General features: G+C 46.8%; 2 protein-coding genes across 6 annotated transcripts; both read right to left on the bottom strand.

The window, feature by feature from the left end:
• Positions 1-17,017: 17,017 nt before the first annotated feature.
• Positions 17,018-35,149, bottom strand: CCDC97 (coiled-coil domain containing 97). Of its 2 annotated transcripts, none has more exons than XM_040406149.1 (5): positions 35,049-35,149; positions 20,586-21,083; positions 19,078-19,335; positions 18,105-18,231; positions 17,018-17,694 (listed from the first exon to the last, which is right to left on the bottom strand). In XM_040406149.1, exons 1-5 carry the CDS (start codon positions 35,131-35,133, stop codon positions 17,544-17,546), a joined length of 1,119 nt encoding a protein of 372 aa, XP_040262083.1. In that variant the 5' UTR covers positions 35,134-35,149; the 3' UTR covers positions 17,018-17,543. The 2 variants fall into 2 exon arrangements, with proteins under 2 accessions (XP_040262083.1, XP_040262084.1); XM_040406150.1 differs by lacking the exon at positions 35,049-35,149 and adding an exon at positions 29,521-29,527.
• Positions 35,150-42,606: 7,457 nt separating this feature from the next.
• Positions 42,607-69,893, bottom strand: HNRNPUL1 (heterogeneous nuclear ribonucleoprotein U like 1). Of its 4 annotated transcripts, none has more exons than XM_040406147.1 (16): positions 69,708-69,893; positions 68,948-69,091; positions 58,190-58,334; positions 57,941-58,032; positions 54,613-54,752; positions 54,425-54,524; positions 52,746-52,858; positions 51,156-51,422; positions 50,947-51,069; positions 48,893-49,021; positions 48,636-48,804; positions 47,451-47,750; positions 45,975-46,202; positions 45,631-45,896; positions 45,104-45,544; positions 42,607-43,106 (listed from the first exon to the last, which is right to left on the bottom strand). In XM_040406147.1, the coding sequence occupies exons 1-16, from the start codon at positions 69,781-69,783 to the stop codon at positions 42,951-42,953; spliced, it is 2,889 nt and encodes a 962-aa protein (XP_040262081.1). In that variant the 5' UTR covers positions 69,784-69,893; the 3' UTR covers positions 42,607-42,950. The 4 variants fall into 4 exon arrangements, with proteins under 4 accessions (XP_040262081.1, XP_040262080.1, XP_040262082.1 ...); XM_040406146.1 differs by having other exon boundaries at positions 45,631-46,049; positions 46,089-46,202; XM_040406148.1 differs by having other exon boundaries at positions 45,631-45,905; positions 46,101-46,202.
• Between the last annotated feature and the right edge of the window lie 1,490 nt (positions 69,894-71,383).

Genomic DNA, 71,383 nt, shown 5'->3' with positions numbered 1-71,383 from the left:
TCTAGGGGCAGCACTCTGATCTGACCCAAGGATCCTTCAAAAATAAGTTGATCCCACTGTTCCCTACTGTGAGTCCACCAGCAATCCGCTGTAGTATGTGCAAACATTTGGCAGCAAGTGTTCCATTTCATTCCAGCGCCACCACAGGAAAGATCAAGTATTACACAGCATCCAATACAAATGGATTGTGGAGTCTAGAAATTGGCTGCTCCCTTTCAGCCACATTAGTTTAAAAAGGCTGTCTCATCAGAATCACCCCCTTTCTGTTTGTAGCCACCATGGCAATCAACTAGTTGAGGTATCCCCGACCACCAACAAACAGTTGATTTTTTTGGTGGAGGCTGTGGTTCACCAGGCGTTTTGGTGACCACTGCCTAAGAAATATAGTCTTAATTACATGGTGACCGTTCAGATACATTGTGGAGCTTCATTCTGGCTCATAGAGTTGGTCATGAACGGTGACAACAATGACATCCATATTCTAATGGGATATATGGATAGGCGTTGTCTAAAAGCATGATCGGAGTAACAATTGAGAAGGTTTTCTAATATTGTCTTATGGTGGGTACAGATAATAGGTGACTCCATTTCTACACAACTGAGGAAGAACTCATGTGGGAAAGACTAAAGTATCCTGTACTATAATATGGTAGGGAGACGTGGGAGGATATATTAGCATGTGGTAGCCCACAGTAAATTCTCCAGCTGTTGTGGAGGCTTTAAGATCAACCATATGCCATATGCCAAGTATTAGCGAAGCCATTGGTGGTGTTACTGGAACTTTCAATCTTTAGAGCTTTGGTATTTGGCAGAGTCTCGGTGGGAAATAAGGCCGCAATGGTTGGTGGTTTTTCATTCAAATACCTGCTGATTTGGGTGGTCTCCCCACATGAAGTCTGCGTCATGAACCTTAAAAAAATTGTGATAATTAACTAATGAAAGTCTCATGTCTCCTCACAGACTTCAGCTGTGACTATCTCACATCTCACTGACTTGAGGGCTAGCGGCAAATTTTGTTCAGAAGGATAAGATAATGATATCGTTCTCCAGCTCATGGTGAGGTCAGATAAATTTAAAACAGCACTAATTCTTTGAGTGTTCTTCATCATGCAGAATACAGATGGTGTGTTTCAAGGTTCTTGAATTAGAGTTTTCTTATAAATAAAATGTCAAGTTGCAGAACAGAAATTTCTTAGAGGGAATAAGAATGAGGACTGGGGTAGAGGAGCATTTGGTGATATGATTTCAGCGGGTGGTCTGATAAGGAGATGTGAGGGAGAGCCAGAATGAAGCATTCCGATATCCTGACATGATCAGTAAAACTGACCACTGCCTAGATGTGTTGTCTTGATTCTTATAAGGGGAAAGGCTCTTCTACTTTGTCTAGAATTCTCAAGTAGTGTTTTTGAAGGGGTTGTCCCACACAAAATATTCTGTAGTTTTCAAAACAGCACATAGAGCTGAATTCTTTTGTAATTGCATGTAATTAAACATTTTGCATAGCCACTGAGTTATTCAATAAAATGTATCTGTATAGCGCCACCTGCTGTTTCTTTTTCTTATTTCTTTGTTCCTGCTCATTGAGAAGGCCGCACATGCTCAGTTTCATCCTTAAACTGCCTCCTCAGCTGTGATACGGAGAGCATGGACACTCTCCCTGAGATGCCGGCTTGATATAAATCTAGCAGAGCAACAAATTTTTTTATGCTATGGGATAACCCCATTAAAGCTAGTTTCACATTTGCGTTGACAGATCCGGCAGGCTCTTCCGGCAGGGAATAGCCCGCCAGATCCAGCATTGGCAAATGCTGACGGAATGCTGTTCGGTCCCGTTAACTATAATGGGGTTCGGTCAGATCCAGCGGAAACCCGGCAAACATGGTGAGAATCAGACAGGCAAGTACAGCTGTGTGCAGTGTTTCTTGTTCAGCTGATTACCGACATTTTGTGCTGGAACAGCCTGCTGGAAGGCTGTATCAGCAATGTGAAAAAAACTTAAGACTAGTCTTGTTTCTAGTTTGCCTATCCTCCTTGGTAAATAGCCTTCAACATATCTCCCGTGTGCTTGGTCCCAATGTCTCTCCATCATAAAGAGGTTCTTCTGCTAAACATATATTTGCAAGAATATGGTTGGACTAATAGATACGGAAAAGTCTGGTTTAATCTCAGCCAGGTTTCCTTGCTCGCACTCAACTCTAAGTCCATGGAAAATTCTACCTTGAGCCAAAGACTATCTGGTTGGTAAAGGGGTTATCCGATTGTTATTATTATTTTTAATCTCATTTCGCCGACAGTGGTAAGTCTTACAAGACTGTGCTGTACGCTGGGCACATGATCCTAGCCTGGTTTCAACTCACTATGTACGGGTCTTGCACCTGCGCAGTAATGCAGCCTCTGTGTACACCAGAGACTGCCTGACTGTGCAGGCACAACTGCGATCATTGTCGGTTGAAACTGGCCTAGGATCATGTGCCCAATGTACGGCATGCGATCCTGGAAGTGCCCGCAATGTAATTAGACTGGGGGGCACATCGCTTGTACGGTAAAGTAAAAAAAAAAATCAAGGACAAGATGAGATTTTAAAAAATCACCAGGTAACCCCTTTAATATCTGTTACCTAACAGCCCCATTGAGAAGACTAGTTGCTAGCCTAGGAAGTGTATCATTAGCAAAAGGACTGTCAAGACATGGCTCCAAACAGGCGATAAAATGGTGTCAAAAGTCAGGACACCCTTTCATTTCAGAAACTAAAGGGAAATGAAATATATGAATACTCCAGCAAGTAATGGGTGAGGGAACCTATCTTCTAGGCTACATCTGGAACATGGCAGTCATCTTGAAAGCCATCATATTGGATCAAGGGCAAATTTTGCGGCCATCGAAATAAAATGGTGTCCTGAGACCTTTGACTCGCCCTGTACATAGGTTGTTATTCCACTTCTATGTTCTGCCCGTGTTTACTTCAGGTTTTCCAGTTTCATCCCACACTCCAAAAACATACTAATAGGTTATATCTGTAAAGAATAAATCAAGGCAACTGGACGTACTGTAGATTTCTTGAAAACGTTTCACTCGTTCTTCCAACGAGCTTTCTCAATTCTGAGTGACTGTACAAGAATTCTCTGGGAATAAATATGTAACTGAATCAGCATCTAGTAATTATACCCAGCATGGGGTCAGAGGTCATTATACCCAGCATGGGGTCAAAGGTATTGATTCCATTATCCTAATTGGAGTCAGTAGGTGATAAAGACTTCCCAGAAAATATTTGTCAAGACAGCATTGTATGTGGCAGACAATAGATGTCTAACCACCCTGCCTCTATTCAAGCTTGGTTTCTCCATTTTTACGTAGATGGCCTCCTTCACACCTCGTTTGTACCACTGCCTAAGAAATGTACCAATCCAAGGAGGCCGATTGGTACAAACGAGGTGTGAAGGAGGCCATCTACGTAAAAAAAAGCCAAGCTTGAATAGAGGCGGGGGGGTTAGACATCTATTGTCTGCCACATACAATGCTGTCTTGACACCTTTTTCTGGGAAGTCTTTATCACCTACTGACTCCAATTAGAATAATGGAATCAACACCTTTGACCCCATGCTGGGTATAATGACCTCTGACCCCATGCTGGGTATAATTACTAGATGTTGATTCAGTTACATATTTATTCCCAGAGAATTCTTGTACAGTCACTCAAAATTGAGAAAGCTCGTTGGAAGAACGAGTGAAACGTTTTCAAGAAATCTACAGTACGTCCAGTTGCCTTGATTTATTCTTTACAGATATACCATGACCTGGATAAATGAGAACCTTCACAGACATACTAATAGGCTATGTGGAATTTGTGAAATTGGTCCTAATGGTTATGTAGGTGTCTGAGATAGGAAAATAAGATTGTGAACCCCGATGAGGACATGGACTGAAGTGTTTAAATTCTCTGAACAGCGCTGCAGATTATGTTAGTGGCATGTAAGCACCAGGAACTAAATAAATAGTGCAAGCAATACTGCTTACCAATTTTTTGGGGTAAGCAACAAGTACAAGGTTCAAATTGGCAGAGAAAGGAAGGTCAAAGTCAATGTAAAGCTTGAAGAGCAGAACCACTGAAGACAATGGACTGTCCTTATAATGCACACACATACAGTTGCAAGAAAAAGTATGTGAACCCTTTGGAATGATATGGATTTCTGCACAAATTGGTCATAAAATGTGATCTGATCTTCATCTAAGTCACAACAATAGACAATCACAGTCTGCTTAAACTAATAACACACAAAGAATTAAATGTTACCATGTTTTTATTGAACACACCATGTAAACATTCACAGTGCAGGTGGAAAAAGTATGTGAACCCTTGGATTTAATAACTGGTTGGCCCTCTTTTGGCAGCAATAACTTCAACCAAACGTTTCCTGTAGTTGCAGATCAGACGTGCACAACGGTCAGGAGTAATTCTTGACCATTCCTCTTTACAGAATTGTTTCAGTTCAGCAATATTCTTGGGATGTCTGGTGTGAATTGCTTTCTTGAGGTCATGCCACAGCATCTCAATCAGGTTGAGGTCAGGACTCTGACTGGGCCACTCCAGAAGGCGTATTTTCTTCTGTTTAAGCCATTCTGTTGTTGATTTACTTCTATGCTTTGGGTCGTTGTCCTGTTGCAACACCCATCTTCTGTTGAGCTTCAGCTGGTGGACAGATGGCCTTAAATTCTCCTGCAAAATGTCTTGATAAACTTGGGAATTCATTTTTCCTTCGATGATAGCAATCCGTCCAGGCCCTGATGCAGCAAGGCAGCCCCAAACCATGATGCCCCCACCACCACCATACATGTTGGTGTGCTGTGCCTCTTTTTCTCCCTACATAGTGTTGTGTGTTTCTTCCAAACAACTCAACTTTGGTTTCATCTGTCCACAGAATATTTTGCCAGGTGCTCCTGTGCAAACTGTAAACGTGCAGCAATGTTTTTTTTGGACAGCAGTGGCTTCCTCTGTGGTATCCTCTCATGAAATCCATTCTTGTTTAGTGTTTTACGTATCGTAGATTTTCTAACAGGGATGTTAGCATATGCCAGAGACTTTTGTAAGTCTTTAGCTGACACTCTAGGATTCTTCTTCACCTCATTGAGCAGTCTGCGCTGTGCTCTTGCAGTCATCTTTACAGGACGGCCACTCCTAGGGAGAGTAGCAGCAGTGCTAAACTTTCTCCATTTATAGACAATTTGTCTTACCGTGGACTGATGAACAGCAAGGCTTTTGGAGATACTTTTATAACCCTTTCCAGCTTTATGAAAGTCAACAATTCTTAATCGTAGGTCTTCTGAGAGCTCTTTTGTGCGAGGCATCATTCACATCAGGCAATGCTTCTTGTGAAAAGCAAACCCAGAACTGGTGTGTGTTTTTTATAGGGCAGGCAGCTGTAACCAACACCTCCAATCTCATCTCATTGATTGGACTCCAGTTGGCTGACACCTCACTCCAATTAGCTCTTGGAGATGTCATTTGTCTAGGGGTTCACATACTTTTTTCACCTGCACTGTGAATGTTTACATGGTGTGTTCAATAAAAACATAGTAACATTTAATTCTTTGTGTGTTATTAGTTTAAGCAGACTGTGATTGTCTATTGTTGCGACTTAGATGAAGATCAGATGACATTTTATGACCAATTTGTGCAGAAATCCATATCATTCCAAGGGGTTCACATACTTTTTCTTGCAACTGTATGCTGGGTCCTCCAGAACCCCTTTCATTTCCAGCCATATGATGCAATTCAGACGTCTTCTAAGAAGCCATGTTTTATCCTTTTGTCTTTTCCCCTAAAATGCTGGGATGCCCCTGGCATCTGGATGAAGAAAGGAATGTGTCAGACTGGACGGAGAGACACGTGGGAGGCAGGCCAGGTCTCTCCCTGGTGGGTCCTACACTGTGTATATACAGTCAGCCTGTGAGCGCACAAATCAGACACTACGGATGAGGAGGGGGAGAGGGCGAAGTCATCATCACAGGAAGTTTCCCACAAACACAATTACAGTCTGGCTTTTGTGGTAAAACAAAACTCTTAGGAGAAAGTGACAACTGGCGAACATTACAAGAACTATACATTTACTACGCTCACTCTCGAGCCACCATGCTGTGGTCTTGGTTATCATTTTCTTCTGTGGTGACAGGAAATTGTGCCATTACATCTCCAAATAGGGTTTCCACCAAGATTTCCATGATTGCTGCCCTTATTTCCCTGCAGAGCCCCTTTACGTTACCATTTGGGAGTCTGGAAAAGCTAAGTAAAAACACCTATGGAAGACATATCTAAGGGATACTTGCCAACTCTTCTGGAACATCTGGGAGACTCCCAAAAAAAAGGGAGACCTCTCAGACTTCCAGAAGAGTTAATAAATCTCACAGGTGCAGCAGAAACTTCATGACACCTCGCTGTCACGGCTGTGTCACGGTCTCGTTGTTGTTTGCCATGACACGTTTGCCGTGACTGCTGGTTGCCTGGGGCAACGTGTTGTTTATGCAGTATGCTTGTGCTTTGCTCCTTTCTCCTGGTTCCTTCTCTGTCTGGTGCATGTGGGGTTACATAGTAACATAGTACATAAGGCCGAAAAAAGACATTTGTCCATCCAGTTCGGCCTGTTATCCTGCAAGTTGATCCAGAGGAAGGCATAGAAACATAGAATGTGTCGGCAGATAAGAACCATTTGGCCCATCTAGTCTGCCCAATATACTGAATACTATTAATAGTCCCTGGCCCTATCTTATATGAAGGATAGCCTTATGCCTATCCCATGCATGCTTAAACTCCTTCACTGTATTTGCAGCTGCCACTTCTGCAGGAAGGCTATTCCATGCATCCACTACTCTCTCAGTAAAGTAATACTTCCTGATATTACTTTTAAACCTTTGCCCCTCTAATTTAAAACGATGTCCTCTTGTAGCAGTTTTTCTTCTTTTAAATATTCTCTCCTCTTTTACCTTGTTGATTCCCTTTATGTATTTAGCAGTTTCTATCATCTCCCCTCTGTCTCTTCTTTCTTCCAAGCTATACATGTTAAGGTCCTTTAATCTTTCCTGGTAAGTTTTATCCTGCAATCCATGTACCAGTTTAGTAGCTCTTCTCTGAACTCTCTCCAAAGTATCAATATCCTTCTGGAGATATGGTCTCCAGTACTGCGCACAATACTCCAAATGAGGTCTCACTAGTGCTCTGTAGAGCGGCATGAGCGCCTCCCTCTTTTTACTAGTAATGCCTCTCCCTATACACCCAAGCATTCTGCTAGCATTTCCTGCTGCTCTATGACATTGTCTGCCTACCTTTAAGTCTTCTGAAATAATGACCCCTAAATCCTTTTCCTCAGGTTAACTACCTGACTGAGTGTGGTCACTAGGTGCTTATATTACCTGTGGCTGGTAGCCTGGAGTGAGTTGTACTCTAGCTTCTGTTGGTGCTGGAGCTATGCTCTTGTCCTGGGTATTCCATCTGCCCAGTCCTTGAGGGCCACCTTGTGGGACATCAATGTCTCCTCTATGTTTTCTAACCTACCTTCCTCATTCTACAGTATGTGTGGTGTGGGTTATGTTCAGTGTTGGTGTTGTATGTCTAGTTGTTGTTCCATGTCTGGTCTGTCTATGGTGTGTATAGTCCTGCATGGATGCTAGACATCCCCCTGTTTGTCTGTGCCTTTTGTGAGAGGGCTGCAGGGTTCCCCGGAGGGGGAACGAGTCAGTGAGCAGCTCTGCCTGGGACCGCCAGGCATCCTGTCCGCTTTAGGGTTCAGGCAGTTGCTGGTGAGTTGGTTCCAGTGTTTGTTGTTTTGTACTGAGTCCGGTACGGTGTTCCGGTACCAGTACATAAGCATGGGTTCCAGTTTGTTGTGGTGTGGACTGCTCGTGTGCCTTCCAGCAGCCTCGGCAGGCAAGTGACTAAATATTCCGGTGTTCTTGGGTCTGTGGTTATTCTTGCCACCGGACTCTTACCTGCCTATCCAGTTAGCTTCTCACTGTCATCTCTCTATTTGAGCGTGGTGTTATGTTCTAGGGGTCAGGTGGACCCGCTCTCGGACATGACAGTAAGTTTTGTTTTCCCGTTGTCGGTGGTTACTTGGCCTTAGGGTGACGCTTGTTCGTTCACCTGGGAAGGAACAGGTCGTCCCTAGCTCCGATACTATCCCTAGGGATTTTCAGGGTTTCAAGGGTCCGAGGTTCCTGTGTATGAGCCGCCCACCATCTGGGTGTGCTCATATGGATAGGAGTCAGGGCTAGGATGAGGGTGTCATTAGGAGGTGACCTTCTCCCTGTCCCCAGTGTCCAGGCCTAGTCCCTCTTCCTATTTCCCAACGGTGTTCCGTGGGTAGGTTCCCCCCACCAAGACACTTGCGGAGAACAGCTCTCCTGTGTTTGGAGTCAGGGTGCTGCATCATCAGACTCAACACCGACATCCAAAACACATTGAGGGTGTTACCTATAGTCAAATGGACGTGCCAATGCCAGAAATAAAATTTGAACTTTAGGATCTCAAAAGTTGGCAAGTATGATCAAAGGCTCCTTTTGCAGACAGATAATTGGTTGTAACAAGTGCTGATTAAGATGCAGTCTGCCGACACACAAGGGCGGTGATCGGGAATGAAACATTCCTACGAAACATTTATTTGGCAGATAATCCGCCCATTTAAAAGGCCATTAGGAATTTGTTAAAAGAATGTTTAATGGAGACCTACCTAAAGTAAATTAGTTCTTTCTAGAAAGAAAGAAGCCCCTTTATTCTAACCCTAGAGAGCTCCTTTAAAGGGATTAGAAAAACATGGCTGCTTCATTCCAAAAACAACAGCACCATCATCCATGTTTTGTGCGGCAATGCCGCTTTGCTCCCTTGACTCCAACAGGGCTGAGCTGCAATACCAAACATGACTAATGCACAGGGGTGATGCTGTTTTTGTAAGAAAGCAGCCATGTTTTTCTAATCCTGGACAACCCCTTTAAATGTTGCCTAGAAATACCCTAGATGAATGAATGACCATACAATTGGCAGCGACATTATAGCCAAACTTCTCTCCTCTCAGATGTGTCAGGACAAAAGGTGATTAATAACCTGCTGGAAAACCATATCTATAAATATCCATTAATATAAGTATATAATTATATGCCCCTGGTAATTCTTCTTTGGTGTTTGAAATAACTTAGATTCCAAAAATTCTTCAGTTTCCACCCCGGGGCAGAGAAGGGGGGTATGGAGGTGTGGGGGAATATGTTCTGAATTCTCAGGGTAATATCATATTTAGTGGCTGGTTGGGCGTGGGCGGATAATAGAGATATTCTGAACATATAAAAATTAACCCTGCATTACTTCTCAGCAGCTGAACCTTTGGCTTAGCAGCGGTTTTGGAATTGCAAGCCCCATCATGGTTTCTCTAATTTGGTTAGTTCATAGCTCTTCATGGACAAGGCAACCCATGGGACCTCATTGCTTGGTATATGACCCTAGCAGTGACTCAGCTGGAAGATTGCTGTGCTTGGATTGAGTCAGGCTATGCAGGGGAACATGGCTTAGCAGCGGTTTTGGAATTGCAAGCCCCATCATGGTTTCTCTAATTTGGTCAGTTCATAGCTCTTCTTGGACAAGGCAACCCATGGGACCTCATTGCTTAGTATATGACCCTAGCAGTGACTCAGCTGGAAGATTGCTGTGCTTGGATTGAGTCAGGCTATGCAGGGGAACATTGCACGAGACCGCACAATCCCATGGATCCTCATAACCCAAAAAGGAGATTGAACCAAAGATAGGAAAAAGGGCCCTGCCTTTGCCACATCACTATAATTCACAGAGGTTTTACAACAAATGTATTGACAGTGCCCAGCTTCATTATCTCCAGGGACTGATCCAAGTTGTCCGTCCATTCTTCATGTCAGTGGAGGGAAGAAATAGAAGGCATGATGACAATGGGCATAAAGGGGCAAACAACCAAGTGTGACGGGGTAGGGAGATACAGACGAAAGTGAGATGGAAAAGGAGACAAAATATGAGAGGGGCCAAGGAGATAAGAAGAGGAGAAGTCCCAGCCGGAGTAGAGAGAAACAAAGTAGAGGACGAACAGGGAAAGGACAAAGAGAAAACGAGCAGAAAGGCAATAGAGAAGGAAGGATGCACAGAAAGGGGCATGAGATCAACAAGGAGGTAGTTGACAGAGAGGGGCAGGAAGGAAACAAATAGATGGAGACATGGAGGTAGCAGGCAGAGAGGGGCAGGAATAAAACAAGTAGATGGAGACATAGAGGTAGCAGGCAGAGAGGGTCATGAAGGAAACAAGTAGATGGAGACATGGAGGTAGCAGGCAGAGAGGGGCAGGAAGGAAACAAGTAGATGGAGACATGGATGTAGCAGGCAGAGAGGGTCATGAAGGAAACAAGTAGATGGAGACATGGAGGTAGCAGGCAGAGAGGGTCAGGAATAAAACAAGTAGATGGAGACATGGATGTAGCAGGCAGAGAGGGTCATGAAGGAAACAAGTAGATGGAGACATGGAGGTAGCAGGCAGAGAGGGGCAGGAAGGAAACAAGTAGATGGAGACATAGAGGTAGCAGGCAGTGAGGGTCATGAAGGAAACAAGTAGATGGAGACATGGAGGTAGCAGCCAGAGGAGGGGCAGGAATAAAACAAGTAGATGGAGACATGGATGTAGCAGGCAGAGAGGGGCAGGAAGGAAACAAGTAGATGGAGACAGGGTGGTGACAGACATGAAAGCAATAAGCAAAGAGTAACATGAATGCAAGAAACAGAGAGAGAGGTAACATATAGAAAGGGCCATGAAGGCAATAAGCAGAGCAAGATAGGTAAGCAACAATAAGAATGGAACATGAAGGCAAGAAACAGAGGGAGGCAGGTAAGCAGCGAGCAGAGCTAGTAATGAGGAAAATGAAAACAATGAGAAGGGTGAAGGAAGATGATGAGAAAGAAGAGGGAGCAAAGGGGACATGATGGAGAAAGATAAATAAAAATAGGATAGAGGGAGAGGAACTGTTGAGAGTGAGAAATGTCAAAATATAATTGGACAGTATTTTATTATTCACTGTAATTATAGGAGGATTTGTCTGCCACTTGTTTTATCTTCTTCAACGACCTAAAGTCAACCATCGATAAAGCTTAGAATATCCTACATGGTTTTTAGAGGTTTTCAGGACTCTTGACTTCCTGTCAGTGGTCCCATAGAAGAACGCAACATTTATACCACGACCATTATTCTGAATCTGGAGGATTCCCTGTAGTTTCTATCCCAGGATACCCACATGTGCTTATTAATCTCTATGAAGGAAGAAGTGGGAATGGCTGTCTGAATTTTTTAAGGAACTAATAACCCAGGACTGACAGCAAACATGACATATAAGAGCATCCTAAGAGAAGACTGAAAAACTGGTTTGGCCGCATCACAAATTAGATGATCCTGCTGCAAAAAGATGGAGAAGCCAACGAGAAAATTAATGGACGAGTCCAAAAATAAGTATTCCCCGTTTACAAAGTCAACACCATCTCATCTGCAGATCCTTCCTGTCCCCATGTCTCACACCACAAATATTGCACTGTGGTTCTGGAGTCTTTCCATTTCACCACCCTTATAAACATTAGAGGGGACTCTAAAAACCTCAGACTCAACTGAACAGCTCGCCTTGGACTGCCGGATACCAAACGATGGCAGAGTTTAATTCAAGCTATGGATAAAAGAGTGCACCTAGTAATCTTGGTGTATTCCATGCCCACAATTCTCAGCCCACAAATACCGTCTGGCAGTGAGAAGAGCTAAGCTGCTAAGTCTATACTGACCACAGGCAAGAAAATTATGTGTAGTCCTAGAGGTGAAGACGTCCATCTAAGAACTGCACATTGTACTAAGGACCTACTAGAAACAGTACCCTCTAGAGATAATTTTGGAGGGAGACCATGGTGACCATGTCCTATTGGTGTAGTCAAGTATCCATAGAAAGAAATACTTCTATTGAGCTGACAATATGAGATCCTTTGCGTTTGTGAATACTAGGTTGGACTGGTTGGGGGGTAATGGTGCCAGGCTGTGGTCATCACGTACGGGCACAGACAGAATCCGCCTCTTAGTCAGGATTATATTTAGAGTAAAATGCCAGTGTAATAACACAGCTAAACCACAAAGCCAGCTTGGCACGCCAGGAAAATATTCTCCTACTGTGTATACAGCTCTTGCTGTACTATTGGACCCATTTATCTACAAGTGATAGCCTGCCCTTCTGCGTGTGAATCCAGAGAGGATTGTGCATTGCTGTGCAGGATGGTCCAAGGTGTTTACCCCTAGTAAGGTTGGCCAGTTCAGAAATAATAGAGGAAGGGTCCACTGTTCAGGATCTTGATCTTGTGGCAAGACTGGAGAGACTAAGAAGAGTGTCTCTGGAGGACTTGTCCTGCCCTGTGTTTACAGGGTTGATCGGGCACTGTGTAATGCTTAATTTCCCCTGTGGCGGCGCTGCAGAGAAACTGAACACTTACTGCCAGGGTTCCTCACTGATTTCAGTTGATCACTGGTGATCCCAGCATATGGACACGTTCGAACAACTTATTGTCAACAGATGGTGCAAAGTGTTATGTATGGGTATCTGAAATTGATATATTTCCATACAGCAGAGCACTGTGTCATCTCTAAAATGGGGTTCAAAATCAACATACCACCATGTAATGTAGGTCCCCCAAACCCTACTCTTTCTGCTGAAAATCCAGTCCTCTAATCCTGAGAAATGCTTCTTTTTACTCTATGCAAATAAGGTTCTCGTTGCCCCATGGGCATTTGGTTCAGTGAACCTGAGTTCGCCTGCATCATCACTACCGGCTCTGAAGTCTCAGGGACTGTCAATCCAACAAGTGGTGAGGTGCTGCGTGGCGTCGTTACTGGCTGAGCAACAGGGCACCAAATGGAGGGGTCAGTCCACCGGGCACCAAAATCTTATTTGCATAAAAATAAAAACATGGTGGTCTGCTTGCTTTGAAACCAATTTTGGAGAGGACTGACTCCTTTTAATACACAAGTTTATTATGGCTCCATATAAGCTTCAAGTTGTCAGGGAAAGTAATATGGCACCTATAGACCCATACTTTGCCTTCCTATGGAAAAACAAAACAAAAACGGACTCTCCATCATTTGCAGTATTAAAGAAGCATTCTCCCCTGCTATAAGGAGGCACCATACAGCAAGCTCAGCACCTAGCAAGGAACCATAGGAACGCCATGTGCTGTCCTCAGGCTCCACCACGTACACGAGGCCTTTCACACGGTTTTGGGGCGTCCAGCCGCTGGGAGAGCTCCAGGTACATACTGTACGTCAAATGCATCTATAGGCCCCCCATTATTTAGGCCTCTCTTGTGCCAGTACACCTTTGTTTCTGCTCTAATGGAATAGCGCTACTCCATAGGCACATGCAGTTTAACATGGGAGCCGATGTATACACAGTGGTATCCTGCCGACATATACAGCAAAACACGGTGCAAAGACTGCCTTAGGTGTGGATTTGGTGTATCAGAGGTGAAAGGTCAGCCCCTGACTAATAGGAGGGGAAAGGCCTGTGTCCCAATGTCTGCCTATGATCAGCGCCATGCTGATGACAAGAGGTCAGTGCCCTGAAGTCTGTGTAGTACATGGGGGTGAGGAGGTCAATTTGCTAATGTCTGTATTAGGAGAGACGCGAGAAGTCAACGTCCTAACATCTGTGGAGCTGGACAAAGACTTGACTGCACACCGTCCATCTTCATCTGTTTTTATCCCAGTGTATGGGGTCAAAGTCTACTTCTAATGAATGAACCGTAGCTGTACAGAGGGCACCAACAGGAGCCATGGCATGTTGGCTGGTTGCCATCTATACCTGGGAAGCTTTAGAGGGTGTGTGAAGGGAAAATACCATGCATTACTCAGTCTTTCGAGATTTGAGGAGTACGAGGGGAGCCGCGTCCTGTTGCCTGTTTGCTAAGAAGGGCCGGGAGCTTGGGGTGAAGTTACATCTGTCGCTAATTAGACCTGAGTGACTCACCAAGGATGATGCCAACTGTGTTGGGGGCACTGCAGGGGGTATGAGAAAATATAGGGAGAGATGATCTTATTATTCATCTACATTACCAGAAAACACATGCTCCATATCAGGAGGGGGGTCAGCTCTGTCTCCCACATCTGTTTCTGCTTTAAACTTTTGGATCTCACCCGAATGAATGAGAGACAGACACAGCTCTACAGAACACGCTTGGTATTACGGCAACATATTCCCACAGATCTGGCTTAATACATGGTCCTATAAGTCTCAGAGTTTAAATCGAGGCTCATTTGTCTTGTTGCATACACCGATCAGTCATCACCTGAAAACAGGTGAAGTGAATAACATTTTCTAGTGACAACGGCATCTCTGGGGGTGAGATTAGACAGCAAGAGAAGTATTGAAGTTGATGCATTGAAAGCAGGAAAAATTGGCAAGGATAAAGATCGGAGCAACTTTGACCGGAGTCAAGTGGTGACATCGGTAACATCCGAACATTTCCAAACGTGTAGGGGTGTTCACAGTATACAATGGGTAGTACCTACCAAAAGTGACACAACAACCTGGTATAATAGGTACCCAAGGCCACCTTCTTCCATCGCTCCATGTTCTGATGCTCACGTGTCCATTGTGGGCACTTTCAGGGGTGGACAGGGGTCAGCATGGGTGCTCTGACCGGTTTGCAGCTACACAGCAAGCGGCGATGTCCTGTGTGTCCTGACACCTTTCTATTATAGTCAGTAAGAACTTTTTTTTTTAAATCAATTTGCGTTAATGCAGCTCGTCTGTAGGATTTGGCTAGTCTTCACTTCCCATACATAAGAGCTACAGGAGTTTGAATTGATAAAAGTAAGTTCCTACTGACTATGCTAGAAAGGTGTCAGGAGACACACAGAGCATCGCCACTTGCTGTGTAGCTGTAAACCCGTGCCGACTCCTGTCCACTTCTGAAAGTGCCCACAATGGACATGTGAGAATAAGAACTGGACCATGAAGAACGGTGGCCTGGTCTGAAGTATCATGTTTTTCTTTTACATCATGTGGCACATCAGTGAGCCTTGGACACCCATAACCCTACTGCTTCCTGGGACCACTCTTCTATGTGCTGACCACGGCATACCAGAAACACCTCACAAGACCTGCCTTTTGGAGATATTCGGACCCAGCCGTCAAAACGTAACTCGTCAAAAGTCGCTCAGATCCTCACGCCTGCCCATTTTCTTGCTTGTAACAGCTTTAAAAGGGTTAATCCAGAAAAAGTATTACTATGGAATGGAATGTTCTGACACCACAACTCCCATAATCCTCTTTTCATTTCTACGGGGAGTTACAAGAACAGCCAATCAATTGTGCATGCTGGGAGTTGTAGTCTCAAAGCAGTGGGAGTCAGGGACGGTTGCTAATCCGTGGTCTAGGTCTGCCATGTGTATCTCTGGTGGTATATGTGAGGAACTATTTTCTATGCAGGGGTGGAAAGAGGTCAACGGCAACGCATCCTGGGAGCTGCAGGTGCTTGACTGTCATGCGAGCTGCTGCCCACCCACAGAAAGGGAAGAAAGTCCTTCAAATAAGTAAAAAAAAAAAAAAAAAAAGAGGAGTTGTAAATCTATGTGTTAACCCCTTGTGTCTAACATATCCCAGCCCTTGACAAGTGCCACTATCACAAGATAATCAGTGTTATTGACTATGTAAAGGCTGACACCACAAATGTCCATTCCCTGTCTGCATACCGGCAGTGGACCAGTGTTACATAAATGAGAGTAACCACGATCAGGAATTGCTGAGCCATTCAATGCCAGGACACCTAATCCTCTGGCTGGTCTTAGTCATGTCACATCAGTGACTGGAACACTTTACAGGCAGCTCCATTCAGCAGCCCAAACCATACAGATCTGGTTCTGTGCCCAGGAGTAGTCACGAAGATCTTAATATGGCACTCACTGCCACCTGTTCTTAATGTGGAGGCTCAGATTCAGGAGAGGTCGCCACTTGAGGATAGATGATCCAGCTCTAATGAGACAAATGGCACTGTCCCTCATGGGTGTAACGTTATTATAGCTCCCCCTACTGGACTCACAGAGCATAGCCTGGCAAGTATGCTGTATTTTCAAGTTGTAGCATAGCAATGTCTGATGTAGGCTTGTTTCACATTTGCCGATCTGCCAGATCCAGCATTGCTGGACACTAACGGAATGCCGTCCGGCCCCATTAACTATAATAAAGGTTTGGCGGTGATCTGGCAAATATGCAGAGAATAGGCCGGATGAATACCACTGCACGCAGCGTTTTTTCTATGCTGAAACAGCGTGCCGGCAGTGTGAAAAGTCTTAGAACCCCTGCATAACTGAAACGGGACGGATCCGTTTTGCAGCCCATAGACTTCTATTATAACAGAATGCCTCTAAAGGCATTCCATCATAGAATTGCGTTATGGTCCGTGGTAACGGAATCCATAACGCAATTCACCTTTTACCAACAAAGTGTGAACGAATTTCATAAGTGGAAATTTGCTCATCTCTAAGAATTATCTAACAGATCCCTGAACATCCGTCTACATGCACTTATCTCACAGCCTGGACTATTGATTTCTGGGTGAATATGCTCCATAGCACAATACGTCAACCAATAATTCACATCTGGGAGAGTGGGGTGACGTATAATATGGCTCTCACAGGAGAGGACCTTCCCCGAACTGTGCAATATATTCCCACCATTCACCCAATGGAGGCCAAAAGAGTGTCCTTTGTGCCTTCCAAGCTGGTATGTGTGTCACTGCAGTATCCGTGTATAGTGTCCCCTCACCTCCTGTAGTGCTGGATGACGGGGCTGACTTGCCATTTTTATAAGTATGGGAAAGCCGGGTGAGAACAGCTCTGGAGCATGTGAAGGCAGCCATGTGGGTGGTCACCCAGCTTTCCGAAACAGACAGACAGGGACATGGAGAGACCTTCAAAGTGTAACTTACCAATTCATCCTTTTATTTGAGCCTTTGTTTCTGCAAAAGTAGATTTTTATTTTTTATTTTTTTTAACTCAAAAACGCAACAGAATAAGCAGATTCCTGCCTCAACCTAAAAGAGTTGAATGCTGCCACCTATATGTACAACCTCTCATAAATCGATTTGTCCACCGTCTCCGGCACTGCTCAGAATATACAAGAATTTACCAGAAAAGAAAAGACAACACAACAAACAGCATTTCGCCATAGTCTTTTGTAGAGCATGTTGTCGGCAGTCACTCTCAACCAAATGTACAAATTCAGCTCATGAATGGTCTTCCGGACGCCTCCAAACTTTTGCGGGTGTAACAAAAACATGTTTTAGTGGAAAGTCCGAATCTGGGCAAATGCCTCCCCCTTGTAAGAGCTGCCAGAAATCATGACTGGCTGACTGCTGCCCTCTAGTGGCCGTCCCAGAGCACAGACAGTATTTTGCTGCAGCTCCTCTATACAGACAAGGATGTGAGGAGGTTGTTCCTGTCCATGTAATGAGCTTTAAGGGATTTACCATATGGTCACTCACTGTTGTCCCTTTCCTGTCCATTTTCCCTTTCATCCTCTTCCATCTCGTCTATACCTTCGTCGTCATCATCATCGAAGTATCGCTCTTCTTCATCCCGATTGACAATGTCCAAGTTGTCAAATTCTGGGTTATCATCGACTTCACTATGAAAGAAACACAGCACAAACACTGGCTTAATAAAAAGGAGGCAGAGAGAAGGGATATTCCGGATGCAAACCTTTCCTCCTACCCACAGATAGGTATAAAACGTTGAATCAGAGGAGGTCTGACTGCCAATTGCTAAAATCGGACCCCAGCACCCCCATACTGTGGAGAGGAGAGGCATGGCGCACAGTCAAGCGTGCTTATTTCCACTCTATATACCATTATGGGAGGTATGGAAAAAGCTGAGCGCTCTAACAGCAATTCTCCAGCAGGAGGCACCCTGTATCAGCACACAACATCCAATAAATAAGCGGGTCCCACTGGTTTCTGCAGGCAACTCATTCACGTTATAAATGCACCAATTATTCTAAACCTCCCACCACCACGTGGAGCATGAACACTCACTTACCTGTAGTCGAAATCTCGATCTTTTCCGTCTAGAAACCTCTGATGCATGCGGCTGACGAACTCCGCTCTCATGAGCGCCCTTTCCTCGTTGGCCAACTCTTCCTCCTCATCAGACTGCAGTTCAGAGTCTGAAGGATAAAGGACCCGGTAAGTAACGCAGGAAACGCAGAAATTGCAGGTGGAAATTCAGGCTTGGGGATGAAGACATGGTCATGTGACATTACATCACAGCCCCACAATGACGCCACAGCACCAAAGAACACTGATAAGGTGAGGCAGAGTAGTGCACTTAGGCCTCATTCACATCTCCGTCAAGCTGTCCCGGCAGAGAACCGCCTGCTGGATTTCGCCGGATCAGACATTGCCAGATTTGCTAGTTCACTGCCGGACTCCCACTGACTGTAAAGAGGTCCGGCGTTCATCCAGCTGCTTTCCGGCATAAATACCATGTTTCGTTGCATGCAATGTTTATTTGTCCGGCCAACAGCCAGCATTTGTGCCCGATCAGGCAGCCGGGGATGTGAACGCAGCCTTAGGGCTCATGCACACAAATGTATTTTCTTTCAGTGTCCGTTGTGTTTTTCTTGGAGACCGTATGCGGAACCATTCATTTCAATGAGTCCACAAAAAAACGGAAGTTACTCCGTGTGCATTCCGTTTCCGTATTTCCGTTCCGCAAAAAGGTAGAACATGTCCTATTATTGTCCGCATTACGGACAAGGATAGTACTGTTCTATTAGGGGCCAGCTGTTCAATTCTGCAAAATACGGAATGCACACAGACGTCATCTGTATTTTTTGCGGACCGCAAAATACATACGGTTGTGTGCATGAGCCCTTAGGTATATGTCGCTTCAACCAGTGAGAAAGGTAAGGTTCTTGTCCATTAGGGAGCAGTATTACAGGTGCTATTTCACACACCAAGGTCCACTGCGTGTAAATAGTGAGCGGATTTGATGTCTTTATGTGACCCACCTTCCTCTTCATTGTCGTCATCCTCTTCCTCCTCCTCTTCTTCACAGTTGTGCTCCATCTCCCGCTGAGCCTCCAGCCTCCTCTGCAAGGACTCCTCCTGACAGGAGTTGAGGAGAACGTCTGATAGACAGCTGGCCTGAGCCATATCCCGACTGTTCTGTGACATGATCTCCTCCTCGCTCTGGTACTGTCCCACGTAGTGCTCGTACATGAGGGGGTCTCTAACTCGCATCTGCTCATCGCTGAAATATTCCCCGCCTATTAAGAGAAAGAATATACATATGCAGGGTGTATACTAAGAGCAAGGGTTAAATCGACGTTCACGCACAATCATCAGGAGTCCCAGTTTTGGTGCTGGAAGTCTTCAGCTCCACTTCATATCCCTGGAAAATCACCATCCACATCAATGTCCACACATGTAGGCCACTACACAAGCCAGCAGAGATGCGGACATTGATGGAGATGGCAGGAGGTGTTTGCATAGAAGTAAAGATGCTGCAGTCCCTTTAAATGGGATCCCCACCTCGCTTACCTAGGCCCCGCCGGAGGGTTCCATCCCCACAGCTTCCGATCCCTTGTGGACTGGAAGCGCGACATCCTGTCCTTCGTCATGCGCGCCACCGTTCCAGCGAGGACGTGTCGCCAAGCAGTGAGTGACCGCATGACGAAGGATGTCAAAACTTCAGGTCCGCTGGGGACAGGACTGGAATAAAGTGCCGGTGACTAGGTAAGTACCTGTTTTTATTTTAAGCAGAGCAGATTTGGGCGCGTAAATACAACTACAGTGGGGACAACAAGCACCAGGATAAAAGCTACTCCTTTTATTGAAAAATCACATTAAAACTTCCAACGCGTTTTGATCATACAGCTGATCTTACTCATGGTATACAATGCACAAGACTAACTACACTTTTATAATGTGGCATATCAAGCATCTGTTCTTCAGTGGCATAATTAAGAGTTTTCTGAGATTTTCTTACCGACAACCTATCCTCTTGCTAGGTCATCGGTATCTGATCGATGGGGGTCCGACACCCGAAACCCCCACTGATCATCTGTTTGAGAAGGCAGCGGCGCTCCTGTGAGCGCCGATGCCTTCTCTCAGCTCACCAAGCGCAGCGCCATACATTGTATAGTGTCCGTGTTTGGTATCGCACTCGGCCTCATTCACTTCTATGGAGATGAGCTGCGCCTGGGCCATGTGACCGATGGACGCGACATCACTCGACCTAGGGAAAGCTGCGAGAAGGCAGCAGCGTTACAGCTGGGGCTCTCAGCATTCATGAGAATGAGGATACCCAAGTCACTGTGTGAATGGAGCACACGTTACCATCGCTTCAGTCACTGTTATAGGTCGGCTGGAGATAGCCGAGCTCCGTACGTTGCAGTTCCATAGACGTTGAATGGAGCGGTGGTCAGCCATTAGCACCACACCTGCATGCAGGAATGGGGACATGAACAACCTTTGACTAAACAGTAGTGTGTGATATGATATGACAGTGCAGTACCTGATATCAGCTGCTGGAGGGCGGCGTACCTCTTGTTCCGGACTCTAGTATGATGGCCTTTCCTGAGGGAGGCTTTGCGGATCTCCTTGAAGTAGAAATCAGCGGTGTAGTCACCAGATAAGTGGCTGAAACTTTCAAGATGCTCTTCTTTAAGGACCTTCCGGAAACGCTCCAGAAAGATGAGCGGCTTGGTCTTGTAGAGGTCTAGAAGCAGCGCCATCTTCTGCTCGTGACTGAACTCCGGCTCTCCGATTTGTTGGCTGCGGATGGGCACTTGGCTTTCAACAATCTCGGCAAACATATCTAAGAGAGGGGCGCTGACAAGGGCCGGGTCCCGACTTACAGGATCTTCTCGGCTACCCAAACTCCTGGCTACTTTGAGGGCCTTGGCCAGTACCTTGCCATCATCTACAATGAAGTCCATCTCATCCTCGTGTATGGGGTTCTTATCTTCTGTCTGTGTGTCCTGGACCTCCCCAGAAGGTTCTGATCCATCATCTTACAAAAAAAAAAAAAAAAAAAAAAAAATATATATATTAAATGGTTCCTGTTATTCTCAAACTCACATATGCAGAACGCTGAAGACTGAAACCACCAACCCACAGATTAGGTGTTAAAGGGGTTGTCTCACCTCGAACACTGGTGACATACTGCTAGGATAGGTCACCAATCAGACAGTGGAACCCGCACCCATCTCTAGATCGGTGCGCACTCCCAAACCTTGGGCGCTCTGAGCATGCGTGGCCGCCCTCCATTCATTTCTATGGAAGAGCCGAAAATAGCCCAACGGTGCGATTGGCTACTTTAAGGTCCCATAGATATGAATGACAAGTGCGGCCACCGCTCCATTCACTTCTATGGAAGCAGCTATTTCCGGCACTCTCAGAAACAAATTGAGGTCAGCTGCGCTCTCATTCTTTTTGGGAGCTTCCTTCTAGAGATAGGTGCGGGACTCACATGTATCCGACATATCTTAGTGATGTGTCACCAGTGTTCAAGGTAAGACAACCCCTTTAATTGTCTGGTCACTCAGGTTTCCAAGCTAGGACCCCCGCCTGTGTGAATGAAGAGGTAACGCCCCCGTTGCTCCTAGAGGCTCATTTGCATATAATAAAACATCATTTTTCTCAGCAATGCGGGCACATATGGACATGGGACCAACACAGATGCCTTCAGCTGCCAAGTGCACATGTAACAGGTCAGCCCGTGTCATAGGGACAAATCTGCTGACAGATACCCTATAAATAGTCGGTTACTGGTGTATATTTGGATGTACTGGGGAATTTTGTGATTTGGATCCAGGGGTGGTCTGGGAACTTAAAAGTAGCCCTGGACAAAAAACAAAAGTGGCCCCAACAAGTCCAGAATGGCTGCTAAGGCTGGATTCCCATCACGTTTTGGTCATCCGTTGATTCATTTTTTCCCCATCACATTATACACTGCTCAATTCAATGGTTACGACCACCCTCTAATCCTGCAGTGGTGGTCGTGCTTGCACACTATAGGAAAAAGCACTAACCTATTCGCACTCCCAGACACCAGAGAGGCTGATGCTTTTTCCTATACTGTGCAAGCACGACCACCACTGATGGATTGCAGGGTGGTCGTAACCATGGAAACAAGCAGTGTATAATGTGATGGAAAAATGAATCCAGCCAGCAATGGAAGCAACATGTATAATAAAAAGTATATTAGTAAGTTGCTCGTATTAACTTTCTCTACATAATAAATGCCATTGGCTGAAGTGAGACAACCCCTTTAATGGATGCCTCAGACAGACGCCATACAGCGGCATCTGCCACCACAGAGTTCCATTGTAAAAAACAAAACAAACACACATGTTTCTTTACTGGACTTTGCAGGGTGGAAAAGATGACAATTAGTCTTACCGGTAATTTGATTTCCCCAACGCCTCCACACCGGCAGTGGTAGGAGCTTGATCCCACCTCCCAGGGACAGGAAACAACAGCGGAAGCCCAAATAAAGACGCCTCCTCCTCCATACTCCAGTTAACAACAGAGAACCGAAGATAATTCATAACAGCAGAACATCTTATAAACACAGTGACATATTTTTTTTTTAAACAACCACAAAATATTTGAATATAGACCACACAAATGTATTATTTTTTTTTGGGGGGGGGGGGGGGGGGGGGGGGGAACCCCAGTGCCGTTGTGGAGGCTAAGGGAAATCAAATTACCGGTAAGAGTTATTGCCATCTTTCCCCAACGCCTCCACACCGGCACTGGTAGGAGATTTTCAGAGAAGAGATTGGACAACAGCCGAAAAGGACTTTACGTCCAAACGCCAGATCCTGGTTAGACATAACATCAAGTTTATAATGCCTGAAGAAGGCCATGGGGTTAGACTATGTGGCAGCTTTACATATCTGATCCACAGAGGCCGCCCCCCCTTTCAGCCCAAAAGGTGGACAAAGCCCTTGTGGAATGGGCCTTCAACCCCAAGGGAGGAGAGACTTTCTTTTCTTTATAACAAAGGACGATGGTCATTTTTATCCAACGGGCTATAGAAGCTTTAGAAGCAAGCTCCAAGACCCCTGTTTTTTCCCTGAAATTGAACAAGGAGATGGTCTGACTTCCTAAAGGAATCTGTGGCCTAAAAAGGTATGCTAGAAGACACCTCCTGACGTCTAAACGGTGAAACATTTTATCCTGATCTGAAGATGGGGGATGCACAAAAGGGTGGTAATACAATTTCCTGCTGGCAGTGAAACTTAGAAAAAAACCGCAATTAGACTTACCGGTAATTCCGTTTCCTTGAATCCACCATGACGGCCCACATTGAGATTGACCCTTGACCTCTGTAGGGGCAGGAACACATAGAGAGTTTAAGAACCCCCCACCCCTCCACCTCCTCAGTGCTTTACAATTACCCGAAAAGGTGGAACAAAAGTAAAAGGATATTAATCCATACCCTTAAACTCCTATCTATCCTAAAGTACGTAAGTATGAAAAGATATATTCGTAAGCATATATCTCCCCCTTTTTTTTTTTTTTTTTTTTTTTTTGGGAAGGGGAATAGTATGGGCCGTCATGGTGGATTCAAGGAAACGGAATTACCGGTAAGTCTAATTGCGGTTTTTCCATTTCATCCACCATGACGGCCCACATTGAGACATAACAGATAACTAAAGGGGTGGGGATAACGCCTGTAAAACCCTCCGGCCGAAAAGAGTTTCATTCGAATCCGGATGATTAAGACGGTAATGTTTTACAAAGGTATTGGTGCTTGACCAGGTTGCAGCCTTGCAAATCTGGTCAAGCGAGACTCCTCCCTTCTCAGCCCAAGAGGAGGCAGTGGCTCTAGTAGAGTGGGCCTTAACATTATCAGGACTGGGCATATTCTGGAACCTGTAACAATATTCAATGGTGGATCTGATCCATCTGGCTATGGAAGACCTAGCTAGTTTCTTTCCCTTATTTTTCCCTGAAAACTGAACAAGGAGATTGCCATCAACCCTAAAATCCCTGGTATAATCCAGGTACTGAATCACTGTATCCCTGACATCTAAGAGATGTAAATTAACACTAGACCCTGAAGATTCAGATCTGGGGATGGAAGGTAGAAAGATCTCCTGTTCCCGATGGAAGGGAGAGACTACTTTTGGGAGAAAACCTGGATCGAGAGTTAAACGGATGTGATCTTGGGTGATCTGGAGGTAGGGTTCCCTACAAGAAAGGGCCTGGATCTCTCCAATACGTCTTGCTGAGGTGATAGCAATTAAAAAGGCAGTTTTTAGGGAAAGGTGTTTTAAAGAGATTTCTGATAACGGTACGAAGGGAGGTTTTGTTAGGCCTTCTAGGACTATGTTAAGGTCCCAAGTAGGAGCCCTTGATTTCAGAGAGGGTCTCAATCTTGAAACCGCTCTAAAGAACCTTCTGATCCATCTGTGGCTAGCTAGGCTGCAGTCATAAAAGGAGCTGAGAGCAGAGACCTGGACTTTCAGGGTACTAGGTCTTAGGCCCAATTCCAAGCCGCACTGTAGAAAATCCAAGATCCTATTGATGGGAGGGGAGGAGGTGTCTGGGCGCTCCACTCCTAACCAGGAACAGTATCTCTTCCAGATCTTTAGGTAGATGGCAGACGTCACATTTTTCCTACTGGCCCTTAGGGTAGATATCACTTTTTCTGAAAGACCCCTGTTTCTTAATGTCTCGCTCTCAGGATCCAGACTGACAGTTTGAATATCCCGGGGTCTGGATGAAGTAGAGGGCCCTGGACTAGAACATCTTTCTGGAAAGGGATTTCCCATGGATCCTCCAGCGATAGCTGTTTTAGAGTGGAGAACCAACTCCTCTTCGGCCACAAAGGGGCTATTAAGATCAGAGTAGTTGGTTCCCCTAGGAGTTTCTGGATGACCCTGGGAAGAAGAGGTATTGGGGGGAAGGCGTAGGCCAGGTTCCAATTCCAGTATATCGATAGGGCATCGATTGCCCAGGGTCTGTCTTCCCGGTTTAGGGAGCAGAAGCATTCCACCTGCGCATTCTTTCTGGAGGCGAACAAGTCTACCTCCGGACGGCCCCATCTTTCCGAGATCTTCCGGAAGATGTCCCTGTTCAGAGACCATTCTCCTGGATCTATCGTCCTCCTGCTCAGGAAATCTGCTATCGTATTTTCGCAGCCCTTTAGGTGGATGGCGGAGAGAGATAAGACGTTCTCTTCTGCCCAGGAGAAGATTCTTCTTGCTAACGCACCCAAAGGCCGTGACCTTGTCCCTCCTTGATGTCGCAGATAGGCCACCGTTGTGGTGTTGTCGGACATTACTCTTAGGTGTTGCCCTTTTAAAAAACTCTCTCCCCTTACTAACGCCTCCAGGACTGCATACAGCTCTCTGTAGTTTGAGGATTTGACTCGTATCTCGGCTGGCCAGGAGCCCTGTAGAAGATGATCTCCAATCTTTGCACCCCAGCCTCCGAGGCTTGCGTCCGTGATAACCTGAACTGCCGGATGGTTCTGCCACTGTAGGCCTCCAAGCAGTCTTCCTCTTTCTTTCCACCAGTCTAGGTCTGTTTTTACGGCCTGCGGGATCCGGAAAGTCTTGTCCAGACTTACCTGCTTCCCGTCCCAGATGCCTAGGATCCAACTCTGGATCACCCTTGTGTGGCCTTGGCACCAGGCAACCGAAGGGATGCAGGCTGTTAGGCTTCCCAAGAGACTCATGGCCTTCCGGATGGAGCAACTGCGAGACCTCTGAAATGCTCGGATCTTTTCCACTAGAGTCGTGGCCTTGTCCTGAGGGAGGAAGGTTCTTAACAGGGATGAGTCCAGCTCCACACCCAGGAACCTTATTCTCCTGGATGGGATTAGGGTGGATTTCTTTAGATTTATGATCCAGCCTAGATTGTTTAGGAATTCCGAGAATCTTTGCGTAGCTCGGAGGTTCTCTGACTCTGTTTTGCCCAGAATCAGGAAGTCGTCGAGATATGGGATGATTGTAATTCCCTCTTGACGAAGATAGGCCACCATCTCTACTACTACTTTTGTGAAGACCCTGGGGGCCGAGGAGATACCGAAGGGAAGGGCCACATATTGAAAGTGATGGATTGATCCGTCTTGACCCTTTATAGCAAATCTTAGATACCTCTGAGAGAGATGATGAATGGGGACGTGGTAGTAGGCGTCCTTTAAATCGATCGATGTCATGAACGCCCCCTTCAGGATCAGGGGAATTATGGATGGGATTGTTTCCATCCTGAACCTCCTGTATAGAATGGACTTGTTTAGGGGTTTCAAGATTATAATGGTGCGAAAGGATTGGTCTGGCTTTTTTATTAAAAAAAGGCTTGAATAAAACCCTCTCCTTTCCTCTGGGATAGGGACCCTTTGAATCACCCCTAGGTCCAAGAGGTCTTGGACGCCCTGCCAAATTTTTGGAAGTTCTGATCTGCGCTGGTGTGAGATGCAGAATCTTCCTGGGGGGACTGATGCGAATTCTATCTTGTAGCCCTGAGAGATTACATTTAGAACCCAGGGATTTGAAGTTACCTGTTTCCAGGAAGATAGAAAACCCATCAGTCGCCCCCCTACTCTGGCGTCACTGCTGTTTGTTTGGTCTATTTTGGGGGTTGAGTATGAAGCCTCTTCCTCTCCCTCCTTTGGGATAGCTCCATCGGCCAGTTTTCCCTTTCCCCCTGTAGGATCTCTGCTGAGGCTGGAATTGACGAAAGGGCTTCTTTTTAGAATCTTTCTCCTCTGGGAACCCCTTTTTCTTGTCTGCTGCCCCCTCTAGGATTTTATCCAAAGTGGGACCGAAGACAAATTCCCCTGAGAAGGGGATGGAGCAGAGTTTAGCCTTGGAAGCCTTGTCCCCAGACCAGGCCTTCATCCATAACGCCCGCCGGGCTGCATTAGAAAGAGCCGCATCCTTGGCTGAGAAGCGGATCGACTCTGCAGAAGCATCGGCCAGAAATGCAGTGGCGGAGCGTAGAAGAGGGAGCGAGTCTCTGATCTCTTCTCTTGGGGTTTTATTTTTCAGGTGTACGTCCAACTCCCCCAGCCATATATACATTGCTCTAGCAACAGAAGTAGCAGCGATATTAGTCTTGACCCCAAACATGGCTGATTCCCAGGATTTTTTTAGGAGCCCGTCCGCCTTTCTATCCATAGGATCGTTTAACTGTGAGGAGTCTTCAAAGGGTAGAGCGGTCTTCTTTACTACCTTAGCTACTTGTAGATCCACTTTAGGGGTCTGATTGTAAAGTTTGCATTCAGTCGGATCAAAGCAGAGCCTGTTTCTGAACTCCTTAGGAACGCCTAACCTCTTCTCCGGGTCTGACCATTCTTCCATTATCATCTCCTTTATATTTTCATTAATAGGAAAAACTATAGGGGATTTAGATCTAAGGCCCCCAAACATTTCGTCTTGTACCGTACGAGGTTTAGGGGTATCCTCGATACCCATTGTGGATCTAACTGCTCTCAGCAGCTCCTCCATTTCATCAGCGGAGAAGAAATATTTTTTATCCTCGTCCGGAATTTCTCCGTCAGACAAGGGTTCCTCATTAGGAAATTGTCTGGACGAGATGGAAGCCACTTCCACCTCCTCGCCCTCAGAGGAGGAGATAGCGGACAACTTGCGTTTCTTGGAGGGGATAGGAGTACTAGCGGGGGTTGTCAGGGTGGCTAAAGAGGACTTAATTTCGTCTGCAATAAAAGATTTCATTTCAGACAGAATATCTGGTTGTTCTTCTTTCCAAATTTCCGATGTGCAAGATTTGCACAACCTTTTTTTGTAGTTCTCAGGGAGACGCTTAGAACAAGCGCAGCATTTTAGGAGTTTGGACTTTGGCTTTGACTCCTTGCTACCCTGGAGAGGAAACAACCAGATATGCCAATTAAAATTTCAATGTCAAAAGACTGAAATATATACCCCCCAGAAGGGGACTCACGGTACTGGCAGTAGTGGGATCAGGGCCTTCCTGGCGGGGAGCAGGTGTCTCAGACATCGCGGTGCTGCAGGCAAGAGCTGGAGGGAACCGCGGTCTACTTCCTTTTTCAAATTTTCCCGGCGTCTGACGTCATCAAGCTGCGCCTCTAGTGACGGCAAGAGCCGGTGACACACGAGCCTATGAGAGGATGCGTGCGGCGTCCGGCCTGCCTCCTCGTACCTGCTCCCCCAGCCGGTCACAAGCGCACAGCATGCAGAGGAAGAACGTCCATACCGCATACCGCACACCGCGCGCCCGTGAATCCGGCACCCCCGACTGCTTCCCTAAGGAGGGAAGGAAGTACGAGAGGTATGGGGGAGGACCACAGGCCTCAGCATAGGCCGAGACGAGGGTCCTCGATGTTCCAAGCTGGCCAGCCTTAGCCCATGCCGCGGGAGGCCAGCTGGAGAACCTGCAAGGTAAAACCTAACGATGTAATCCTCCCTGAGGAGGATCCTCTCCACGTGTTGGCCCCTGTAGGGGCAGGAAAACACTGAGGAGGTGGAGGGGTGGGGGGTTCTTAAACTCTCTATGTGTTCCTGCCCCTACAGAGGTCAAGGGTCAATCTCAATGTGGGCCGTCATGGTGGATGAAATGGAAAAATACAATTCTCAGAAAACCAGGGAGGGCCTAAGAATCACCCAGAACCGTGAGGTATGGTTGTTTACAGGAGAAGGCCTGGATCTCCCCCACCCTCCTGGCCGTAGTTATAGCAGTAAGAAAGGTGTTTTTTAGAGTCAACATTCTTAGGGATAAATCTGAAAGAGGCAGGGCAGGACCCTGATGGAGGAGGAAGTAGGGAAAACCAAGACCTCCTCAACTAAAACGGGGCAATCACTATGACCTGTGCCTCTTCTTCTCGTATCTTCATCAGAGTCCTCGAGATTAGAGAGAAATGTGGAAATGCGTAGAGGAGACCCTTGGGCCATGGTAACGAGAGAACATCTATTTGATTTAGATTCTCCCAGGGGCAGATGGAATATAAATTTTCTACCTTCCGCTTTGACGCAAAGAGATCCCAGACTGGAAGCCCCCACATCTGTGAGATTTGATTGAATATGTCCTGATTCAATGACCATTCACCTTCTCTGAGAGACTGCTGAGAAAGTCCGCTAAGGTATTTTCTTCTCCTTTTAAATGAACTGCCGAGATGGAACTTTAGGTTCTCTTCTCCCCACTTGAATATCATCCTTGAGACAGCCGCCAAGTACTTGCTCCTCGTCTCCCCGTTGACTATTTAGGCATGCCACAGTCGTCGCGTTGTCTGAAATGGTGGTGTTGGATAGTTGGTTTCAGACTTAGGAAGGCACGGAAGACAACTGTCAATTACCTCAGATTTGAGGATGCTGAAGACATCTGGAGATTCCATACCCCCTGTACCAGTTCTTATAGAGCCTGGGCACCCCAATCTTGCTGCTTGCGTCTGTGGTCACTGTAATCTGGTCCCTCTGCCGCCACTGCACTCCTGTTTGTAGATGTTTCTCCACCGTCCACCAGCTTAGTGATTTTTTTCACTTGCTGAGGGACCTTTATTTTATTTTCCAATGAACTCTGTCTTGTCCCAAGATGAAAGACTGCAGGATCCTGGTGTGGGCCTGAGCCCAATTCACAGAGGGTATTGTTGACGTTAAAAGTCCCAGCAAGCGCATAATGTCCCTTATCGATGCTGTCCTTTTGGAACAGAAGATTCTTACCTGAGTTACCAGGTTGATCTGTTTTTCTTGGGGCAAAAAGGAAGATAGATGCTGGGCGTCCTGAAGTACTCCCAGAAATAACCTCTGCTGGCTTGGGATTAGTTTTGACTTTCCTTGGTTGATGATTGATCCTATGGAACCAAGGGTTTCTTTCTTTCAGCCCGCATCACCCGACCAGGACCTTAACCAGATGGCTCCACGGGTAGCGTTTGAAAGAGCAGTAGACCTTGCCGAGAGCCTCACCAGATCTGCTAAGGCACCTGCCAGCAAACTTAAAGGGTTTCTGTCACCCCATTAAACAGTTTAATTTTTTTTCCTTTACTAATAATCCCTATAGTGCGATCTCATGATACATAAGCAAATTAATCATTTTGGTTCAGTAGAATTTGCTAAAAATCGATTTTTAAAATATGCTAATTACCTTGCTACCAGCAAGTAGGGCGGCTACTTGCTGGTAGCAGCCGCATCCTCCGATGGTAATGACGCCCCCTCGGCATGCTGATTGACAGGGCCAGGGAAGGGAATCGTTCTCTGCTAGCGCTGTTAGAATTTGAAATCTCGCGCCTGCGCCGTACCTGTCTTCAATCGGCGCAGGCGCACTGAGAGGCGGCCCCTCTCTCGACCGCTCCATCCTCAATCCGCCTGCGTCGATGACGTCATCAAGTACACCCGGAAGAGATTTATTATTAATAATCGTTGGTGGTATAGTGTTAATAACTGTCATTTTTATAAAATTATTTATTCCCATTTCGTTGGTGGTTTTTGTGGCAGCATGCTAATTATGTACATACTTACCTGATTCGAGCATCCAGCGACGTCAGCCAGACTCTCCGCCTCCTTCCAGCGATGCCGGCGTCTTCTCTTCCGGGTGTACTTGATGACGTCATCGACGCAGGCGCATTGAGGATGGAGCGGTCGAGCGAGCGGCCGCCTCTCAGTGCGCCTGCGCCGATTGAAGACAGGTACGGCGCAGGCGCGAGATTTCAAATTCTAACAGCGCCAGCAGAGAACGATTCCCTTCCCTGGCCCTGTCAATCAGCATGCCGAGGGGGCGTCATTACCATCGGAGGATGCGGCTGCTACCAGCAATTAGCCGCCCTACTTGCTGGTAGCAAGGTAATTAGCATATTTTAAAAATCGATTTTTAGCAAATTCTACTGAACCAAAATGATTAATTAGCTTATGTATCATGAGATCGCAGTATAGGGATTATTAGTAAAGAAAAAAAAAAAAACGGTTTAATGGGGTGACAGAAACCCTTTAAAGCCTGCTTAAAAACTGGGAGAGAGGAGATAATTTCTTCCCGGGGGTTACCGGCTGCTAAATGGTTTTCCATCTGGTTAATCCATACAGACAGGGACCTAGCTGTGCAGGTCGCCGCAATAGCCGCTCCCGTCTCCCAAGATTTTTTGAGGAGCCCTTCACATTTTTTTTTATCCATGGGGTCCTTCAGTAACTTCATGTCTTCAAAGGTGAGGGAATATTTTTTGGGGAATTCTAGCCACTGGGGCATTAATTTTCGTTTTTTTTCCCCCCATGCTTCACAATCTGCACCTGCAAATAGTATTTACGTTTGAAGGCTTTTGAAATAACTGGTCTTTTTTCGGGGTCCTTCCATTCCCTAGATAGAATATCCCTAATATTATCATGAATAGGGAACACCCGTCTTTTCTTTTTCCCCCCAAATCCTTGAAACATCTGGTCCGGGATTGATAAGGGTTTCTTAACCTTCTAATTTCATAGTAGCCCGTATAGTTTTTAACCCCTTAAGGACTCAGCCCTATTTCACCTTAAGGACTTGGCCATTTTTTGCAAATCTGACCAGTGTCACTTTAAAACGCTTTGACTTATCCAGGCCATTCTGAGATAGTTTTTTCGTCACATATTGTACTTTATGACACTGGTAAAATGAAGTAAAAAAAAATCATTTTTAATTTATAAAAAAATACCAAATTTACAATTTTTTTTTTTTTTAAATTGCAAATTTCCAAGTTTCAATTTCTCTACTTCTATAATACATGGTAATACCTCCAAAAATAGTTATTACTTTACATTCCCCATATGTCTACTTCATGTTTGGATCATTTTGGGAAGGATATTTTATTTTTGGGGGATGTTACAAGGCTTAGAAGTTTAGAAGCAAATCTTGAAATTTTTCAGAAATTTTCAAAAACCCAATTTTTAAGGACCAGTTCAGGTCTGAAGTCACTTTGTGGGGCTTACATAATAGAAACCACCCAAAAATGACCCCATTCTATAAACTACACCCCTCAAGGTATTCAAAACTGATTTTACAAACTTTATTGACCCTTTAGGTGTTCCACAAGAATTAATGGAAAATAGAGATACAATTTCAAAATTTCACTTTTTGGGCAGATTTTCCATTTTAATAATTTTTTTCCGGTTACAAAGCAAGGGTTAACAGTCAAACCAAACTCAATATTTATGGCCCTGATTCTGTAGTTTACAGAAACACCCCATATGTGGTCGTAAACCGCTGTACGGGCACACGGCAGGGCGCAGAGGGAAAGGAATGCCATACGGTTTTTGGAAGGCAGATTTTGCTGGACTGTTTTTTTTGACACCATGTCCCATTTGAAGCCCCCCTGATGCACCCCTAGAGTGGAAACTCCAAAAAAGTGGCCCCATTTTAGAAACTACGGGATAGGGTGGCAGTATTGTTGGTACTAGTTTAGGGTACATATGATTTTTGGTTGCTCTACATTACACTTTTTGTGAGGCAAGATAACAAGAAATAGCTGTTTTGGCACCGTTTTTATTTTTTGTTATTTACAACATTCATCTGAGGGGTTAGGTCATGTGATATTTTTATAGAGCCAGTCGATACGGACGCGGCGATACCAAATATGGCGGGGCGGTGCTGGGCTCCTTCACGCTGGACTCATCTCACGTACAGGACACATCTCAGGGTAATTTGCATATGGATCAAATCGGTTTTTTTCCACACTAAAAGCACACAGAGCTATGGAGACTGGGTATTGCGGATGTGCTAGCGACCATCTAGCAACCCATGTCCTCAGCTCTATACATCAAATCCAGGTGACAGGTTCCCTTTAACAAAAAATCTGTATCCTCAGGGAAAAATAACGGACGACCGGAGCAGTCTTCAGAGGAATCAGAGTCCCCAGATAAAAGTTCTCCATCAAAAATCACCTACGTCCAAGGACAGATCCACAGATTTTGAAGTAGATGGATGGGGAGAGGAGCGTGCCATACGTTGGTCTATTTAACCTCATCCCTAATAAGGGTTCTAAGGTTTTCCATAAATAAAAGGCGATTCTTCCGCCACCACTTTTAACGTGCAGCGTGGGCATAGCGGCCCTTTACAAGCAGTGGGAAGGTTCTTCCTGCACATGACATTTCTGTTTTGAAGATTCACCACCCGTGGACCTTGCAGGGTCAGCCTCTTTTACCTAGGGAGTATTGTACTGGGTTAGAGAGTGGACCCAAGGGGAGACCCCAACACCAGAACCCGGGTGGTGAAGGAAAATCCCATCCATCAACCCCATAACTAAAACGGAGGAGGTCTCTTACCGGGCTGAGGGTCTTACTGGGATCTGCAGCTCTGCGTGGGGCGTCAGTATCAGCGGAGGACATCTTGCTCTTTGCTCAGCAACCGCAAGCTCCTGGGATCGCAGAGCCATTTTAAAACTCTGCGTCCCGCCTTTCTTTTGGCTCCGCCCCCCACGCCAACTCCGGGAGCACTTCGCGCTTCCTTCGGGCCACGCCCCCGGCCGCCCCACATGCATAATCACATCAGCAGCAGCTGGAAGCGTAACCCGTACTGCAGAGGAAGGGTAATGCGGCGAAGGGTACATCAGGAACCTCCTGCCCAACGAGGATCCCCTCTACCATAGGTAAGAACAGCCCGGGATGCCAGAGGGTCAGAGAAGGAGAGCAATGCTCCACCCGGCACCTCTGTCCCCTGCCCCCAAGAAGGGGAAGGATCCCAGGCTGAGCATCAAATCTTCAGCCAGCGCAGTGGCAAGGCGTCCACCCGTCCTGAGGGACCGGAAACAACAACTGGAGTATGGAGGAGGAGGCGTCTTTATTTGGGCTTCCGCTGTTGTTTCCTGTCCCTGGGAGGCGGGATGAAGCTCCTACCAGTGTCGGTGTGGAGGCGTTAGGGAAAGCGTGGGGTGTTGCACTTTTGTATCCTTTTTTTCCCCCAACCTGTACATTAAACAGATTTGAAAAACGTGATGTGAACCCAGCCCAAGATATTTTTGCTGAAAGAGGCTCAGCGTCTCCATGACAACCATCCACAGAAGTCAGCAGGATTTCTCAGTAGTGCAGTCTCAGATCTCAGAATTAGGGTCCATTCACACGTCCGTTGTTTCTTTCCTGATCTGTTCCGTTTCTTGCGGAACAGATCTGGACACATTCATTTTCAATGGGTCCTGAAAAAAAAAAATCAGACATTGAGCTGTCCGATTTTTTTCAGGACCCATTGAAAACGAATGGGTCCAGATCTGTTCCGCAAAAAACGGGACAGATCAGGAAAGAAACAACGGACGTGTGAATGGAACCTTAGGGTTCATGCAGTGTCCGTTCCGTTTTTTTTTTTTGTGGACCGTATGTAGAACCATTCATTTCAATGGGTCCGCAGAAAAAAAAAGTTACCCTGTGTGTATTCAGTTTCCGTACGTCCGTTATGCAAAAAAAAAAAAAACGTGTCCTATTATTATCTGCATTACGGACAAGGATAGTACTGTTCTATCAGGGGCCACTCGTTCCGTATCCATATTTTTTGCGGATCTATGTTTTGCGGACCTGACTATTCAGGACTCTCCATTCCTCCCATGTTGCCTCCGCTCCCCTATCAGTTTCTATTCAAGATGGCGGCCATCTTCTTAGACTTCCCCATGCCTAGGCCTGTAGAAAAATCCAGTTCCCTCAGAGGGTGGCCGCGTGGCGTTTTTGGCACCAGCCCATCCAGATCAGTGTTACAGAAGTGACTCCTGTACCTCTCCATCCTCCCATAGATCACCATGGTGATTGCTCCAGTAGATCAGAGGGGGTGGGGCCTGTGTAGTCATGTGGACAGGGGCGTGGCCACAGTGGCATAGGCTCTGTCATGAAAGGGTCGACCTGTGGTAGTCAGTCTTGTGTGACGCTTTGGCCAGCCACATTACACAGCGCCATACGTGCCTCCGCAGTCACCATAGGAAGTGAATGTAAACGGAGTTCAATAACATCAGCACTGCATAACCGGTAATAATGGCGAGTACAGGGCAGCCACATGCTGGTTCCCGGGCACAGCCAAACATCACAAACCCCGCCCTGAGCGCAGAACTTACCGACCACCTGCTTCTTCTCCCCATCTTCTGCTTCTGGCTCCGATTTCCCAGCCAACTCCTGACAAACAGGACTGGCCGCCGCCATCTTACCCCTCCCGGATGTCTAGCTTCTCCAACCGGAAGTGCGACGACAGCCATCTTACTACACCCACAGGGCGCTTTACCAACCTAGCGCCACCTTGCTGCTCCCGGGGCGTGTTACACCGTAACGTTGTTTGGGGCTGTTCATGTCCTGGCATTGTGTCATTTTAATTATTTGCGAACCATACACCGTGTTTGTAAAGCATAAGTCCCGCCCCTTAATCCCTGGGCGTGCTCATTGTACTCTATCACGTGTATAGGGAGCGGTTGCTCCTAGCAGCCAATCAGGTTGCTTCTTTCGTGTTCAGCACGGTTTGTTGAGAAATGAGAGCAGGAATCGGATTGGTTGCTTTGGACATCTCCATCTTCTTCATGAGCCTGTGAGGCTATGTTGACAGGGTTGATTTTCATCTGCCTCTGCAATGTCCACAAACCTGACTAGGAGTGCCCATTTGTGGGCGTGGTTAACATAAGCCCTGCCTATTTTTGGGCCAGACCAGCTATTTTTTAAAGTAATTCTAGGGTCGCTGCAACCCGCAGGTTGCGCTATGACCCTGCACTGCTACACCGATTCAGGATGATGCCAATGGCTGCCAAGATCGCCGTGTAGCCCAAACCTGCACACATTGCAGATTATGTGCCACTTGTCCACATGGACTCTCGTGTGGAAAATCCACAGCGTATTAGGCCTCATGCACACGATCGTTTTTGTGGTCCGCATCCGAGCCGCAGTTTTTTGCGTCTCGGGTGCGGACCCATTCACTTCAATGGGGCCGCAAACGATGAAGAGGCATTTCTACAATAGGCCTTCCGTTCCGCAAATTGCGGAGGGCACACGGGCGGCTCCCGGTTTTTGCGGACCGCAAAAAAAAAAAGTCACGGTTGTGTGCATGAGGCCTAAGGGCTCATGCACATGAACGTTTGGCCTCCGTGCCTATGTTGTGGACCACAAATAGCGGTCTGCAAGGTGCGGGCGTCGTCCATGTGCACTCCGTGGGGCAGATGCGGACCCATTGACTTGAATCGGTCCGCGATCCGCAAGATAAGGCCAAAGATAGGCAGGGACCCAGAAGCGCTTCCGATCCGTGCCTCCGCACTGCATAAGATACATGTCCTATCTTTGGCCGTATCTTGCGGATCGCTGACCCATTCAGGTCAGTGGGTTCGCATCCCCACCACGGAGTGCACCCGGCCGGTGCCCTGCAATACGGGCACATGTGCATACAGTACCAGCAGAGTGTATGAGATCAGACAATCCTTATGAGCGCTTTGCTTTTTCGGTCAGTGCGGAAATTGATCTGCCGCGCGGGTTTTGAAATCCGCAACTTGTCAGTTCTTTGGGCATTTCTTTTATTCAAATTTCACCCAAGATCTGCGGCAAAACAGGATCAAAGCCACACCAAAACCCAGAAGTTTTTGGTGCGGAAATGCACAGAAATTCACATTGAAATTTGTGTAAAATTTCTGCAAAACTGCCGCCACCCGTGGGCTTCCTTCCAGAGTTCCTGAGCCTTTTCTGTCCGATAATCCAGCTTCTGTTAAACTCCATACATTACGATCCATTAAAAATACAAGCTTTGAGGTTCCATCTTCTCATTTTAGGTAATATCTAGGGATGAGCGAATCGACCTCGCATAAAACTTTGTTTCAATACTGTACGGAGCAGGAGCTCCCTACAGTATTAGAATGTATTGGCTCCGGTGAGACAAAGTTATTACTTTGCTTAACTTCAGAAATGAAAGGGAGTCTGTCGCCTACCTTGGGCCCGGCGGTGATGCGTGAACAGCCTATAGGGAAATATGATGCCACAGGGCTGGCCGGAGTTTACTGAGGGGCGGAGTTAGGCGCGAGTGAGGCGGGGGAACTTGGGCACTTTCAGAAAACTCTCCGCCCCTGGGCACTTGCGACGGCTCATTCGCATATGATAAAAACGACTTTTTGGGTGATTTGAAGCATCTGAAGAACTAAACACGGGTAACATCTGTGTCATGTGCCCCACTGAACAATGTCACCTGTTTAAAACCGGTCAGGTAGGTGACAGACTCCCTTTAATACTGTAAAAAAAACATTTCCCGAACTCGGGTTGGGATGACTCCCATCCATGGAGACCAGTGTCCTGACATTTAGGGTCCATTCACACGTCCGCAAATGGGTCCGCGTCCGTTCCGCAATACCGGGAACGGGTTCGGACCCATTCATTCTCAATGGGGCAGAAATGGATATGGAGAGCACACACCGCATTTTGCGGCCCCGCAAAAAAAAAAATAGAACATATCCTATTCTTGTCCGCAATTGCGGAGAAGAATAGGCAGTTCTATGGGGGGTGCCGGCCGGGTGTATTGCGGATCCGCAATACACTACGGACGTGTGAATGGACCCTTAATTCTCTTTAAGGGGTTCTCTGGGATTTTTATATTGATAGCCTATCCTCAGGATAGCAGCTGATCAGTGGGGGGTGATTAGCAGGTGAGCTTATCGTGGGGGAGGGGGGCTTCTAACAAAAGGTTAAAGGGGTTTTTCATAGATTTTCATATTGATGGCCTGAGCTCAGCATAGGTCACCAATATCCCGGGACCCCTGCTGATCAGCTGTTTGAAGAGGCCACGGCTCTCCGGTAAATGCTAGGCCAGTGATGTCACATTTGTCGGTCACATGGCCTAGGCACCGCTCAGCCCCATAGAAGTGAATGAGGCGGAGCTGCAATACCAAGCACGGCCACTAAACAGTGGACGGCGCTGTGAGGAGGCGGTGGTGCTCACTTGAGGGCAGTGGCTTCCTCAAACAGCGGATCACCGAGAGATGGACCCCTGCCAAACTCATATATGAGTCCCAGACGTAAGACCCCCACCGGTCTAATAGTTATCTCCTGCCATGTGGACAGTAGATAACTTCAGATTGCTGGAATACCCCTTCAGGCTACATGTAGATGATGCTGATTACACGCAGTTTCTTGTGCGGAAAAAACGCAGCGCCATTGTGAATGAGATCAGACAAACCTCTTGCACACTTTGCTTTTTGGTCCCGTGCAGAAGATGACTTGCCGTGCGGATACCGAAATCTGCTGTGTGTCGAATATGTTTGCGGTTTTTGGTGCAGATTTTACCCTTTTTAATAGAAGGGCGAGATCGGCGGTAAATCTGCGTCCTTGTGCAGGCAGCCTTAGGCCTCATTCACAGTCAGTGTTCGGTCAGTGATTTCCTTCAGTGATTTTGAGCAAAAACCAGGTGCTGCTCTAAACACAGAACAGGAGCAGATCTATCCCTTATACCTGATGTCTGTGGAGGCTCCAGTCCTGGTTTTGGCTCAGTCACCGACGTGTGAATGAGTCTTACATTAAAGGCCTTTTACTGGGGGGTGCAGTGAAGATGCCACAGCTCTCCTGACCATCAATATCAGATCAGTGGTGGAAGCCAAAGACAGGCATCCTCTGTCAGACCTCTACTGTTCGGATATTAATGGTCTTTCCCAAGTTCAGATCATCATGCCAAAAATGCTTTAAAAGGGGTTTTCTGAGATGTTAATACTGATGACCGATCCTCTAGGTAGGTCACCAGTATCTGATTGGTGGTAGTCCAACACCCGGGACCCCTGCCGCTGCCTCCTCACAGGTTACCCTAGGCCAGTGACGTCACGTTTATCAGTCATGTGGCCTAGGCGCGGTGAATGGCACCGAGTGCAATACCAAGCACAGCCTCTATACAATGTACGGCGCTGTGCTCGGCATTCACAGGAGCGCCACTGCCTTCTCAAACAGCTGATTACAGTGAGGGTCCATCACCATGCTGTTTGTTTAAATAAACCACTTTGGATTTACTACACTGACGAGTGCTGCGGATCTTTGCATTTCTACAGTGAGGGTCCGACACCTGGGACCCACGCTAATCAGTATTAAAATCCCGGAAAACCCTTTTAAAGTCCTGTAGAACCCCTTTTCTCACACGGTGGCTTAAAGGATTGGTGCAGAGTAACAGTGTTAAGATGGTCAATGGTTCCCTCTGCTGATCGTAGGGGGCACGTACAGGTGAGGGTTTCCTAATGAAGCCTCAATCACGTGTGAGGGATTTGGACAGTTAATAAATCGGAGGCGATTTCTTTCCATTTACAGGACACTTCCCTACATGCCCATAGTTCACAAAGCCTCTCTTTGCCGACGTAGTAGTTAATACAGTAAAGCCTGCCGACACATTGCTTGTAACACCCGACAATCTGAGGTTTACACAGGGCATCCAGAATTATTTTTTTATACTATTTGCCATATTAAAAAAAAAAAATCTAAATTTACTTGTATTTAAAATGCTGCTTCGCTTATAGTTTGCATCCCTCTTCGCTGGCCAGGGTGCCATGTACCAGAGGAGGGGGATTTTAAAGGGAACCTGTCACCGGGATTTTGTGTATAGAGCTGATGGCCGCTAGCACATCCGCAATACCCAGTCCCCATAGCTCTGTGTGCTTTAGTTGTCAAAAAAACGATTTGATAGATATGCAAATTAACCCGAGATGAGTCCCGTCCCTGACTCATCTCACATACAGGACTCATCTCAGGTTAATTTGCATATCTATCAAATCGTTTTTGTTTTTTTTTGACACAACTAAAGCACACAGAGCTATGGGGACTGGGTATTGCGGATGTGCTAGCGGCCATCTAGCAACCCATGTCCTCAGCTCTATACACAAAATCCCAGTGACAAGTTCTCTTTAACGTTAGAAAAATTAGAACATTTTGGTCATTACTACAAGGTGACTTCACCCAACAATTCAGCCTACGTGAGAATATAAGCAAGTGTGCATGCTGGGAGTTGCAGTGTCAAACAGCTGTGCCGCAGGTTGCTGACCCCCTGGTGTAGATGCATTTTTGGCATGGGGTGGAACTTTTTTTTATTTTTTATGATGGTTTGGTTTCTGCAGCTTGTTCATTTCACAGTACATAGCAGCTGCAGAATACCGTTCTGTGATAAATCCATCAGGAGGCTCAGTTTACAGCCCCCCCCCCCCCCCCCCCATTCTGAATGAAATTTTAAATCGATCATTGATTAGTTCATGAATCAGCTTAGAAGACTGAGCTAGTTTTCCCGGTGTACAGCATTCTGCATCTTGCTATGTACAGTGAAACACATAAGCTGAAGCAGCTAAACGATATTAAATCTGAAATACAAATCTAGGCAAATAAATTAGAATATAAATCAAAAAGTTAATTTAAGTCAGTAATTCTATTCAAAAAGTGAAACTTGTATATTTTATAGACCAGGGATGCTCAACCTGCGGCCCTCCAGCTGTTGCAAAACTACAATTCCCAGCATGCCTGCACAGCCTACAGCTATTAGAGCATGCTGGGAGTGGTAGTTTTGCAACAGCTAGAGGGCCGCAAGTTGAGCATCTCTGTTACAGACAGTGATCTATTTCGTGTGTCTATTTCTTTTGTATCATGATGACTATGGTTTATAGCTAATGAAAACCCAAAAGTCAGGGGAGCACATTTACGCCGATCTTCTTTTCCCCCTCTGCGCTGCCATAAGATCCTCTAAATTAGGCGCATCTGTGGCAGTCCATGCACCTGGAGTAAAAAAAAAAAAAAAGTACGCCAGCTTCTGGCCGGTGTAGTATTTTACCTACACTTGTGCCAATTTAAGTAAATTTGCTAAGGCTGGAGTCCTAGTTCCGGTACGGCTCTATCACGCCTATCTGGCATACACAGTGCAAAACCAGCCGTGTTACAAAATATTGTCGCAGGCAGAAAAGAGGACATGTGACACTTTTTACATCTAAGTCCCTTAGTAGATGTGCATCAGGATTTCTTAAAAGGAGAATTTTGTGAAAAAGTTGAATATTGTAGAACAGTTATCAGCAACCTTCAGTACTCCAGCTGCTGTGAAACTACAACTCCCAGCATGCAAACATGCTATGCTGTTCTCACAACTCCCATAGAAGTAAATGGAGCATTCTGGGAGTTGTAGTTTCAGAACATCTGGAGAGTCGGAGGTAGCTGATCCCTGTTGTAGACTCATGGTGTCGCACTCTAATCAGCACAAAAAACACCTGCAAAGGTTTCCTCAGCCTTTAAATGGTCTCTCTGGGTCAGTACGTTACACAATCACCCAGGAAGACTGCTGACTTGACAGTTGTCCAGAAGACAGTCATTGACACCCTCAAGAAGAACAGTAAGCCACAAAAGGAAGGTTACGGCTGAAGAAGCTGGCTGTTCAGAGTGCTGTACCCAGGAGTGAAGAGCCACACAATCTTAACTGCTTGAGGTCCAGTGTGACGTTTCCACATTCAGTGATGGTTTGGGGAGCCATGTCATCTGCTGGTGTTGGTCCACCGTGCTATATCAAGTCCATAGTCAATGCAGCCATCTACCAGGAAATTTTATAGAGCACTCCATGCTTCCCTCCAAGCTTTAAGGAGATACTGATTTCATTTTCCAGCAGGACATGGCACCTGCCTACACTGCCAAAAATACCAATACCTGGTTTAAAAACCATGGTATCACTGGGCTTGATAGGCCGGCAAACTCGCCTGACCTAAACCCCATAGGATTCTCTATTATCAAGAGGAAGATGAGAGACACCAGACCCAACAATACAGACGAGCTGAAGGCCGCTATCAAAGCAACCTGGGCTCCCATAACACCTCAGCGGTGCTACAGGCTGATCGCCTCCACATTGATGCAGTAATTCATGCAAAAGGAGCCCAGACCAAGTATTGCGTGCATCTACTGGACAGACTTTTCTGTAGGCAACGTTTCTGTATTAATCCTTTTTTAAATTGCTCTTATATAATATTCTAATTTTCTGAGATCCTGACTTCTGGGTTTTCATTAGCTGTAGGCCACAATCATCACACAATGTGTGGAACGAATCTATAAAATCTATAAAAGTTTCACTTTTTGAATTTAATGACTGAAATAAATTTTGATGATATTCTAATTTATCGAGATGCACCTGTAAATAATAATAAAAAAAAAATATATATATATGTCTCCAAAAAGGTGTCCAGCAGTGTATTAGGCTCCTCCACCATGGTCTGATAATCAGCGTGCCTTATCTGTGCCCCTCCTTTAAAAAAGGCATGAATAAACATAAATACGTTAAAAAAAGAAAACAAACACAGATTATTTTTTTTCCTCAAAATTCAATATTCACTTCCATCCAAATAAAATTAAAAAAAAATTACAAATGTCTTTAACACAGTAATGTGCAATGTAACTCAGACAGAAGGTGGTGGCAGCTCCAGCCACTGGTTTATGCAATGAACGTCAGTGAAACCCATAAAACATTAATATTCTACAATAAAATAATAATAATAAAAAAAACAACACTTTTTTTTTTTAACAATAAAAGGAAGAAAGAAAACAGCCTATGGTACAGCCATCTCATTAGGGATCCATGCAGACATGAGGTTTCCATACAATGAAAAAGAAGCACAGATCATAAAGGGTAAAAAGAAAAATTAATAGACATTAAAAACCTAGAAGGGGCGCAGTCAGAGATATATGGGCGGCTGCAAGGTTACCTGGGCATGGAATGCAAGCTGGAGAGAAGGGGCGTCTAATTTATCATTATTATTATTTTTTTCCAGAGAATTGACTTTCAATTGGACAGTTACTATCTAAGAGGAATAATATTCACTTTAGGTCACCTTCCTCATCCTCGGACACAGTAAATACACATGGATATATAATACTCTATGCGAACAGAACAGCGTTCCTTGGACCTGGCACGGGTGTGCGCCACGTGGTATCAGAAAAGTAGGAAGTTTAATCCAATGTGGTTGAGGATCAGTCCTGGTACGAAACCAAAACAAATGTTACGTCTCGGCAGGGTTTCACTGGGCCCCTCCGTATCTAGCGGGCTGGTCGTAACTGCTGCTGCCGCCTGCTGCGCCGTAGTTCCACTGGCTCCACTGACCTTGACCCTGCGGCTCGCCAGGATTAGGATTTGGTGTCTGACCTTGATACTGGTTCCATTGCTGACTTCCATACTACAGGAAAAATAAAATAATCTGTTATAGCCCATGGAATAAACGAACAGCGAAATTCCTTTAGGCCGCATGCACACGACCGTGGTGGGTTTTGCGGTCCGCAAAACACGGATGGGTGTCCGTGCGTGTTCCGCAATTTGCCGAACGGCACGGACAGCCTTAAATATAAATGCCTATTCTTGTCCGCAAAGCACGGACAAGAATAGGACATGTTATATTTTTTTAGCGGAGCAACGGATGCGGACAGCACGTAGAGTGCTGTCCGCATCTTTTGCGGCCCCATTGAAGTGACTGGGTCCTCATCCGAGCTGCCAAAACGGCGGCTCGGATGTGGACCCAAACAACGTCCGTGTGCATGAGGCCTTAATTTGACAACCCATAATCCAAAGTCCGTCCTGCAGTAATTTCACACACGCGTCGCCTCCCCTGACATGTCTCTAAGTAACTACTTGCACTCCCCATCTATTCTTATGACGCCAAGATGTGCCAATCCACTATTCCTGCTAGACGTTAAAGAGGACCTTTCACTATAATAAAAAATCTAAACTAAGTATACAGACATGGAGAGCGGCGCCCAGGGATCTCCCTGCACTTACTGTTATCCCTGGGCGCCGCTCAGTTCTCCCGGTATCTTCAGATTTTCAGCTCAACTGGGAGGAGTCTGCTCGTTCTCCTGGGCGTCTCCTTCTCCCAGGCTGTAGCGCTGGCCAATCGCAGCGCTCCGCTCATAGCCTGGGAGAAAAAAACCTCTCAGGCTATGAGCCGAGCACTGCGATTGGCCAGCGCTACAGCCTGGGAGAAGGAGACGCCCAGGAGAACAAGAGCAGACTCCTCCCAGTTGAGCCGAAAATCTGAAGATACCGGAGCCTATACCGGGAGAACGGAGCGGCGCCCAGGCATAATAGTAAGTGCAGGGGGATCCCTGGGCGCCGCTCTCCATGTCTGTATGCTTAGTTTAGATGTTTTATTGTAGTGAAAGGTCCTCTTTAAGAATGAATTACTAGCAGTTTGCAATGAAGGTTCAGATGGGTGTTACTAGTTTGGGGGAGGGGTCCAGGGACATAATTAAAAATTAACGGGACCCATAGCAAATCTTTTTTGGTTTGGGTCTGCGAGTCAGATGCAGACCCATTCACTTCAACGGGGAAGCAAAAGACGCACACAGCCGGCATCTGTGTTTTGCGGATCCGCAATCTGCAGACAGCAAGATGGACACTGTCGTGTGCATGAGGCCTTACACATAGGTTTTTACATATATTTCTATGACTGAAACGTATAGAATTCAGCATCCGATCAGTCTCATATCAGGGTAGTTTCTCGCTACGTATTTTTTGAAAGATGGCAATGCAGTTCACTGTATGGGCGTTTTGGGGAGCGGCGATGCCTATTATCTTTATTTTCTTTTCGTTTTTTTGTTTATTCTGGGGAAAGGGATAGGAGATTTTAATTTTTATGTTTGTTCCTAAAAACTTGGGCCGTAACGTAAAAGTAAATGGGGACGCCATACTTGTAATTACACCTCCTCACCACTGCAATTGCTGCGGCGAGCAGGTAAACAGAGCAGAGAAGGAAGCGCTTGTACGAGTGCAGCTTTCTCTTCGAACAGCTGACTCCCAGCACCCCTGCCAATCTGATATTAATAACCTGAGGAAAGGTCAATAGTAAAAAAAAAAAAAAAAAAAGCGGACAATCCCTTTAAGACATTGCTGCAGGCCTATATTGAAATATACATGTGAAAGACCTGTAGTCTCCAGGAGGCTCAGGCCTTTCTCAATGAACGAACAGCACAGAAGCGCAGCGCTTCCGGGTTTTCAGCTCTCAGATGCCGTGGTCCTCTGAAGGGGTATAATGGGTCTTTATTTTGAAGCCCATTTAAAATTATCTCCCAGGAAAACCCCAGTGAAGGCAACAAGCATGCGCTTCTATTTTTTTGCAGTTCACTATTGAATTTCTTGTGCAAACTCTTGCAATTGCAATAGACACACGAGTGTACTTACCGGTTGCTGGTACTGTGAACCGTAGCCACCCTGACTATAAGACGGCTGAGAAGAGGTGGTGCTCTGGGGCGGAGGTTGGGTATATCCTTGACTGTAGCTTTGCGCTCCACCCCCATAGGTTTGACTGCTGCTACTGTATCCGCCTCCAGCACCACTCTGGCTGTATCCTCCACTTCCTTGGCTGTAGCCACTGCTGCTTCCAGGACCCTGGCTGTAACCACCACCTCCACCTTGGTTGTAGCCACCTGTGCCTCCCTGGCTGAATCCACTGCCACTTCCTCCGGCTTGGCTATAGCCACTGGTACTTCCTCCACCTTGGCTATAGCCACTGGTACTTCCTCCACCTTGGCTATAGCTACCCCCACTTCCTCCAGCTTGTCCATAACTTCCACTCTGGCTATATCCTCCAGCACCACTGTAACCTCCTTGTCCAAAGTTTGACTGTGGAAAAACAGAGATTGTAAATGAAGGACCTGTTATGCAGCATTACAGTGACACATTGACTTCTGCCAAAGACATATACGTACTGATCCTTGGCCATAGCTGCTGGGTGCACTGTGAGAAGGGGGATTTGATGCTGCACCACTATAACCACTGCCTCGGTTGCTTGCTTGACCATCAGAACCATAGCCGCCGCCTCGGCTGCCTGCTTGACCATCAGAACCATAGCCGCCGCCTCGGCTGCCTGCAGGACCATCAGAACCATAGCCGCCGCCTCGGCTGCCTGCTTGACCATCAGAACCATAGCCGCCGCCTCGGCTGCCTGCTTGACCATCAGAACCATAGCCGCCGCCTCGGCTGCCTGCAGGACCATCAGAACCATAGCCGCCCCCTCGCCTGCCTGCTTGACCATCAGGAGGGTAGCCGCCGCCTCGCCTGCCTGCCTGACCATCAGGACTGTAGCCGCCGCCTCGGCTGCCTGCTTGACCATCAGAACTGTAGCCGCCTCCCCGGCTGCCTGCTTGACCATCAGGACCGTAGCCGCCGCCTCGGCTGCCTGCTAGACCATCAGTACCGTAGCCACCTCGATGTTCTGAACCATTATCCTGCGAGTTCCCAGACCAGCGGCTTTGTGTGTTGTTCCCTCCACGGTTAAATGCTGCATTACCAAATAGACATTAACAATGGTTCATTAACAGAATTGGAAGCACTGACATAAAATATGAGGAATTATTCTAGATCTTTTGTTTAAAGGGCTTCTGTCATCAGGAACATGGTTATTAAACTGGCTGACTTTAGCCATGTGCTAATATCGGCTGAAGCCAACAGTCCTTGTCCCTTCTTTCGGTTTTTGCGAAAAATGAACTTTTCTTTTTTGCAAATGAGCTTTTAGGAGCAATGGGGGTGTGTTGCCCTTACTCCTAGAGGCTCTGTTCTCCCTCATCATGTTTACAGGGCCAGGCAGTGGTCACATCATTTTTCACAAAAACAGCCGCATAGAAAGAAGGGACAAGGACTGATGACTTCAGCTGACATTGGCACATGGCTAAAGTCAGCCAGTTTAATAACCATGTTCCTGATGACAAAAGTAGTATTTTTAACATCATTCTAGCTTCTTTATCTTACTTCCTCCATGAAAAATTATATCCACAGTGCTTTTAGATTCTTATGCATCTTACACCTTTGTGGACTCTCTTTATAGTCCGCCATGTTCCATATAAGGTGGAGCTGCAGCCCGGTCATGGTCACTGCCTCTACACTTACCAGTCTCCGGTGGTCACTTCCCGTACACAGCAGACACTAACTGCTCAATCATTGCCAATGCTGTGGTTATCACAGCATATAAGTCCCTATCCAGCCCCTCTATGCAGACTAAGGCCTCTTTCATATGGGAGACATTTTCCGTCTGGACGCAATGCTTCTAGCAAATGCATAGGATCCAGACTAAATCCTGACTCATTTCAATGGGTCTGTGCACATGAGCATGGTTTGTCACACATTCAGGGAAAAAACAAAAATATAAAAAAGAAAAGAAATTGCAGCATGTTCTATATTGTTCGTTTTTCATGCAGCTCTGGCTGCACAGAAGTGAATGGAGCTTGCGTGAAAAACGGAAGACGTCCGAATGCAAAGCCATTTTCACTGATTGTTATAGGACATGTGGATGGTTATACTTCAAGTGCATTAAAAATGCATAAAATCCAGACAGAAAACAAAAACACAAATGAATTCAACTTGCCTGCAAAACCAGCAGTTTTTCCCCCCAAACAGATCCTGACACAATCCGTATCGCTTATGTGAACGAGGTCTAAGGATGTTACTTTTTCAAAATGCAGCATGCAGGGCTTTTAAAAAACGCTATAAAAATAGCGCAGGAGTTTTCCAATAGCAAACTAGCAATACTCACAACCTCCGCCTCCAGGACCGCCTCCTCTGTTGTATCCACCTCGACCTTGAAACCCTCCTCGACCTCCAACAGATCCACCAGAGGGACCCCGGTTATCAAATCCACCGCGTGCTGCTTCTCCTCTGCCAACTCCCCCGCCACCTCCCCCGCCACGACCTCGGAATTTCTTTTCTGGGGGCTGCCCTGCCTTCTTTCCCTCCTCATTATACTCTCGGATCAGAGTCTCTGCCTCCTCCTTCTGCAGCTCGATGTAGATGACCTCTTCCAGGAAGTCCCCTGGTTCCGGCAGACTAAAATTTGCTGTGGAGAGATAGGAGTAAGCATTGCTGAAAGGGAAGATTGTTAAAGGGGTTATCCGGTAATTAATAATGATGACCTATCCTCTGGATAGGTTATCAATATCAGATCGGCGGGGTCTGACACCCGGGACTCCCACCCACCAGTCAGCTATTAGAGCACCTGGTTTCTTCTGTCAGCGTCGCCATGTGACGTCACCCTACATCGGTCATGTGGTCTAGTTCCAGCTCAGACCCATTGAAGTTAATGGGGCCGAGCTGTAATACCAAGCATAGCCGCTATACAATGTATGGCGCTGTGCTTGGAAAGCTACCAGGAACCGGCTGCGCTCTCCAGTGAGCGTGTCGGCTCCCTGAAACAGCTGATCGGCGGGGGTGTTGGGATTCAGACTCTCGCCAATGTGATAAGGATGACCTATCCTGAGGATAGGTCATCATTATCCATTTCTGGATAAACCCTTTAAGCTATAGGATAAAAATTTGGAGAATAAATCATTGCTCTGATGTCCAAGTCTGAATCTATATAAGGGCTCATGCACACGACCGTATGTATTTTGTGGTCCGCAAAAAATACGGATGATGTCCGTGTGCATTCTGTATTTTGCGGAATGGAACAGCTGGCCCCTAATAGAACAGTCCTATCCTTGTCCGTAATGCGGACGGAAATGCAGAAACAGAATGCACACGGAGTAACTTCCGTTTTTTTTTTTGCGGACCCATTGAAATGAATTGTTCCGTATATGGTCCACAAAACAAAAAAAAAAAAAAAAAAAAAAAAGGAACGGACTCTGAAAGAAAGTACGTTTGTGTGCATAAGCTCCATTTCAGATAACCAAGGGTTCTCCTACAATTTCTTTGATGTGGCCATCACCATCGTACAGTCATTTACCTTTCATTTCTAGCACAGCGTGATCGGGGACATCCTTTCCTTCCTCGTCAGTGCGCTTTACAATACGATCTAGAAGGTCCTCGTCTGTGGGGCAGATTATAACAGCCTTGCGATGAAAGCCTTCAAACGGTCGCATCTTCCTGCGCTGAGCTGTGCCATAGACGTTTGTCTGAGGGAGGACGAGGCGAGAAGTGGATGTTACCAAGTTACTTCTTGAATGTTTGGCGTGCATCAAGCAGCCCTGTTCTCTTTCTTACCTGATCGAGGATGTAATTGCGTTTCCTACGGGCAGCTATTTGGATCAGCTGGTTTAAACACTTTGTGGCTTGCTGAATCAGGACGTCCCAACGGCCGGCGTAATTACGCTGTCTCCGAAGACCCATTACCTGCAAGTTTATGGCCAAAATGTATCAAATCTATAAATACTTTATTTAGCACAACGTATAGTCAAACTCTATAATAAAAAATTAAAATAAAACCAACCCCTGCCAATACTACTGGGGACCCCCACTATAAGCCAGAACAGAAAGCATCTACCACCTTCTCTCTCCCTCTAGAAGACTCAGGATATTCTGATCCCTAGAACTTTTTTGTAGTTATGTGTACAGGGCTGTATAAGGGCTCATTTTTTGCGGGATGATCTGTTCTTTTTAGTGATACCAATTTTAAGTGCATGTGACTTTTTGATCACTTTATTAAAAAATTATTGGGTAGTTGAAGTGACAAAAAAAGGCAAATTGGCTGTTTTTATTTTTTTCCCCGCTACGCCATTTGTCGTAAGCCATTAATATTGTTATATTTTAATAGTATAGGCATTGTCGCACACGGCGATGCCCATGTTTATTTTTTTTTAGTGGTTAAGTATTTTTATTTTATAGGGAACCTGTTACCTGGATTTTGTGTATAGAGCTGAGGACATGGGTTCCTAGATGGCCGCTAGCACATCCGCAATACCCAGTCCCCATAGCTCTGTGTGCTTTTATTGTGTAAAAAAACTGATTTGATACATATGCAAATTAACTAAAAAAAAATAAAAAAAAAAGTCATATTTTACTTGTGTGACCAGAGAAGAGTCATATTTTCAAGCTCTGACTCATCTCAGGTTAATTTGCATATGTATCAAATCGGGTTTTTTTACACAATAAAAGCACACAGAGCTATGGGGACTGGGTATTGCGGATGTGCTAGCGGCCATCCAGCAACCCATGTCCTCAGCTCTATACCCAAAATCCCGGTGACAGGTTCCCTTTAAGGAAAGGGGGGGTGATTTGAACTTTTTTTTTTTTTATATTTGTAAAAACTTTTTGTGGATTATTTTTTTATGTCACCTTGGGTGACAATAACTGGCAATCATTCGATTGCCCATAGTATTCAGTGATGCTAAATAGCCATCATTGAAGACTTCATTTGCACTATATCAATACAAGGCTGCCACCTAGTGGCCTGTATTGATATATACATCTAATTGACTCTGAAGCCTGCTTAAAGGGGTTCTGCACTTTCATTTAACTGATGATCTATCCTTTGGATAGATCAGCTTCTGATCGGCGGGGGTCCGACACCCGGGACCCCCGCCGATCAGCTGTTTGAGAAGGCAGCGGCGCTCCAGCAGCGCCGCGGCCGTCTCACTGTTTACCGCCGACCCACTGACGTCACGACTAGTATCAACTAGTGTGGGCGGGGCTAAGCTCTATTCAAGTGAACAGAGCTTAGCCCCGCCCACGCTAGTTGATACTAGTCGTGATGTCAGTAGGCCGGCCGGGTGTCGGACCACCGCCGATCAGAAGCTGATGATCTATCCAGAGGATAGATCATCAGTTAAATGAAAGTGCAGAACCCCTTTAAAGCTTCGCTCAATTAGCGCAAGGTAACAGATTCCCCTATCTCAGCCAGGGAAAGCTGTTACCGGACCGGAAGCGCGCGACTTCCAGTTCTGGTCTGCGCAGGTGCCGTGGTCACATTTGACCACGGCATCTGAAGGGTAAGATGTATGCGATCAGCCTTATGGCATACATGTGCTGCGGGTCTCTGCTATTTAAAATAGCACAAACCCCCCAGCTAAGGCACCCGCTGCACATGCGAGCGGGCGCCATGTTTAGGGATCGGACCCATGACGTATAGCTACGTCATGGGTCCTTAAGTTAAAGACCTGGCATCGGCATACATGTACGGCCAATGTCGCAAATGGCTTAATACAGAACGGCTATATAATTATTATAATTTCTTTGCGAAATAAACCAATGCAAAAAGACAAAACAAGAGCATAAAAAAAAAAATATATAAAATCATCTGGAAGCTTCCGCTATCTTACCCTCATTTTCTCCATAATGGCATTGGTTCCAAGGATGTTGTACTTCTTTCCTGGATTTGCTGCGGAGTGCTTCATTGCCCAGGTCGTCTTACCAGCTCCCGGCAGTCCCACCATCATTAAAATCTGAGAAGAATACAGACATGTTCACAGTCTTGAAAAAGAGGGATGGTAGACTGCTCGAAAACCAGAACAGTCCAATCCTCACTCACCTCACACTCTGCTTTGTTCTTGGGGGGTTCCGTTCCACGTACTTTTTCTAAGGTGGGCACCTCCTGTATGAATGTAAACCCTGGTGGACAGCTGCAGAACGGCTCAGTTTTTTGGCCGAAGTTGAACTCAACACAGCAGTTCTTTACTAAAACATGAGGGAAGAGGGCCTGGTTACCCACAGCGCCCCTGCTGATACGGAAGGCTGTGCCCAAATACCGCCCGTTCTTGGAGAATGATATCTCTATGTCGCCACGAGTTTCAAAATCCTGCCAGGAGAAACGCACAGCAAAGTTAAAATAAAAAGCTATAAAAAATTAAAAAGGTAACCAAGTATTAATAGTAAAGTTACAGTGATAGAGAACTAACTCCCCCTACAGCATGCGTTCTGAATGATGCTAGGTTTTCAAGCCCATCTGTCAGCAGATCTGTACCTATGACACCGGCTGACCTGTTACATGTGCACTTGGCAGCTGAAGACATCTGTGTTGGTCCCATGTTCATATGTGCCCGCATTGCTGAGAAAAATGATGTTTTATTATATGCAAATGAGCCTCCAGGAGCAACGGGGGCATTGTCATTAGTCCTAGAGGCTCTGCTCTCTCTGCAACTGCCGCGCCCTCTGCACTTTAATTGACAGGGCAAGGTGTGATGGCGGTTTCACTGCATAGACCTGTCAATGAATGTGCAGAGATCGAGGCAGTTGTAGAGAGAGCACTCTCTAAGTGTAACACAACGCTCCTGTTGCTCCTAGAAGCTCATTTGCATATATATAAAAAATATAAACATGAGACCAACAAACATACCTTCAGCTGCCAAGCGCACATGTAACAGGTCGGCCCCCCCCTTAAAATAGTACCTTTCTCGTGTCTGACCCACGTAGCGATCCTGAAAAAAAGTACTTAATAAAGTTCTGCAAATTATCTATTGCAAGTGCCCAGGGGCGGAGTCGCGGCCGCAAGTGCCCAGGACCCTCAGTTATGTGGCCAGATAACTGTTCCCCGTGCAGTCCTCTGACTTGGAGATCTCGCGCAAGTGCCTGGGCCTGCGCATTCTCACTGTTAAGATCGGTGCCTCTGCCCATAGTGGGCAGATCTCCAAGCCAGTGGACTGCAAGGGGAACGGTTATCTGGCCACATAGCAGAGGCCACTGCCTCTGGGCACTTGCAACAGCTAATTTGCACTATAGAGGTACTATTTTAATGGGGGGCAAACGGTCTAAAACACTCCTAGTAGACAGGCTCCCTTTAAAAAGGACCTGTGCCATCCTCCCAAATTTACTCCACAAATTCTGGTGCCACCCCCCCCTCCCTCATTTCAAAGCTATTGGTGGCGTTGCTCTCAGCTACAAATTCGCTACTGAGCTCAGGTCCTTTCAAGGGAGAGTAAAGCAGAGCGCTCTGCGCTGGTTGGACTGTGTAAGAGAGCTACGGGTCACTTCCCATTGAGAATCAGCTGGGGAACGCCACCTAGACAGTGCATAGCCTCATTAGCCTATCAGGAGCTGAATCCAATACATGCGTTCTGAATGGCAAGAGAAGAGTAAAGCTATGCAATGTGCAGACATAGATGAACTTTCCCAGTCAACATACAATGAAGCAGCCGATGACATCATTCTCTGCAAAGGTCTCTCCATAGTTCTCAAACTTGCTGTTGGTGGACTTCTTTGCTGTACCTCCGTAGCCATAAGAATACATTTCCTCTCCTGCGAATTCAGAGCACAAACATTTAGGACGCAGGTAATGAGGCAGTCCCTTAGATATAAAGGTCTTATAGGTAACCCGCTGTACAACCAGCAATACTGCCGCCGAGTTTTAAGGTTATACATTGTGCAGCATAAATAACTTTATTCTCTGGGTCAGTAAAATTACAGATACACCAAATACATAGTGTTTTACATTTTGCTACTAGATAAGGTACATATTTGTGTAGTGTGGGTTGTTACAGACGCAGCAATAACTGAAAAGCTTTTTTTTTTAAGTCAAAAATATTTTTTTGTTTAATAAATGTTTTTTAAAACCACTTACTTATCCCATAAGGGGACTTTAACAGGCAATCTTTTGATCATTTCTATAATACACTATGCTGCTTATGCAGTGCAGAGAAGTATACTGTCAGTGCTATACTGATAGTCACCAGAAAAGCACAGCCTAAGGGCTTTTTCACACCTGCGTTATTGTCTTCCGGCATAGAGTTCCGTCGTCGGGGCTCTATGCCGGAAGAATCCTGATCAGGATTATCCTAATGCATTCTGAATGGAGTGAAATCCGTTCAGGATGCATCAGGATGTCTTCAGTTCCGGAACGGAACGTTTTTTGGCCGGAGAAAATACCGCAGCATGCTGCGCTTTTTGCTCCGGCCAAAAATCCGGAACACTTGCCGCAAGGCCGGATCCGGAATTAATGCCCATTGGAAGGCATTGATCCGGATCCGGCCTTAAGCTAAACGTCGTTTCGGCGCATTGCCGGAGCCGACATTTAGCTTTTTCTGAATGGTTACCATGGCTGCCGGGACGCTAAAGTCCTGGCAGCCATGGTAAAGTGTAGCGGGGAGCAGTATACTTACCGTCAGTGCGGCTCCTGGGGTGCTCCAGAGTGACGTCAGGGCGCCCCAAGCGCATGGATCACGTCATCCATGCGCATGGGGCGCTCTGACGTCATTCTGGAGCGCCCCGGGAGCCGCACGGACTGTAAGTATACCGCTCCCCGCTCCTACTATGGCAACCAGGACTTTAATAGCGTCCTGGGTGCCATAGTAACACTGAAAGCATTTGGAAGACGGTTCAGTCTTCAAATGCTTTCAGTACACTTGCGTTTTTCCGGATCCGGCGGGCACCTCCGGCAACGGAAGTGCACGCCGGATCCCAACAACGCAAGTGTGAAAGATGCCTAATCGGGATACACTGCAGGCAGGTCTGGGGCTGCGATGCCAAGGCTTCGGCACCCCGTGATCTCATTCATGGGGTGGTGATGGGAGACAGAGGAAGCTCCATCCCTCAAAACCACTTAGTGATTGCAGCATCTAAGAGGTTAAACGGCCCGGATTGTGCAGGTCTGAGCCGTCAGAGCAGGAGCATGGCTCTCATGTGAGAGCAGAGACCTGTGCAGCGCCATAATAAGATGGGGTCCTCGCCTAGTGACCGCTGCTATAAAAAGACGTACGGGTGCTCATTAAACATGTTAAGGAAGGAGAGCAAGTAAACAGACAATCCAAACCCTGCTGTAGAAAAAAGTCAAAGTAGTACAGTAAGTAACCCCCAATAATCACTCACCTAACTGTGTACTGCAAGTATCCAAGGACCAACCAACACGAACCACGTGTGGATCCGGCTCGCTGGCCGGGAGGTGTCCCACCGCAATTTCTTCCTTTATCTGAAGACAATAAAGAGCGCTATTATGATAAATGTTATAGCTCAGCCTGAGCGCAGAGATCTGGGGGCATTTTATCAACTAGTCTCACCTTTATCTCAAAGCACACCCGTCCCTTGTTCACACCATGCGTGGCACGAGCTCCAGACCAGAGATAAGCGAATCCCTCTGTGGTGAGTGGGAACCCTACAGTGCGGTCTTTGCTCAGCTTGAAGGGCAGGTCGCTGTTATCTGGAAAAAGACAAGGATGTGGATGTCTACTACCATCACCATGAAAGAGAGGGAAAGTGAAGCAGCAATCAACCGCTCTCATTACTTTCCAAGATACTACTTAAAGGGGTTTTCCGGGCTTTTTATATTGATGACCTATCCTCAGATCGGCAGGGTGACGACACCCAGCACCTCCGCCGACCATTTGTATGAAGAGAAGGCATGCGCCGTGCACGCTGTCTCCCTTCCTGCTATGTTTATGGCAAGCAGGAAGAGAGACAGGAGACGGCATGTGCGCACAGCGCATGCCTTCTTTTCATATAGCTGATCTGCGGGTGTCGGACCCCCACTGATCTGATATTGATGACGTATCCTGAGGATGGGTCACCAATATTAAAAGCCTGGAAAACCCCTTTAGAAGCCATGTCCACCTTAACGACCTTTTCTTGTTTATTGCTTCAGTGCATCTTAAAGAGGATCTTTCACTAGATTAAAAAATCTAAACTAACTATACAGCCATGTAGAGCGGCGCCCAGGGATCCCCCTGCACTTACTATTATACCCGGGCACCGCTCCGTTTTCCCGGTATAGGCTCCGGTATCTTCATAGTTAGGCTCCACCCAGGGGAACCTGCCGGCGTCTCCTTCTCCCAGGCTGTAGCACTGGCCAATCGCAGCGCTCAGCTCATAGCCTCAGAGAAAGAAAAAAAAAAAAAACTCTCAGGCTATGAGCTGAGCGCTGCGATTGGCCAGCGCTACAGCATGGGAGAAAGACGCCGGCAGGTTCCCCTGGGTGGAGCCTAACTATGAAGATACCGGGCGAACGGAGCGGTGCCCGGGTATAACAGTAAGTGCCGCTCTACATGTCTGTATAGTTAGTTTAGATTTTTTAATCTAGTGAAAGATCCTCTTTAAGTGAAAAAATTAGGCAACGTTTACACAGTCTGAAAAACAGTTTTGTGTCTACAGCTCCTATGCAGGCTTATGTGTTTCCATAGTTACAGACCACAAACCAACCATGTGTAGTCTGATCCCAAGTAAAAAATTAGGGGATAGATGGAAGAGAGTATATGACCATGCAATCAGACTGGAAATCGGCACAAGACGATAGATTTTTTAATCAAGGCTGTGTGAGTGGCGCTAGGGAGGCTCACCCCTGTCCCCGCCTGCCATTGGCTGCGCCCCCGTCACTGCATGTTTATATCGCTGTACAGTGAGAAGTAGCAGCGGAGGTGCAGGGACCCGGAGCGGGAAAGTATATTACCTGTGAGGGGCCCAGAACATTGGGGAGGTTGTTTCTGAAATCGGATAACCCTTTTCATTTAAAAAAGCTGGAGGAGTAATTTGCCTTTAACTCATAATGGTATAAAAAGAGCATGTTAGAGAGGCAGACATGGGCGGAGGTTCACCAATCTGCAAAAACTGCGTCTAAAAATTATGGAACAATTTTATAAACATAAAATTGCAAAGGACTTTGAATATCCCACCATCTACAGTATAGAATATCAAAATTTTGGAGAATCTAGAGAAATCCATGTGTGCAAGGGAAAAGGCCAACGGTTAATATTGGATGTTCGTGATCTACGGGCCCTCAGGCAGCACTGCCTTAAAAAACAGCCCTGATTCTGGAACGGAAATCACTGCATGTGCCCAGCCAACTGGGCCAAAGCTCAGCTAAACTGGACGGAGGCAAAATGGAAAACTGTTCTGTGGTCAGATGAATAAAAAGGTGAAATTATTTTTGTAAAACCACAGACGCCGCGTTCTGTGGACTCACGAGGAGAGGGACTATCCAGCTCCTTATTAGCGCACCTGCATCTCTGATGGTATGGAGTCACATTATTGCCTATGGTGTGGACCGCTTACACATCCGGAAAGGAACCATCAATGCTGAACACTATATAGAGGTTTTAGCACAACATATGCTCCCAACCAATGTCTCCATCAGGGAAGGCCTTTAATATTTCAGCAAAAACAATTCTAAACCACATAATGTATCCATCACAACAGCATGGCTTCGCAGAAGAGGAGTCCGGCGTCTGAACTGGCCGCCTGCAGTCCACACCTTTCCCCAATGGAAAACATTTCATGTATCATGAAAGGGGAAAAAAATAAAATATCGGCAAAGAAGACCCAGGACTGCTGAGAAGCTGGAATCCTACATCAGACAAGAATAGGACAATATCCAGTAATGGTCTCCTCACTTCCCAGACGGTTACAGACTGTTGTCCCGACTTTCAGATGCATTTCTGCCATCAAGCTCTAAATTTTTTATTTGTTACCAAAAGTTAAACGTCTCACTTTCATCAGTGTTTAATAATCCACTGTAAATACAATGTGGATCTATAAAATTTGCAAATCATTGTTTTTTTTTTACATTTTCCACAGCATAGCAACTTTATTTTGGAATTGGGGTTGTAATACCAATGGCCTTTCCTAAGGCCATTGTGATGGCTCCTCTATCATAATGACTTACAATGCTGTGCGTTCCTGCCTGATCGGTGAACTACTGTACTATTCTTACCTAATGCCGTGAGTGCAGGACAGTAGACAGTAGTTTGGCGGAAACTCCGAGCTTCAATCATTATGATGATGTGAGTTTGGTAAAAGATGCATTGTTTGGTCAGGGAAACGCGGCCACCACACGGAATGTGTTTCTTGAACACGCTTGTCTGAAACTGTCTTAAAGGGTATTCCGGTTGTTTCACGTTATCCCCTGTCCACAGGATAGTCAACTACTATTAGATCGGTAGGGGTCCTACTGCCGGAACCCCCACCGATCACAAGAAACGGGACCCCGTACCGCCCTAAAATGAACTGAGCGGCCAGTCGCACATGCATGTGGACGCTCTTAATTTTTTTTATGGGATAGCTGAGTACAGCGCTCCATTATTTCCAGAAATCCCATAGAAATGAATAAAGCGGGCGCACACATGTGCGACCGTCCACTCTGTTCATTTCAAGGGGGCACAAAGCCCCCCGCCGTTCTCGTGGGGGTCCCAGCAATAGGACCCCCACTCAATCCAATAGTTATCCCCTATCCTGTGGCTAGGAGACAACTTGAAACTACCGGAATGCCCCTTTGAGCCTGGATACCCCCTTTTAATTTTGTGATTTTCTTTATCGTCCCTAGCACAGACGACAGCATACTATCCTCAGCTGTAATGGATGCTCATTACTGAGGAGGATACAACATATCCGTTTACTCACAGTTATCCAGGACGACAAAGCTCTCGTCAAACACATCGTCCTCGTCACCACCGCCACTACCACCACCACCACGACCCTGCGGGGATCTCGTTCTGCACAGACAGACATTAATATCAGAGCCAGTTACATGGCCAGAAATGGAGGCCGCACAGACAATGACTGAAGAACTATCAGTACAAAGAACGGATTAGTGATGATTGCAGGGACCACTAACAAGTCTATACACGCGCATCTGACAAAGCCATTTACCTCCTGTCTTCTCGGTGCTCGTAGAAGCCTCTGCCTCGGTCGTCAAATGGTCTTTTACGATTTTGATAGGACTGTGGAGGACCACCAGCACTGGGACCCCTCTGACCAAGATCGGGCTCCTCCTGTTTAAATTCAGTTTTTAGAGCTGTGGAGACAATGTAAAATAATTATAGTATTAAAAGGCTCCTCCACTGCCTAGTAACCCTCTCTTCTACTGTCCAATGTGCAGTGATCTCTCGCTTTCTACTACATATCGTCCGCTCTGAAATCCAGTCCTGTGACTACCGCTCTCTGCTACTTCCTCTGACGTCACGTCCATGACCTTGGAGCGGTGTCTTCAGACCTCGGCCTGCTGGAGTGTGTGCGCCCATCAAATTTACATGGGTGGGTTTGTCCAGTCCTCTGCATTCTCTGTAGTGAGTGAGGGTTTAAAGGGGTTTTCTGGGATTGTAAAATTGATGACCTATCCTCAGGACAAGGGGTGCAAAGTGTCGGACCTCCGCCCATCAGCTGGTTGAAGAGGCCATGCTCGGTGTGAGTAGCCTCCCCTTCATTGTGTACCTGCTTGCTGTCGACATTGCAGCGGTGAGCAGGTGTAATGACAAGCTGCCCCATTCATTTCAATGGGACAGCGCGTTCCTATTCAAGTGTATACTACAGAGCCGTCCCATAAAAGTGAATGGGACGGCTTAGATGCAGTTACACCATCTCGACTGCGAGCAGGTAAACATGGAGGGCGGCCTTCTCTTTAACCACTTGCCGCTAAGCTAACGCCGAAAGGCGTCATCTCTGCGGCTCCCCCAGGCTACGCTAACGCCGATTGGAGTCATCTCGCGTGAGCCGAGATTTCCTGTGAACGCGCACACACAGGAACGGAAGGTAAGAGAGTGGATCTCCAGCCTGCCAGCGGCGATCGTTCGCTGGCAGGCTGGAGATGTGATTTTTTTTAACCCCTAACAGGTATATTAGACACTGTTTGGATAACAGCGTCTAATATACCTGCTACCTGGTCCTCTGGTGGTCCCTTTTGTTTGGATCGACCACCAGAGGACACAGGTAGCTCAGTAATATGTTGCACCAAGCACCACTACACTACACCCCCCCCCCCTGTCACTTATTAACCCCTTATTCACCCTTGATCACCCCATATAGACTCCCTGATTACCCCCCTGTCATTGATCACCCCCCTGTAAAGCTCCATTCAGATGTCCGCATGATTTTTACGGATCCACTGATAGATGGATCGGATCCGCAAAACGCATACGGACGTCTGAATGGAGCCTTACAGGGGCGTGATCAATGACTGTGGTGATCACCCCATATAGACTCCCTGATCACCCCCGTCATTGATTACCCCCCTGTAAAGCTCCATTCAGACGTCCGCATGATTTTTACGGATCCACTGATACATGGATCGGATCCGCAAAACGCATACGGACAACTGAATGGAGCCTTACAGGGGGGTGATCAATGACTGTGGTGATCACCCCATATAGACTCCCTGATCACCCCCCTGTCATTGATCACCCCCCTGTCAGGCTCCATTCAGACATTTTTTTGCCCCAAGTTAGCGGAAATTATTATTTTTTTTCTTACAAAGTCTCATATTCCACTAACTTGTGTCAAAAAATAAAATCTCACATGAACTCACCATACCCCTCACGGAATCCAAATGCGTAAAATTTTTTAGACATTTATATTCCAGACTTCTTCTCACGCTTTAGGGCCCCTAGAATGCCAGGGCAGTATAAATACCCCACATGTGACCCCATTTCGGAAAGAAGACACCCCAAGGTATTCCGTGAGGGGCATATTGAGTCCATGAAAGATTGAAATTTTTGTCCCAAGTTAGCGGAAAGGGAGACTTTGAGAAAAAAAAATAAAAAAAATATCAATTTCTGCTAACTTGTGCCAAAAAAAAAAAATTTCTATGAACTCGCCATGCCCCTCATTGAATACCTTGGGGTGTCTTCTTTCCAAAATGGGGTCACATGTGGGATATTTATACTGCCCTGGCATTCTAGGGGTCCTAAAGCGTGAGAAGAAGTCTGGGATCCAAATATCTAAAAATGCCCTCCTAAAAGGAATTTGGGCACCTTTGCGCATCTAGGCTGCAAAAAAGTGTCACACATGTGGTATCTGAATGTGAAGAAATCTGCAGCACTCGCCAGTGTGAAAAAATCCAATAGTGGTTTTATTCCAAAAACCATCAGGTAAATGCAACGTTTCGACCTTCCTTGGTCTTTTTCAAGCAATACATGTATTGCTTGAAAAAGACCAAGGAAGGTCGAAACGTTGCATTTACCTGATGTTTTTGGAATAAAACCACTATTGGATTTTTTCACACTGGCGAGTGCTGCAGATTTCTTCACATTCATTTGACGTCGGGACCAATTGCCAAGATCCCCATCTGCTTGCACCACCATTACCTATAAGGTATTTATTCATGGTCGTCCCTATTTTTTTTGGGTTCAGTAGTGCTGCCAAACCTCTGTATATACACATGTGGTATCGCCGTACTCAGGAGAAGTTGGGCAATGTGTTTTGGGGTGTCATTTTATATATACCCATGCTGGGTGAGAAATATCTTGGTCAAATGCCAACTTTGTATAAAAAAATGGGAAAAGTTGTCATTTGCCGAGATATTTCTCTCACCCAGCATGAGTATATGTAAAAAGACACCCCAAAACACATTGCCCAACTTCTCCTGAATACGGCGATACCACATGTGTGACACTTTTTTGCAGCCTAGGTGGGCAAAGGGGCCCACATTCCAAAGAGCACCTTTAGGATTTCACAGGTCATTTACCTACTTACCACACATTAGGGCCCCTGGAAAATGCCAGGGCAGTATAACTACCCCACAAGTGACCCCATTTTGGAAAGAAGACACCCCAAGGTATTCCGTGAGGGGCATGGCGAGTTCCTAGACTTTTATATTTTTTGCACAAGTTAGCGGAAAATGTTTTTTTTTATTTTTTTCCCTTACAAAGTCTCATATTCCACTAACTTGTGACAAAAAATAAAAACTTCCATGAACTCACTATGCCCATCAGCGAATACCTTGGGGTGTCTTCTTTCCAAAATGGGGTCACTTGTGGGGTAGTTATACTGCCCTGGCATTCTAGGGGCCCAAATGTGTGGTAAGGAGTTTGAAATCAAATTCTGTAAAAAATGGCCAGTGAAATCCGAAAGGTGCTCTTTGGAATATGGGCCCCTTTGCCCACCTAGGCTGCAAAAAAGTGTCACACATGTGGTATCTCCGTATTCAGGAGAAGTTGGGGAATGTGTTTTGGGGTGTCATTTTACATATACCCATGCTGGGTGAGAGAAATATCTTGGCAAAAGACAACTTTTCCCATTTTTTTATACAAAGTTGGCATTTGACCAAGATATTTATCTCACCCAGCATGGGTATATGTAAAAAGACACCCCAAAACACATTCCCCAACTTCTCCTGAATACAGAGATACCAGATGTGTGACACTTTTTTGCAGCCTAGGTGGGCAAAGGGGCCCAAATTCCAAAGAGCACCTTTCGGTTTTCACCGGCCATTTATTACAGAATTTGATTTCAAACTCCTTACCACACATTTGGGCCCCTAGAATGCCAGGGCAGTATAACTACCCCACAAGTGACCCCATTTTGGAAAGAAGACACCCCAAGGTATTCGCTGATGGGCATTGCGAGTTCATGGAAGTTTTTATTTTTTGTCACAAGTTAGTGGAATATGAGACTTTGTAAGAAAAAAAAAAAAAAAAAAAAAAAAAAATCATAATTTTCCGCTAACTTGTGACAAAAAAATAAAAAGTTCTATGAACTCACTATGCCCATCAGCGAATACCTTAGGGTGTCTACTTTCCGAAATGGGGTCATTTGTGGGGTGTTTGTACTGTCTGGCCATTGTAGAGCCTCAGGAAACATGACAGGTGCTCAGAAAGTCAGAGCTGCTTCAAAAAGCGGAAATTCACATTTTTGTACCATAGTTTGTAAATGCTATAACTTTTACCCAAACCATTTTTTTTTTATCAAAGACATGTAGAACAATAAATTTAGAGCAAAATTTATATATGGATGTCGTTTTTTTTGCAAAATTTTACAACTGAAAAGTGAAAAATGTCATTTTTTTTGCAAAAAAATCGTTAAATTTCGATTAATAACAAAAAAAAGTAAAAATGTCAGCAGCAATGAAATACCACCAAATGAAAGCTCTATTAGTGAGAAGAAAAGGAGGTAAAATTCATTTGGGTGGTAAGTTGCATGACCGAGCAATAAACCGCTAAAGTTGTGGAGTGCCGATTTGTAAAAAAGGGCCTGGTCTTTAGGGGGGTATAAACCTGTGGTCCTTAAGTGGTTAACTAGCTGAACAAGAAGTAACAGGCGTCAAAACCCCACTGATCTGATATTGACGACCTAGCCCGAGGATAGGTCATCAATATTAAAATCCCGGAAAACCCCTTTAAAGTGTCTGCCATCAGTGTGGTAGCTCTGCGGACCGGTTCACTTGCAGCACATTAGAACATAGGAGAGATGACTGCTACACGGTGGAAAACCCTTTGGATTGTGATAGAAGTTAAGAAACAAACTGTTATCCATTGTCACAGTCCCAAACCCCCAACTGGCTCCTCCATCAGCTCCCGTAGTCAGGCCCCTGCCCAGATGTTATCAGCAGACCCTACGGCCCCCAGCATAACAGATGAGCGCAGGGCTCGGCTGCAGCCCATCCCAGTTTCTTTGACTAGAACCAAGATGCAGTTCTTTGGACAGCGAGCTGCAGGAGCCCCAGGGGCCCTACGATCTAGTGATCAGTCAGGGTTTCTGCAGACAGACCACAAACAAGTGATTGCATATCCTAGCAGTATGCAATCATAAGCCCCGCTGAGTGGAATACACCATCAGATTGGAGCGTCTCTCAGAGGTGGGACCCGCACCTATCTCCAGAACGGGACCCTTGAAGTGAAGGAGGGCTTCAGTCACCACTATGGGAGTCACGATAACAGCAGAGTGCTGGCTGGGCTATTCCCAGCAGTCCCATAGGGGTGAAGAGATAGTTGTCCATGCATGTGTGGTGACCTCTCCATTCACCTCCATGGAACTTCTGAAAATAACCAAGCAGACGTGCTCAGCTATTTTCAGAAGTCCATTGCCCCTAGAAGCGGATGGAGAGCACGTGGTGCGCTCTCCATTACTTTGTGGGGCCGATTCTGGAGATAGGAGCGGGTCTCTGTGTCCCGCACCTGACACTGGTTGCATATCCTTGCAACATGCCACCAATGTGAGATGGGAATACCCCTTTAATGCTGATATCACAGATGTTCATTCACCGGTCCATATTCTTCCCGCCGGGGATTCCTTCCTACTAGTGAACATTTTTTTCGGCCACGCTGTCCAATGGTCTGAACGTGCGGACCCAAGGAACCGAAGACTAAAACAGCTAGTAGACTACATACATCCGGTTCCAGATATCTGGGACAGGAAGATGAAGGTCAGGACCCATTGCCTTGTCACAATGGGTCCTGACCAGGGTGAAACGAGCCGTATGGTCACTGATCTTACTTTTTTTGGAACTGGAGACGTACGGAGGTATAGTGGGGCCCGATAAAAACGAGATTTTTGTGAACTCACCTGTAAAATCTCTTTCTTGCTTAGTTCATTGGGGACACAGGACCGTGGGTATAGCTGCTGCTGCCACTAGGAGGCGACACTAGGCTGAAAAGTGTTAGCTCCTCCTCTGCCAGCTATACCCACTCCAGCCAGGAGAGAGCATATCAGTTTGTGCCCAAGCAGTAGGAGTGAAAAAACAAAAAAACACATACATAAAAGCAACCAGAACACAAGTAATGCCGGAAGGGCTGAATCCAAACTAAGGACCCCACTGGCAAACAAACCGCCAGCACTAATGGAAAACAATGGTTAGGAGCTGTGTCCCCCAATGAACTAAGTGAGAAAGATTTTACAGGAGAGTTTACAAAAATCTTGTTTTCTCGCTCGTATCATTGGGGGACACAGGACCGTGGGACGTTCCAAAGCAGTCCACGGGGCGGGAAGAACACCTCCCCATGGAAACCTCACGGAAGCTCAAAACACCGCTGCCTGCAAGACCTTGCGGCCCAGTGCAGCATCCACTGATGCAAAAGTATGCACATAGTAAAACTTGGTGAACATGTGCAAGGATGACCACGTCACTGCCTTGCACAGCTGTGAAGCTGAAGCGAGCCCAAGACGCGCCCACTGTCGAGTGGGCCTTGATACCGAGGGGCGGCACCTTGCCCAAGGAGCGGTATGCCTCGGCAATTGCCAAACGGATCCACCTGGCAACAGTCACCTTGGAGGCTGCCAAACCTTTGCGAGGACCTTCCGGAATAATGAACAGAGAGTCCCGTACGGCGGAATGTTTGAGACAGATAAGTAAAACCTGAGAGCTCTAACCACGTCCAGCTGATGGAGAGCCCGCTCCCTAGGATGCGAAGGAGAGGGGCAGAACGACGGAAGAACGCTGTCTTCGTTGACACGGAAGGCAGAGACTACCTTCTGCTGAAAAGAAGGTATAGGTCGGAGCACTGCCTTGTCTTGGTGCAGAATAAGGAAGGGTTCCTTAAAGGAAAGCGCTGCCAACTCCGAAATGCGCCTGTTGGAAGTGATAGCCACCAGGAATGCAACCTTCCAGGAGAGACTACAGAGGGAAACTGTCTAAAGGCTCAAATGGAGCCGCTTGGAGGGAACCCAGAACCGGGCTCAGGTCCCAAGAAGGCAAGGGGGGACGATAAGGAGGGACGATGTGGGCCACCCCTTGCAGGAAGGTCTTAACCGGGGCCTGTAAAAAAAGAAAAATAAATATTTACTGCGCCGACACCTGCCCCTTCAACAAACTCAGGGCAAGGCCCAAATCCAGACCAGATGGCAGGAAGGCTACGTTTCTCACAGAAACGCAAAAAGGACTTCCAAGTCCTGTAATAAATCCTGAACGACACTAGTTTCCTGGCTTTAATCATGGTGCAGATGACCTGTCTGAGAAACCTCGTTGCTTCAGAATGGCAGTTTCAACAGCCACGTCGTCAATCGTAGCCTTGAGAGAGAAGACGGGCCTGAGCGGAAGGAGCCATGGTGTGTCTCCTAGGAGACAAACAATGTCTGTGTACCACGCGCGACAAGGCCAATCCAGAGCGATGATGATCGTTTGGATGCCCTCCATCTTGATTCTGCGTAAGACTCGGGGCAGGAGAGGGAGAGGCGGAAACACATACACCAGGGAGAACCCGTCCCATGGTGCCACCAGCACGTCTACTGCGCGTGCCCTGGGATCTCTTGTTTGAGAGAAGAAGGCGGGGAGCTTGTGGTCGAGTCTGGACGCCATCAGGTCCACCTCTGGTTGGCCGAGTGCACCTCCGAGTGCAGAGACCACTCCCCCGGGTCCACCGTCGCCCGACTGAGGAAATCCGCCGTCCAGTTCTCCACTCCCGGAATGTAGACCGCAGAAAGAGCTGGCACATGAGTCTCCACCCACCGCAGGATCTTGGCTAACTCCACCATCACTGCGGGTTCCTCCTTGATTGATATAAGCCACAGCCGTGGCGTTGTCTGACTGTACCCGGATCGGCTGGCCCTTCAGGAGAGGGGCCCAATATAGAAGGGACAGATTAATAGCACGGAGTTCCAGTATTGTCTATAGAAGAGAGAAATTGGCCTCGATGGGATTCCATTTTGAAGTGTTGAACCCTGAGGAACTGGTTCAGCAACTTGAGGTCCAGAACTGGGCGAACTGACCCTTCTTACTTGGGGACGACAAACAGATTTGAATAAAACCCCCGAGAATTGCTCCGACCGTGGAACCAGGGAGATCACCCCTCCGTGCAAGGAGGGATTGAATTGCCTGGAAAGGCGACAGCCCAACCTGGATCCCTGGGTGGTTGGGAGGGAAAGAAACCTTGCAGAGGAGTGGACGCAAACTCAATCTTGTAACCCCAGGTTACGTTTTCAAGTGCCCACACGTCGGAGATGTGGGCCCGCCACACTTCCTGAAAAAGGAGTAGGCGACCCCCCCACCCGAGAGGGTGGGGGCGCATCTTCATGCTGAGGACTGCTTGCCGGACGAGTGACGGGCAGGCTGGTTGAGGCCTGAAGAATGGCTTCTTCCACTGGTCCTGAGTGGAGGATCTGGGAGGGGCTGCTGCCGAACGCGTGCCAAAGAAGCGACGAAAGGACTGGGCCCGGACACTTGTCTGCTTGGCGCAAAATGTGCGCCTGGATTTGCACTGCGGGAGGTGGGTACTTTTACCGCCCGTAGCCTCGGAGATAATTTCATCAAGCCGAGCCCTGAACAGGGAGCCAGCAAACGGAAGGCTGGTAAGGGAATGCTTTGACGAGGAGTCCGCTGCCCAAACCTAAAGCCAGAGTTCGCGCCACAAGGTTACCGCGAGAGCCGATGAGCGGGCAACAAGTGCACCCGCGTCCAAGGATGCCTCACAGAAGTACTTCCCCGCCTGTGAGATCTGCAGAGCCCAGGACTAGAGCTCAGTGAGCGGGAGGTCCGCCGCCAAGTCCTGGTTTAACCGGAGTGCCAACTCCAAGACCGCCTTAGCCGCCCAAGCGCTGAGCCACTTGCCTCGAAAATGGACTTCGCCCAAGACTCCATGCGGCGATCAACAGGATCCTGAAGGGCTGAGCCATCGGCCACTGGAATGGCAGTGTTTTTGGCGAGGTGTGTTACCGGAGGGTCTACCTTGGGAGGAGAGGACCACTTAGTCACACAATTTGCCCCTCCTCAGAACATGCCTCTTTTACTGAGGACACATCGGAGTGAAACTCTCTAGCAGGAGAGGCCGAGGAAACAGGAGACACAGACACCCTTTTGCGGGAGGATGTTCTGGCCCGTTTTGCGGGACGGCCGTGATGGGTATGCGTCCTATGAACCCCAGAGTCGGACCGGTCAGAGGACTGCCTTGTCGACAAACGCCCCAATATTTCCACAATGGCCTTGTTGGTATTGGAGACATCCTGTACCACCCTAGACAGGGAACGCGCCCATTTCGGTTCTACCATAGGCTGGGCATCAGGGACTATTGGGTCCGAGGCTGAGCCACTTGACTGTGGAGCAGCACACGCCAAGCAGAGGGAGTCTGACTGAGGGGACGGAAATTTTGCGCGACATGACGCACAGGCAAAATTACGCGCCAATGGGACCACCTGCTTCGGGACCTGGGCTCAAACATAATGACAACCCTGCCACAAAAATGGGGATGGTTAGGCCCTGTAAGAAGGGACAAACAGCACTTACCCAGCCTGTGTCCCTCCAAGCAGCAAGACCAGCTCGTCAGCGTCCCGCCAGGTGCTTTAAGTCCTGGAAGTGGGCAGAGCCCACTCTCCCTCTGCTCAGCTGCAGACGTGGGAGTGAGAAAACCACAGGCCCCGCCCACAAAATGATGCCAGCCCTCAGTACCAGGTGGGGTGGGTATTGGTTTACCTCCCCGAACAGGAAGCGGCGATATATTAAAAATAACTCCGCCTCCAGGGACATCTCGGCGGCCGCGCACACAACATCCCTACAGACAACTGTACCTTCACCCTGCTAACCCCCCCCTCTCCAGCCGCAACATGGACAAGGTAACCTGAGGAGGGAAGGTTTTTTTTTATACTCACCTGTCCCCCTCCCCTGGCTCCAGCTGGATCACCACCATCTGTGTGCGGCCCCTTGGTGAGGGACGCTACACCGGAACAGAGGGGACTTGCGGTGGACGGCTATGGTGATCTGAACGCTGGCGGGATACAGAGTTTTTGTGAGAACCTCTGGTCCTCCTTTGCTTCTGGAGAACAGGAAGGAGCAGAGGGCTTGGGGGACCCCCTGGTCTCCTGGGTGGGAGTGCAGGCAGTTTTAAGGACTGCCTGAAACTCCTGCTGGAAAAAAAGGAATGAAGAAAAAAAAAAATAATAATGTGCAGACCTGCAACGCAGGGAGGTCTGCCTCCTACGGACACTAAGCTAAAACTGATATAACAGCTATACCCATGGTCAATGCCTGTCCCCCCCAATGAGACGGATGAGAAAGAGCCTTTAATCTAATTGCTGCAGAAAAAAAATGCACATTCTCAGGACAATCTAGGCGGCAGTCTTGAATCCATGTAGTGGATATTTTTTTTGTCAAAATTGGTGGGGGTTCAACAACCTGCACCCCAATCAATTAGGTGTTTCGGGCCAGCACCGGAAATGGAATACTCTGTAGTTTCTGGTGCCCTATGGGAGCACCCTGGCACCGTCTCCACACATTGGGTGAATCCATCCGTTTCCGGTTCCGTCCACAATATAGTTTCCGCCCCAAAGCAGCTGATCGCCGGGGGTGCTGGGTGTCGGACCCCTAACAATCTGATAGTGATGAGCTGTCCTGAAGACAGACAATAGTGTGTGTAGAGCAGCACCCACGGACACAAATGCAACAGCCGAGCCACGACCGCAGATCCTCAGCAGTCGACCGTATAGCAAATGTAGAGAGGTGGCGGCAGCATCTCCAGGGAATCCTTTATTGGACGGACTTTATGGAAAGTGTGCTATAAAATCAAGTCGCAACGTTTCGGCTGTATTGGATTGACAAAGGCTGGGATACAGCCGAAACGTTGCGGCTTGATTTTATAGCGCACTTTCCGTAAAGTCCGTCCCATAAAGGATTCCCTGGAGATGCTGCCGCCACCTCTCTACATTTGCGGTCCTGAAGACAGGTCATCAACTTCTAAATACCGGAAAATCCTTTTAGTTTCAGCATTCGTTTACCCATATTCTGTAGAAGAGGAGCTGGTTCCACGGGTCGCCTGTCAAAAAACGGATCTCGCTCCTGTTTAATTGGCTCCTCTCTGTGAGGTGGTGGGTAAGCTCCGCCCGAGGATCCGTAATGATCCGGCGCATGGTGTCCATAATCTGTAACAAGACAATGCGTACATCAACATCAAACACGCAGGACAGTCAGACAGGGTGGAGAAAATACGCCTTACGCGTGGCTGTCCGCTAACAGGACGGAAACCGCGTGCAACGCTTTCCCTGCTACTAAGAGCCAATCAGGGTGGGGTCAGCAGCCATCCGCTCAGCAATGGACGACCCCTTTAAAGGCAAACGCCGCAGCCCGTCAAATCGGATATTGAAAGCACGGCCGCAGTGGCGTGAAGGAGTCAGCGGACAGTGGGAAAGCACGCTTCCCTCTGCAGATGCGGCCACAATGGGGAGAGGCTGAACAACCCCTTTAAGACAGGTGCTTTGGACTACGGTCATATTGGTACATGGTGGGGGAACCTTCTGGCCTACGCAACCATTAGGCGGACGGCCATAAAGTCGCATCACGTGACCAGAGCCATGTGACATTGCAGCATCAGGAACCGCAGCAAGTTAGTGTGAACAGGGCCAGACTGCACAGAGCGCAGTCCACGTCCCCTCCCCGGGCATTGTTCTCCCTGCACAGAGGCCACTACCGCCTCCTCCCCATTATCCATGGATGCCCTACAGAACCATCCCCAATTGCCCCCCATTTTCCCCTGCTTACATCGGCTTTCCCCGTCCCTGCGGAAATCCCTGGGAGGCCCCGGTGGGTATCCGCCTCGATGGAAGTGATCCCCCATCCTCTCGTTTCAGCTCAGACGCGAGCAGCGCGGGTATCACAGGAGAGCGGACAAAATGGCGGCGCGCTGCTCCCACCCCCCTCCTCCAGTCTCTTCGCCGTCCGCTCGCGCAGCAACGCCTTCCGCTGGCAACTTGCGGCAAAGGCCGCCATTCCAGCCAATGGGATTCTCGAGCACGCGACCTCGGACGCGCGGATTGGTCGGCAGTCAGGCTGGGCGGGAGCAGGATCTACCAATTGAATTAGCGAGGACCGTCTCCTATGACAACGTCCGGAACGAATAGGTTAGGGAGCCGGCCATCTTTGTCCACCCCAAGGTTTGCCTGCTTCGTGCGTCGCTGAGGTGTTTTAGAGTTGCCGCCATCTTGGTACTCTCCGTATTTCTTCATCCCGGAGCTATTATATAATTAAGGTGTAAATTGAACAGTATTCACAATTCCTGCAAAATAATACAAAAAAAAAAATACATATTGCACCTATTAAAATGATCTTAAAAATGCACTTTAGACCAAGTTCCTTAGGTAACATGATAAATATCCCTAGCTGCCACAGAGGCCACTATATCTCCGGTGTTAATGTATAGTTGCGCTATTTTTTCCACAAGCGCTGACAGGAAGGACACTGTTTTATTCCTAGGGGAAGGCTGTGGCACTAAATGATGCAGCACATGCATAAATGGCGGCCTGAATTGTGTAAAATTTATAAAATAGCGCACCACATGTTTAGGAGTTTCTTTGTTTCCGCTGACTGATCTGCTTCACATTTCTATTGAGGATTTTCCAAAAAACCCACAAAGGATTTGCATATATGGAATATACCCACATTCACACCACAGGGCATCTGTCAGCAGATCTCTACCTATGACACGGGCCGACCTGTTACATGTGCGCTTGGCAGCTGAAGGCATCTGTGTTGGTCCCATGTTCACATGTGCCCACATAGCTGAGAAAGATGATGTTTTATTATATGCAAATGAGCCTCTAGGAGCAACGGGGGCGTTACCATTACACCTAGAGGCTCTGCTCTCTCTGCAACTGCCGCACTTTCTGCACTTTGTTTGACATTTCCAGGTGTGATCATTCAATGCTTGGTCCTGTCAATCAAAGTGCAGCGTGTGCGGCAGTTGCAGAGAGAGCAGATCCTCTAGGTGTAATGACAACGCCCCCGTTGCTCCTAGAGGCTCATTTGCATATAATAAAACATCATTTTTCTCAGCAATGCGGGCACATATGAACATGTGTAGTGTCCCACTAGGTAAATGTGGGCACTACACAAGGGTCAATTGGGCCACGTTGTTCTCCACCTCCTGTGGGACAGTGGCAGTGTATTTAACAGTCCATTTTTTTTTTTCAAACAATTTTTTTTATTTTTGCAGGAAAAGACATGAACAAATTAAATTCAAAGCGTAGCTTGTCGGTTACAAATCATTTCCATAAAACATACATTGGTGACTAGTTAGAAAGTAGAAGATTCAAACAATTTGATCCTCAATGTCAATTATTCTCAAAACCCTTCTTTTAAGAGTCCCCCCCCCCCCCCGGATCTGAGAAACCTATTCCCCCTCCATCCCCCTCCCCCAAACCCTAAACAAAACCTGCTAG

The sequence above is a fragment of the Bufo bufo genome, chromosome 8 (assembly GCF_905171765.1).
Source record: "Bufo bufo chromosome 8, aBufBuf1.1, whole genome shotgun sequence".
In the NCBI taxonomy this organism is placed as follows: Eukaryota; Metazoa; Chordata; class Amphibia; order Anura; family Bufonidae; genus Bufo; species Bufo bufo.
This window is presented reverse-complemented; position numbering and strand designations above follow the sequence as displayed.

What these genes read in the sequence shown, in the direction of transcription:
- CCDC97 (XM_040406149.1), bottom strand. Translation starts at nt 35,133, where the DNA reads ATGGCGGCGGCCAGTCCTGTTTGTCAGGAGTTGGCTGGGAAATCGGAG. An exon ending in TGACGACAATGAAGAGGAAG is followed by an intron (nt 18,232 to 19,077) that starts GTGGGTCACATA and finishes TTTATCCTTCAG; the next exon opens with ACTCTGAACTGCAGTCTGAT. An exon ending in GATCGAGATTTCGACTACAG is followed by an intron (nt 17,695 to 18,104) that starts GTAAGTGAGTGT and finishes TTTCTTTCATAG; the next exon opens with TGAAGTCGATGATAACCCAG.
- HNRNPUL1 (XM_040406145.1), bottom strand. Translation starts at nt 69,783, where the DNA reads ATGGGGGATCACTTCCATCGAGGCGGATACCCACCGGGGCCTCCCAGG. An exon ending in GGGTGTGCTTTGAGATAAAG is followed by an intron (nt 54,525 to 54,612) that starts GTGAGACTAGTT and finishes TATTGTCTTCAG; the next exon opens with ATAAAGGAAGAAATTGCGGT. An exon ending in GCAATTACATCCTCGATCAG is followed by an intron (nt 48,805 to 48,892) that starts GTAAGAAAGAGA and finishes GTCCTCCCTCAG; the next exon opens with ACAAACGTCTATGGCACAGC.